This window comes from Hibiscus syriacus, unplaced genomic scaffold, assembly GCF_006381635.1.
Source record: "Hibiscus syriacus cultivar Baekdansim isolate YM2019G1 unplaced genomic scaffold, ASM638163v2 tig00113337_pilon, whole genome shotgun sequence".
Classification (NCBI taxonomy): domain Eukaryota; kingdom Viridiplantae; phylum Streptophyta; class Magnoliopsida; order Malvales; family Malvaceae; genus Hibiscus; species Hibiscus syriacus.
The window spans coordinates 335,722-407,810 of NW_024063456.1; the positions used below are offsets into that span (position 1 = coordinate 335,722).

Genomic DNA, 72,089 nt, shown 5'->3' on the forward strand with positions numbered 1-72,089 from the left:
AAAAGTGTTCTTGAAAGCAAATGAATATTGGATGAAAAATAGGCTTGAAATGCTCAAACTTGAGGTTTGATGCTTTCTCTTTGATTCTCTCTTGATTCTAGTTGCTTGATGTTTCTTGTTGTTGATCAATGGCTTCTAAACTTGTTTAAATACTCCTTGAATCAATTCTGAACATTGGTGATAATTAATGGAGTCAATAGAGCCGTTTAAGTGTGAAAGCAATTAATTTTTCTAGGTGGAGCGTCTCATGCATCGATGCATGATGGAGAATGCATCGGTGCATCAGTGTAAAATTCAAATATTTTGACTGTTGGAACACTTGATGCATCGGTGCACCAAGTGTGCATCGATCCATGAAATGCATTCGATGTTTGAAAAATAGCCTGGTGCATCGATGCATGGATTGTGCATCGATGCATCAAATGCATTCGATGTTTTGAAAATATTCAGAGTGCATCGATGCATGGAGAGTGCATCGGTGCATGGAATGCATTCGATGTTCAATTAATTCATCGATGCATCGATGCATGGACTGATGCATCGGTGCATGCCTTTGAATTATTGATTTAAGGCTTGTTTTTGGTTCAAAATACTTTGTGAAAATTGTTTCAAAAATAGTTTAAGTATAAATCACAATTTTACATATTTAGTAAGGATTAAAATTGATCTTGAAAAACTTGGAGTAATAATTTGATATTCGGTTAATTGAATCGAATATAAATTTGTAAAATCATTTGTAAAATCTTAAAATTCATTTAACTTAATTTGTTATATCAAAATATAAAAAATGTTTTCAACAGAGTCTCATGCTTCCCTTAATTCTCTACTAAGGGCCTCGCCAAGAGTACACCTCTAAAGGGTCTTTAACCCTAATGAATGTAACTGCTACACATTATCTAAATGCGACAATGATATTCCTATGCATTATCTGAATGCAAACTTGACTATACTGTACATTATTTGAATGCACCCTGACTAGTATCTGGTCTTATATAGCCATCAGACATTAGTTACTGAGGGAACCCCTACAATAATCCTCGTTCTCAACTATCTGTATCCGTACTCAATTTAATATATTTTGACATATTATACTTAATATGGTTACATCTGTTGCAACCCACTCCTACGAGTGTTTCTTGGTAGGTTTGGTCATTTATATCCCCCACAAACTAAGTCTTGCTATTACGGACCGTTCGTAGTTCTTATGGGCTTTAAATAGGTCAAATCTAACCATGTAAAGTAGGTAGTATTGATACTCTACTTGTAGTATCGATGCCCCTATGAGTATCAGCATAAAAATATATTTTTTTTCTAAAAATGAGGCTCAATATCGACACTGTTACCTTGGGTATCGATACTGTAGGGGCAATATCGATACTCTCCTTAGCAGTATCGATACTCCCTGCCTGAAAACCCTAATTTTTGCCCCAATTCATCCAGTATCAATATTATTAGTCCAATATCGATACTCAAACCTAAAAATGTCTTATTTAGGCTAGGAAAACACCCAAAATTCATCCTAGATGTCTTAGTTTGGTTTTTAATCATGTGCTAATGCTTTAGGAAGTTATTTAGAATCTTAAGGTGTCATAAAAACACATTCTTTACACCTAATATGTGTTTTGATCATGAATTCAAAGATAATCCCCAAAAATGTTCAAATATCCAAAGAGAAAATCGCCTCAGTGACCAAAAATGCCTTATAATATACGATTTTAACCAACTTTTTTTGGATTTGCCAAAATGACCAACAAAATCGCAACGCGAAATAAAAATCGCAACGCGATCCCCAGAATCGCAAATCAGTTTCCAAAATCGCAACGCGATTCTTGAAAATCGCAATGCGATAGTACAAATTCGCATTGCGATTTTCCAGAATCGCAACGCGAATATGAAAATCGCAACGCGAACACATAAATCGCAACGCGTATCCGTAAATCGCAACGTGTATCCGTAAATCGCAACGCGTATCCGTAAATCGCAATGCGTATCCGTATATCGCAACGCGTATCCGTAAATCGCAACGACAATACGTAAAATCGCAACGCGTATCCGTAAATCGCAACGCGATTTTTAAAGCGCCATTATAATCGCTACGCGTATTTTATTTTCAAATTACAAAAACGAATATTAAGACAAAATCCCGTAATCGCAACTCATAACCTAAAACCTAAAATCACAACTCAGTCTCATCTCCATCTCTCACTCTCTACGGCGAAATCCGTCCCCATCTCCGAAGATTTCCGTCCCCATCTCCGGCGAAATCCCTCACAACCATTCATGGTCAGAAATCCCTCACAATATTCAGAAATGGAAAATCAACCTCCGAGGGTTAGTTTTTTTAATTATTTTTATTTTGAAATTTTTGCATTATTGTAGGTTTTTCATATTGAAACTGATGATAAGTTTACTGGTCATTTCAATAATAGATTAACCATTTCACTTAGATTTCATTTCGCGTTACGATTCTCTAGTTGCGATTTTCATTTCGCGTTGCTATTCTCTCGTTGCGATTTTCAAGTTAGTATTTGTCTTTGTCTTTGTTCTGTCTTTTGGTTGAAGTAATGCAATCCATTCAAGTTTCAATTTGCAGAAGAGTCGCAACGAGAGAAATGAAAATCGCAACGTGAAAATGACTATCTGCAACGAGAAAAATGAAAATCGCAACGAGAGAATCGCAACGCGAAATGAAAATCGCAACGAGAGAATCGCAACGCGAAACCAAAATCGCATTGCGATTTTCATTTCGCGTTGCGATTCTCTCGTTGCGATTTTCATTTCGCGTTGCGATTCTCTCGTTGCGATTTTCATTTCTCTCGTTGCGACAGTCATTCTCTCGTTGCGATTTTCATTTCAACCAAAAGACAAAACAGTGTTGCAAATTTTAGTTTCAAGAATAAACTACTATTTTTTATGTTTATTGTTTTTGGTATATCTTCACAGTGTAGTTTTTGGTATATCTAACTTGGTATGTTTATTGTTTTTGTAGAAATTTTTTTCGGCTTCATTGACATTAAGGAATAAAGTTAGCCTAGCCACTACAATTGCTTCGAAGCTTTCACCTGCACAAAGATAATTGTTTGAGGAAACCTGCTTCGGGCCATGGCTGAGAGTACAGCATCCGGGTGGAGATGCTAATTTGACCCATTTGTGGCTTCAGACCATGACATCAAATCTACCCGACAGTATACAACGTGGTGAGGAAGAGATATGGTTTCATTTTCCACCAGCGTATACTTGTTTTGGGCGGAAGGAGTTCTGCTTAATCACTGGTCTACGATTCGGACACGATGATGTAGGCCGGTACACTCGTCATATCGCCCGCCCATCATGGTTATCCCGAGTTTTTCCGGATGAGTCAATGGAGAAGCCGAACCTACACGTCGACGACCTGAAGAAATTGTTTAATAAGAAAGCTGGTTTCACTCGGATGGATGACGTCGATGTTGTCCGAGTATGCCTTCTACTACTTGTGTATACCGGCTTTTTAGGCAGAGAGGCCAGACAACCTATTCCTCGGGAGCTAATAATATTGGTAGAGGACCTGAATGCATGGAATCTGTTTCCGTGGGGTTCGTATATATGGAAAGCTACCTGGACTAAGTTGTCTACTGCCTTTGATGACCGCAAAAGTTTGCGCGACGATGGGTCAAAATACACTTTGTCAGGCTTTGTTTGGGCCTTTAAGGTAAGAATTTCTATATAATGTTTCTAAAATTATAATTAATTATTTAACAATTACAAATTTTGTTATTATATTGTTTGTAGATTTGGATATTCGAGGCTTTCCCCAGCATGCATACATAAGCAATAAAAACGTCAAATGATATTCCCAGGGCTATTTCCTGGAAGAGGAAAAATCTGTTGGATTGGGAAGACTTAATACCATATGCGACAATAAATAATGTAAGTTAACACAAATACTTTCATATAATATATAAACAAGTTATTAATAGTAGACGTTTAACTTTGTTTGAGTTTTTATATTGTTAGGAGGCCAACATTCCATTACAAAGACTGACACCCACGGAGGAAGAGCTTGCCACTGATTGGTGTCAAGCTAGTCAGAGTTTTTTTGATGGCACGGATGATGAGCAGCATCCACTTCCTCCAATTCGAGAGCCATCACCTCACCCAGAGCCATCACCCGATCGACCCGACTATACACCTCTAGAACGAGAGCCATCACCTATCCCGTCACATCATCGAGCCTCTTCTCCACCATCACCTCATGATAGGCGACCGGTAAAGAGGCCACGACATTTATCTCCTTGTTCTCCACCTCCACGGGATGAGTTACGTGATGAGGTCAATGCCTTGCGTGAGGAGATCGGTACTCTACGCGATAACGATGGTGCATGGCGTGTGGAGGTGTCAACTTTACGTGGTGAGGTTGCTGCTCTACGTGAGATGATAGTATCGTTGCAGAATGAGGTTCATACTCTACGCAACGAGGTAAGTTTAAGATTTTCCATATTTAACTTAATGATAAATTTACTCGTAATTTCACTTAGATTAGCCATTTCACTTAGATTGCTTAGTAAATTTATTCGGTTGCTGCCAATTCTGCTAAACTGTGTATTCTTTAACACTGTGAAATAGTATTTGTCTTTGTTTTGTCTTTTGGTTGAAAGTAAATTTGTTCGGTTGCTGCCAATTCTGCTAAACTGTGTATTCTTTAACACTGTGAAATAGTATTTGTCTTTGTTTTGTCTTTTGGTTGAAAGTAAATTTGTTCGGTTGCTGCCAATTCTGCTAAACTAATACCCTGAAGTCAATATTTGTCTTTGTTTTGTCTATTGGTTGAAGTAATGCAATCCATTCAAGTTTCAATTTGCAGAAGAAGAAATAGTTTACTTTCGCAACACGAAACTTAAAATCGCAACGAGAGAATCGCAACGCGAAATGAAAATCGCAACGACATAATCGCAACGCGAAACCAAAATCGCAACGACAAAATCGCAACGCGAAACCAAAATCGCATTGCGATTTTCATTTCGCGTTGCGATTCTCTCGTTGCGATTTTCATTTCGCATTGCGATTCTGTCGTTGCGATTTTCATTTCGCGTTGCGATTTTGGTTTCGCGTTGCGATTTTGGTTTCTCGTTGCGATTCTCATTTCGCGTTGCGATTTTAAGTTTCGTGTTGCGAAAGTAAACTATTTCTTCTTCTGCAAATTGAAACTTGAATGGATTGCATTACTTCAACCAATAGACAAAACAAAGACAAATACTAACTTCAGGGTATTAGTTTGAAACATATTTTTCTTTGTTATCTGATGCATTTTGTGAACTATGATAGAATAATGACTTGGGTGAATACAATGCAAGTTTGAAACATATTTGTCTTTGTTTTCACTGTTTAAATATCATGTCTGTTTATTTACTGATTTTTGTATTTAATTATTTAGCGGCCCGATAGAGTGGATGCTTTACGTCGGGTTATGTTTGCACGACGGAGTTCACGCATCAGACAGCGTGCACGTGCTATTAAGTCTCCGTACACCCCAGTAGTGCGAAGACACCGCAAGAAGAAGCCCGACTCGCCTGTCAATCCTCAAGAGTCCACTCCTATCGTTGAAGAGCCCCCCTATCATTCCTCGAGAGTCCCCTCCCACCGTTCAAGAGGCCACTGTCATCATTGAAGAGGTCCCTCCCACCATTCAAGAGCCCGATTCACATGGCGTCATATGTAGGCTTCTTGAGAAACCCTCTGACGTGCCGGACATAATGGATGAGAGTTGGCTCTCGTATAAGTTACCGGCCAGTACCATTCCGGTATCGGAAGTGGAGAGGAGACAACTACCAGACACAATTCTGGATAACACCCTTTGGGCTAAGACCGCAGTTGATTTTTATCTACATGAGCGGAGCCAGGGGTGTTTCACTGACATATGCAAGCTCACCGATGATATCTATTTGTTGCTTGATCGGTCTTGGTGGGGCGTATTATTAGGGGTCGAAGACAATGGCTATTTCGATGGGGGGGTAAGTCTTATATTTTTCTTATATTTCAATTTGATTAATTTTTTTTTAAATTTATGTAAGTCACTAATATATGTCTTTTTTTGTAAAACAGCATATCGATGCGTGGGTGACACGTCTTCTAATAATAAGAAAACTTAAGAAAAATAAAAATATACGATATACAATTATGCCGACGTCTTTTAACGCCGTTCACTTGAAGAATGCACGAGATGAATCATTTGATTTGGGCAATGGACAAGCTAAACTTTATCCTGCATGGTGGGAGGTCGATAAGGTTAGTATTTATTTTAGATTGAGTTTAAAGGTGTTATGAAATAAGTGCGCAAATGAATGAATTATTACTTATGATTGCAGGTGTTTATCCCTGTTTTGGAACGTAAACATTGGATTCTCGTCGAGCTTCAGCTCCCATCCCTTAAGACAATAGTGTATGACAGCATGATAAATTACATATCATTGGCTGATTTAAGAGATATTATTAAGGGATGGAGCTCTCATTTGGCTAAATTCTTGGATGCGATCAATTATTGGACTCGTTCTGGAAACAAGAAGCCAAAGAAGCTCAATATTACAGTTATTAGAGACGAGACCGCGCCACAACAAACGGAAGGAGCCAGAGGAGATTGTGGTCCTCTCGTATGCTTGGCGTTGGAGCGTTTGACGACGGGAAGCACCAAGTATCTACCTCCCACCGATAGAGATAGAGCTGCAGTAGGCTTGTGGTTTCGGCATTATATGGCTAAATCGATATATACGAGACGCTGCCTACCTACATCCGCGTTATAAAAATGTCCATAAACAATTGGTAAGTTTATAGACTTTTGGTTTGAAAATGTTTGGTTAAGTACCTAGAATTCAATAATTTGCTGTTTGTAGGTTTTAGATGTGTAGAAAGTGTTGTTTGAGCAAATGTTTGGTTTCTGCAGGTTAATCTCAGAAGTGAACTGCGTGAAAATGATGTATGGCTGCAAAAGTTGATTCAATAGTTTAATTGATTGTTTTTTGATTGTTTAATTGATTTGTAAAAGTTGATTCAATAGTAGATGATTGGAAATAAGAATTATTGCTTATTTTTTGATTGTTTAATTGATTTGTAAAAGATGATTTGTAAAAGTTGATTTGTAAAAGTTGATTTGTAAAAGTTGATTTGTGTAATTGATGCGAACATAATTCTTATTTGTGCTTGTTTAATTGATTGAAATGTAATGGTTGATTTTGTTGATTTCAATCTGCATTATGTTGAAGGCAAAAATGACTATCGCAATGCGAAATGAAAATCGCAATGCGAAATGAAAATCGCAACGAGAGAATCGCAATGCGAAATGAAAATCGCAATGCGGAAATGAAAATCGCAACGAGAGAATCGCAATGCGATTTTCATTTCGCATTGCGATTTTCATTTCCGCATTGCGATTCTCTCGTTGCGATTTTCATTTCGCATTGCGATTTTCATTTCCGCATTGCGATTCTCTCGTTGCGATTTTCATTTACGCATTGCGATTCTCTCGTTGCGATTTTCATTTCGCATTGCGATTTTCATTTCCGCATTGCGATTCTCTCGTTACGATTTTCATTTCGCATTGCGTTTCATTTCGCATTGCGATTTTCATTTCCGCATTGCGATTTTCATGTTGGTATTTTCATTTCGCATTGCGATTCTCTCATTGCGATTGTAATTTCCATGTTGCGATAGTCAAATGCATGCCTAATAAGTGATAACAACTGAATAACAAGAGTTGGTTAAGTCAAAATGGTTGGCCTGAGTCATTAATTCAACTGAAAATGTTAAAAGTTCACACATAAAATCCACATAATACAACGTTTGCATTTAAAAATCACCTAAGTTAACAGTCCCAAAAGGTGAAGCCAATTGTGATTGAGATTTTAAAGATGATTGCCTTTTGCTTGACACCATATGAGCTTTGGATTTTGATGAGGATCCATATTTTGGTAGAGGAAAAGATGATTTTGATGGCACTGGTGATCCACATGTCAACCTTGTATGACCACTTTCCTTGCACCGACTACATGTCGATCTCTTCTTCTCTTCACCCTTAGACGGTATACGATCGTGACTTTTTGGTCGGCCAGGTAGCCTTCTGTCCATGGCTGGTGGCAAAACTGTTTGTAAGTCATCTGGTATGTCCCACTCAGAAGGATGTGGAATAGGGTAGACAATCTCGGCATAAGTCTGTCGATAAACTTCTGTAGTGTAGCAATCCATAGCGTATGCGCTTGAATCATCTTGGTTTAAATGAAGAGCAACTTTTATAACATGGCCACACAGATAACCAGATGTTTGCCATTTCATACAACTACACGTCTTTGCATTTAGATCGACTAGCCCATTTAAGTTATTATCCAGTACTTGAAACAAAGTGTTTGAACATGGTTCAACTCTCCATGACGTTGACTTCACAACACGTTTCGTTATCTTTTTTTCAGTCCATGGTGTAACACGATGTTCCAATGTTCCTGTAAATTTAAATAAACAATACTTAGTAAAATATATAAATATGATAAGTTACGAATTCAAAGAAATAATACCTGCATGGTTTCTTTTCTTGTAGTACCACTGTTGAATAGAGGCTCGAAAAAACTCCATTAACATAATAATGGGTAATTTCCGGGAATAACGACTTAGAGCGTTGATTGATTCTGCACTATTAGACGTCATGAAACCATATCTTGCTCCAAGTTGATGTACTCTTGACCATCTTTCAAACCCGACATCTTCTAGTGTTTGAGCACACTGAGGCAAAACACGTCTTAAACAATTTATATGCTTATTGAAATCCACTTCCCGATAAGCTTTTACAGTCTTCCAGTATGTCCATTTGTGCTTATTTATACCAGCAGACCTTGATTTTAGATTTCTATACAAATGAACACCACAAAGTCCATGAAAAGCATCTGGGAAACACCTTCTAACAGCGTTGTCAATTGAGTTTGCCCTATCGGATATGATTGTCAGATTGCTAATAGGACCTATGCAATCCCTAAGATACCCCATAAACCATGTCCATGAATCAGAGGTTTCAGATTTGCCAACCCCGTAAGCTATTGGCAATATCCCATTGTTAGCATCCATGGCTACTGCTAATAAGTTTACTCCAAGGTATCGACCTTTCAAATGTGCTCCGTCAACTATAATAACTGGGCGCATGCAAGTAATAAACGAACGAATCTACAAAATATATATATATTTAAATGTGAAATGCATGTAACTAACAAAAATGAGTCAACAAAATTATATTGATTTACTAACCGTAGCACCAATGGCGATAAACAGCAACTCAAAGTGTCCATCTCTATCTGTTTTGATATGAGTTACCGACCCAGGATTTTTCAGCTTTAAATTGTGACAATAAGCCGGCAGTTGGGCAAACGATGCTTCTGGCGACCCCCTCAACAATTCCAAGGCATAACATTTGGCTCTCCAAGCTTGAGAATATGATATACTAATCTTGAACCGAGCATTCATGTCAGTCATAATTTCATGTCCCCGATATACCCTGCCATTCAAAAACATTAACTCAGCCAGAAAACCACCCAACACCTTTTTGTTTGCCTGTCTATGGTGAGGAAAAACTTGGGTTCTTGAACATGTATGTTTATCAATAAAAGTCCTAACTTGAAACATTTCGCAATCTTTTATTCTCTTTGCAATCATATGCCACGTACAGTTTTTGTCAATCATACACCTTGTTTCGAAACGATCTTTGCTTGATTTGTTAACTTTTAGTTGATAGCCATCTTCCACACATTTCGTATACAAAGCTATCTTCAAGTCTTCCTTTGTATCAAAACAATCATCTTTCTTGATACGAATAACTTTTGTGTAACAATCAACTGCTTTCTTTACCAACTCTTCTTCCGGTATCTGAAGTAATTCTGGCATATTCCAGTTATACGCCCGTGGCATTTTCTTTTCTTCGGAGACTTTTTCTTCTTCTTTTTCTTCTTCAGGATTATATGAATTACAGAATGGATGTTCAACATGTTCATTCACAGTCGTAACTTCCTCCTCATTATCATCAACAATACATTCTTCGGCAACGGCTGTTTCATCATCAAAATTCGGGTATTGACCAATATCAAAATCATTACACGCAGGGTCTGTTTCTTCTTCTGAAACATCATCAAAATCCGTGTATTGACCAATATCAAAGTCCGGATATTGACCAAGACCAAATTTCGAATACTGACTAGTACTCACAATTTTTTCTGTTGGCTCATCATCGTCTAACTGGTCAATACGAAAACCGGAATTTGGTGCTGAAAGTTGATTGGGATTTGGATTAGAGAAAGGTTGTGGGTTTTGAGAAAAACTTAGTTGATTACTACCCGCTACTGACCCAACAATACTACTTCTAGGTTCAACAACATACAATGTAACATCATCTTGTGAAACATTAATGTAAGCAATGAATCGTTCAACATCTTCATTGTCGGTTAACAAATAAACTTTACCATTTCTCTGATAAGATAGCCTAAATCCACTTAGGGGCTCTAAATTCAATTTATTTGAAACACGTAGCATTAGAGTTTCATAAGTTAACTTTTGTAAAGACAATTTTAGTTGAAGATTCATGGGTAAAGGCATATATTGTAAAACACCATGAACATTATCCCATGACCCTCCAAAACACAAATCTATCCAAACATGATCAACATTAGATGATTTCATGGTTGTAAATTAATTTACTAAACAGACGAGCTGCGAAACTAAAACCTGTTGCCGGATTGGGAAGGATGTCGTTGGATATAGGAACGGATGTCGCCGGAGAGAGTGATAGATGGAGATGGAATGAGTTGCGATTTAGGGATTTAGTTTATGATTTGCTGCTGTTGCGTAGTTATATACCCAAAATTTCAGTGTTGTGATTTACAGATTCTCGTTGCGATTTACGGATTATCGTTGCGATTTACAGATTCTCGTTGCGATTTACGGATTATCGTTGCGATTTACGGATACGCGTTGCGATATACGGATACGCATTGCGATTTACGGATACGCGTTGCGATTTACGGATACACGTTGCGATTTACGGATACGCGTTGCGATTTATGTGTTCGCGTTGCGATTTTCATATTCGCGTTGCGATTCTGGAAAATCGCAATGCGAATTTGTACTATCGCATTGCGATTTTCAAGAATCACGTTGCGATTTTGGAAACTGATTTGCGATTCTGGGGATCGCGTTGCGATTTTTATTTCGCGTTGCGATTTTGTTGGTCATTTTGGCAAATCCAAAAAAAGTTGGTTAAAATCGTATATTATAAGGCATTTTTTGTCACTGAGGCGATTTTCTCATATCCAAATCTTAGCAAATTCTTTATATTTATTAAAGTTTAACACTCTAAAGGATTAAAAATACACTACCTTGATTTTTTAATCCTGAAATAAAGCTCATTGCTTAACTATACACCCTTCTTCTATGATGGATAAAAACCCTTACTTTTTCTTCTGTCTTCATCTATGGAACTTGGAGAATAAGAGAAGAAGAGAAAATGAAAAAGAATGATAAGAATAACAGAGATAAAAGTGTTCTCATCTTTCAAAATGGAATAACGGTCGCTTTGGTCCTTTCTCATCCTTCTACTATTTAAAAAAAATCTCTTTTTATGACTAATTGGACTCGATTTCAACCCAATTAAGCCCAACGACTTAAATTTTAAAATTCACGGGGTCTACATGCCTATCGAGTAAGCCCAAAACTACTAGCCTTAAATTTAGGGTGTTACAATGATGGTCGATAGCAATAATAGACTTTGGGATGAAGGATTTTGGTATTGAAATTTAGAATTTAGGGTTTAAGGATATTTAAGGAATTGAGTTTTTTAAATTTAGGGATTAGAACAATAATAAGAGATATAATCAATGGTTGTGGTTTTACGCATATAATCAATATTTGTGGTTTTACGCTAAGTGAATGATCGTTCGGTAGTGATAATGAACTTTGGGGTTCTAGAGTTTTTTTATTTTATAAAAATTTAGGTTTATTAAATAATGATAATTTAAAGTTTATGTAAATAAAATTTTCAAAATTTTATAAATGGTACACATGTCAAGTTTTGAGTGATCGGCGAAATATTTTAAACAGTTGGGACATAATTGACATTAGAATAGTAACTTTAAAAATATCATTTACTTATTTTAATCACATAAAAAAAATTAAGTCGTTCTCTCCCTTCACCTCTCCTTCCTTTTTTTTTCTTTACAATTTGTGTCATTTTCTATAGATCGAATCAACTTTTTCTTCTTTCATTTTGTTTAGCCGACGGCGGCACTAGTTTCGTTGCTGGTTGCCGACCGTCGATTGTCTTTTTTTCTTTGTTTTTTTTAATTTTTTAACAAGAATAATTATGTCATTGTGACACGTCTATCTCTGTGTTTGTGACACGTTTATCTATGTCTTTTGGTAGTTTTTAGTTTTTTGACCCTTTTTTTCGTTTATTTTTTTTTCTCAGGGTTAGATTTAACATCGCCACGACTGATCAAGATGACACTTATTTGTTATCATGTTGATATTCCCTGCTTTGGACACTCGGATTGATTTGGATATGTGTTTTGCGTTCATGGATAGATTTTCTCACGTCACTCGACTCTGATTTACGATTTGTCGGTAGTATTTCAGGAGCTTTATCTCCTTTTGTGATTCGTTTGTCGATATAGTCAGATTTGTTCGTATCTTTATTTGTTCAAGTTTTTTTGTTAGATTTTTTAACCTTTTCATTCTTAGGTCCTTATGTGTTCTAGACGGTTAGTTTTTGTTTCAATGGTAATAGGAAATGTCATAATTATATTTTAGGTTTAGGGTTATGCTTGTAAATCTTTATTGTAATTTTGAATATTTTTTATATTTAATAAAACTAGCGACTTCTATAAAAAAAAATTAAATTTAACAGTATAATTTGATTACTTGTTTTTTAATTAAACTATTTTTTATCTCTTAATTCACTAAATATGGAAATTATGGCGATATTAAGTTGTATTGCCCAAACCCATTTACACATCCCTATCCAGCTTCCTTGATGAGTCATCAATGTCCAATTCAACCATGAAATAAAATAATCAATATTTGGTTACTTAGCAAGTAAATTAGTAAAAGATGAACAAACTAAAACAACCTTAAGTCCATGCAATTATGGAAGAGGAACAATAATTTTGGGTCATGAATGATGACTGGTTGTATGCATGCAGGGCCTAGTTAGCATAGATTTAATGCAAAATTAAAGTGGAGAAACATAATGTCAGAAGATAACGGTGGTCCAAATTAAACGTGCCAGTGCTTAATATACCTGTCGAAGCCCCAACAAATTCCAATTCTCTGCCGAATAAAACCAAAAAGAATCTCACGTAATGATTTCACTACCTAATAATTTCCTTCAACCTTGTATTTTAAGACCCTTCTATTACTCGTCAATCTATTTAATTTTTTTATTATTTTATGACAATATTTTTAAAATTACTTTGGAATCTTAATATTTATAACTCTTTTTACTTTTATTTAAATCGCGATAGTTCTGTAATAAAAATGATCTGTTGTTTGATGGGGAGATTTTATAGCAAGTCTTTAACGCGTATATCTATTTATTATAAAAATTATTTATAGGCTAGTGGACTAAAATAGATATGATCAGATAACGATGATTTCGATTTTGACAAGTCAAGTAAGTATATTAAAATTATATTAATTAATTGAAGCTTGCCAAAATTTAAATTTTCAAAATCTTTTTCTCAAGGTATTCTTTTTATATTTTTTCTAAAAATATATAGGTATAAAAAAGTTACGATATTTCAATGCTCACGAGACGTAAAAATGATCTATAAAAGAAATTGTAACGAGAACAACAAATACGTTCAAACTAAACAACATTTTTCGACCGACATAATCTAACACGCAAATATGTTCATATCAGCGGATATATTTGACACTTGAGAATAAAATGGTCTGTCCCGACCCTAAAAAAGCTGCTGAGGCAATGAAAAAGAAAGTTTAAGTAATCCTTTCGGTGCATGGTAAGTGGATTTCCTATACTTCATCTTGGATTTTGGGTAGGGCGGTGGAACTTGAGACCCGATTCTTCATTAGTTGGAGTTTGGTTCGTTGGAATGTTTATAAGGGAATTGAAATTTGTAAAATAATTGGAATCTATCAGGAATTAGAATCTAATTTCATATTCTGTTTGGTTGGCAGAAAATTGAATTAGAATCTAATTTCATATTCTGTTTGGTTCGTAGACATGTCAGATGAATTTGATTTCAGTACTGTAAGATGACATGATTGTCCTAAATTATTTTTTTTTGTTTAATTTTAGTTTGTTTTATAAATTACATGTAGCATTATATTATAAAAATTTTTAAAAAATAAATTTCAATTTTATTGATTGATTGTTTATTTCAATAAATTATAAAAATCATGCTAATAAACATCATAAGTTAAAATCATCCCAATTAGGGATGGCCATGGGTCGAGTTGGGTCGGGTTTTTGGTCCAACTGACCCACCCGACCTGAGAACATGGGAACCTCCATCCGAGACCCGACCCGACCAAAATAAAGTTTCACCCGACCCGACCCGAAATAAAAAAAAAGTATTCAATAAAAATAGTGACTTAATTGAAAAAAAATTATATATAGAGGGGTATTATTGTAATTATTCCTAAATATATAAGGTAAAATTATATATATTTTCGGGTCGAGTATTTTCCACCCTAAACCCGAACTCTACCTGACCCGAATATCACACGTAAAAAAACCGACCCGAAATAATAAAAAAATATTTTTATTCAATATATGAATAAGTTACCAAAAGATTGATGAGGATAGTATGGTCAAATTTCAATTCCCTCCAACAAGAGAATTGAATTCCATCATAGAATGAATGAAATTCACTTTCCCTCATTTGATGGAAAGTTGAAGCTATGAGGGATTTCAATTCCCTTGTAAAACTTGAACCAAACATGAGAAAATGGTAGAATTGGATTCCAATTCCCCCTAATTCCAAGGGATTCATGCGAACAAAATGCCACCTCAGTATGTTTGACAATTTGGAATATAGTTTTCTAATTAAATGTGTATTATAATTTATTATGGTATTTATCAACTCTCGTTTTATTTTTTTCCTATTAATATTACGACAAAGTGTACTTATTGACAAATTACAGATGGTTGTAGGTTGAATTAAGTCAATCTTTTGATTAATTTGATTTTAAATTGATAATTTTTTTATATTTGATTCTATTCGAATTTATAGAAACAAACTCTGTTTCAAATTTGACTTGACTTTTTAAAGTAAAAATTATCTTTGATCCTATTCAATCTGACACATATTATTTTTTATTAAAAAGTAAGGACATGTAGGGGTATATAATTTTATATTAGGGTACGTTTTTTAAAAATTTTAAAATAGGTTGAAAATAAGTTTAATAAAAATAAATAATTAATTAAAAATATATACGCCCTAGTCCATCCTTGAATAAGGAGATAATTGGAAAAAATAAATTATAATAATTATCTTTAAATATATAATTATAAAATATTATTTCATATTGAGAATAATCAATAATTTTCACCCTAAATATAAATTTAACATAAATTTATCTTTCATAAAATTTAATTTAATTTTATATAAAATAAAATTTCAAATATAAACTTTATAAAATTAAATCAATCAAAACGAGTTCAAATATTTAGATGATCCTATTATCAATAGTGGTAACTGAAGTGTGTAACGGTGCCTAACTTGACGCAGAACCCATTTTATGATGTTTTTAACCCACGAAATGAATGCGTTGAAGTGGCTGATGGGCTTTTTCTTTTCTTTTCTTTTGTCTTGCCTGATTATACGGAAACTGCCATATTTAGTTTATGATCAAATTTTGGTTTAGCTTCCTTTGTTATGCTTCAATTTCTGATTTAGTTCTTATGTATTAATTTATTCTTGCTTCCTTTATTCATACATTTCTCTATGCTTAAATTTTTAGATTTGATCTGGACAATCCGCATTGAAGAACAACGTTTAAGGTCGCACAAACTATTAGTAAAATTATAGTTTCGTCATCGGGAACAGAAGCGTGATTTTGTATCAGGGAAATGAACTTATAAAAAATTAGAGAGAACAAATTTATAAGATTTTAAAAAATTGAAAATATATCATCAATAAAAATATAAGAAAATATAAAATATAAAAGAATATGAAAATTTTAAGGGTAATCTCACTCCTCCGAGGTCATCCCTGCCTATCACACTATATGTATCATGTGTGTGATGTTTATAGATATAGTTTGGACGCTTTGTTGTAGAAATAGTGAATGGGTGGTATGATAATGACATTTCATTATCAACTGTTTTGCCACATTGCTTAAAATTGATTTCCCCGATCACATTTGATCAGCTCCGGCAAACACATCTACATGTCAACTTGTTTCATGAAAATGACCTATTACTTTGCATATTCTCTTTCTGCTCACATAAAATATCTCTACTGTCAGTAAGGGGCTGTTTGTTTACTTCAGAATGATTAAGTACTGAATGATTCAAATGCTGAACGATTCAGATGCTCTGAATGAATTAGCTATGAATGTGACATGTTGTTTGTTTAATGACTCCGAATCATTCAGAATGTTATTATGTGTTGAATCATTCATCACTGTTTTGTTGAATCAGTCAGCACTGAATCATTCAGAGGTGCGAAACAAACGCGCTAAATGTTGAACGGTTCAACATTCAACACTAAATGATTCCATTAAGAGATAAACAAATATCCCTTAGGGTGCGTTTGGTTCACGGAATGTAAGATTACCAGTGGGAATAAAAGATTACCAGGGAATAGGATTACTGGGAATGTTGTATTTTGTGTTTGGTTGGTTTAGCAGGAATGTAAGATTACCGTGTTTGGTCAAAGGAATAAAAGATTATTGGAATGTATATTTGACCAAATTGTCCTTATTATATATTTGTATAATATTACAAATTGTAAAATATTTATATATTTTCTTTAAAAAATTAAATTCATAATATTTATATAATTTTTTTACAAAATAAAAAATATAAAAAATGTTTAATGAAAGGGTAAAAAAAATTTAACCCCTAAACTTCATATAAAATTTTAATTATAGACTTTTTTTGTAAATCTAAAATAATTTAAGGATAAATTTGTAATTTAACCTTCGTAGAATTTTTATTATTCAATGACAAAAGAATGATATTTTTGAAAAAAAAATAAAAATTTAAAGGCATTTTAGTCCAAAACGCCTGTAATGTTACAATACCTAAGGGAAGGGAGGTAATGACATTCCCGGTAATATACCCCAAAAAATCTACTATTGGTAATAAAATATTACCGGGAATGAGATTCCCAGCCAACCAAACATGGGAATGTGGATCATTTCTTGAACCAAACACCCCTTAAGTTTGTTGTTTCCCTGTTTAATTTTAAAATAAATAAATAAATCGAAGAATCGGTCCCAAGGCATTAAATGGTGGTCTGGTCTGAGCTTTTAGACACAGTTCACAATTCCCCACATCCATTGAATTACCTAATTAAAAACTAATCTGCTTTACTACATTTTTATTTTTATTTAAATAACTAGATCCAAATAATTTATTGTTTTTGTTAAATATTAAATAAATTATCAATAATTTTAACAAGACTTATAAATTATTAAAAACATTCCTACCCTAAAATACATGTTGAAATGCATTATATCTCTCAAAACCACACAGAACAGATTTGACAAGATTTCTCTGAATGAGAAATAAATATTAATTATTCTGCCTATATAAAGCAAGGGGGGCCCACAATAGAAAAATCACCCAATCACTACGCCAAAGGCCACCGGAAGGGAAGATCTAACGGCATAGGATCAAAATATTCACCGCCAAAATAATTATATTCTCCCTTTTCTTTTTGAAGAATAATTCAAATGGCTGAGAATGTTCCATCATCTTTGACCAACTTTGTTCTGATAAATTATTATTTTAGTTAACTTTTAAAAAACAGAAAATAAATATTATTATTATTATTACATTTATTATAAAATAATATTATAACGTTATAATAAATATAAAAATTTAGGATAAATTATGCATTAGTACTTAAACTATCAATTTTAGTAACTTTAGTACCTAAAGTTTTATTTTTTTTCAAAATCATACCTAAAGTTTTATTTTTTTTAAAATCATACCTAAAGTTTTGTTTTGTTTCATTTTAGCACTTAAATTTAAAATTTAACGTTAATTTTTAAAAAATTGAAAGTTTAATACTAAAATGGATCAAAACTAATAGTTTAGGTACTCAACGCGTTAAGTTTTTAACCGTGTGGTACTAAAATGAAATAAAAATTATACTTTAGCTTTGGTTTAAAAAATTAAAAATTTATATACTAAAACATATCAAAACTGATAATTTAGATATTAAATTTGTAATTTACTCAAAACTTTAATGATTGTAATGATTATTTATACTAATAATTTAATAAATTTTACAGAGGGACCATTTCAGTAATATGTCTATTTTATCTTTTTGCTTGCATGATTCTACTAGTGGACTCCAACTGTTCGACACGTGTCTGTACTATTTAAGAAGAAATTCGACTTCGCGTCCCCTAATAGAGTGTGAAACAACATAGTTCCAAAAACCCTACTCTACTATCCAATCATAAACCGCCACGTAATAAGGAAACACTCATTGGAACAAACGTGGCATACAATCATTGGTTTAGTCACTTGAAATCACTGTTTCTCTGTACTTTCGAGTTTGAGAGAGTTAAAACTTAAAAGGAGAACAGAACCGCCCAAGTAACAGAAGTTTTTGTGTAAATTGTAAGGAAAAAAACATTGCGTAAAGACCCCCATAGGGAAAAAAACCTATTAGTCCTGGGGGATTTTCGTCAATAATTATTAATTTATATTTATTTCCCCATCGTTGTTTCGCAGAGAAAACAAGGCTAAAACCCAGAAGAATCAAAGAAAGGAGCAACTGAGAAAAGGCGCCGGCTTGAAGGAAAGGAGTCAAAATTAAAGAGAGAAACGGAAGATAACAGAATAGGCGTTGATAGACCGTGGAATCTAAGAATCACACAAAAATAGTTTTAGGTGGGGTTTTTTTTTTCTTCATGAATTTTCCGTTTCTTCTCCTTTTAAATGAATCCCCGTCCTTAGCTATATACTTCTTGCGTGTTTCCTGCGGTCTATCTACTCTTAATCTGTGTCTTCATTAACTCTTTTTATATCTCTCAGTCTTTTGATAGAAACTTTATAAAAGTTCTTTCTTCTGTCAAGAACCTAATTAAGATCCTAATTATTCTTCCCGAGTTCTTTGTTTTTCTTTCTGGGTTTTCTTTATAGTTTTGGTTCTTATTTATTTTTGGGTGTTTTACTCTTTGTTTATTGTCTTGAAGTGGGGAGTGTTTTAGTTCTGGGTAATTTGGATCAATGGAGGATGAGGGTAGGGTTTCTGGTGGAAATGGATCATCTTACTGGTTGGATGCTTGCGAGGACATACCGTGCGACTTGATTAATGATTTTGTTGATTTCGACGCCCCTCTAGTCCAAGACTCGGTTGACAATACTTCCAACCAAGATTTCTTTGGTGGGATTGATCACATTCTCGATAGCATCAAGAACGGCGGTGGCCTTCCTCCGGTAGAAGGTAACAGTGATAGCACTGTTTTCAATGGAAATGGAAGTCGGATTCATGACTCTGTTGTCGGGGATGGACTGTGTCCCAATGAGCTCTCTGTGGTTTCCAAGAATTTACCTGAGAACTCGGTTCCACCACCTAATGGTGTTGAAAAGAACAGCATTGAGAGCAAAGGGCAGGAGAAGAACTGTGATGTTAGTAATTCCAATTTGCTTGATTACTCTACTAAGGATAATGGAGTTCATCGAGATGATAAAAGGTCATCTGAGTCAAGGGATAGGGATTTAGATAGTGAAGAGAGTTGTGGCAAGAGTGATAGGCGAAAACGACAGAGTCATGAATCCCACTTCCATTCTAGTAGAGGTCAGTATTACCACAGGGAAAGGGAGAGATCTTCTGCTCGAAAAAGGGTTCGTGATTGGGATGATATCGATCGGAGAGATAGAGAGCATGTTAGGAGAAGAGAACATTATTATGGTGGTAATAGGAGGGATGGGAGAGATAGAGAATCAAGGGGTTATTGGGAGAGGGATCGGTCAGGTTCCAATGAGATGATTTTTAAATTGGGAACTTGGGAAGCAGATCAGCAAAAAGAAGCGAAGGCGGCTAATGACAAAACTCAGGAGTCTAATGGAAAGAGGGAGAAGAAAGTTGAACAGCCAAAGGAAAAAGTTTTGGAGGAGCAAGCTCGTCAGTATCAATTGGATGTTCTTGAACAGGCAAAAGGGAAAAACACAATTGCATTTCTTGAAACAGGGGCAGGGAAGACACTCATTGCTGTTCTCCTCATCAAAAGTATTGCTGATGATTTACAAAAGCAGAACAGAAAAGTGCTCTCTGTCTTTTTGGTCCCCAAAGTTCCACTAGTTTACCAGGTAGTAGAATTTGTAGAATTTTAATGTTCTTCTAAGTTTTGAAGGTTTCTGTTGTTTCCGAGTTCAGTTCTGATTATCTTTTATTTGCATTTTCCAGCAAGCTGAAGTTATTCGCGAGCGAACTGGTTTCCAAGTAGGCCATTATTGTGGGGAGATGGGTCAAGATTTTTGGGATGCTCGTAGGTGGCAGCGTGAGTTTGAAACAAAGCAGGTAGCTTCTCAATTTTGTTTTGTGAAAATTCCTGCTTGACCGTCATTTGAGATTTTCTTCAATGTTCTAAGTAATTTCCTTATTGTATTGCTAGTCGCCACTTAAGCAAATTGCAGTATGTTGAAGGAATGGGATGATATTGATATAGTTTTCAAATCTAGCAAGATCCTTATACGCCTACTCTAAGGAGTTGGAATCAAGTGGTAGTAATAATATTGGTATACCATTATCCCATTTAGAAAAGAAAAAAAAGGAGGGGGAAGTAGGTAAGCCCTAATTAGAACAATTAACTGAAAGGAGCTTTAATGGATAGAAAAATTGTTCTTTTTTAAACTCCCTTGACAAGGTACTATGGGCTGCCAAATTCTGGTCAGTCTGTAGGTAATTGAACAATTTTAAGTTGGCTGTCTAGCAACCACGTCCCCAGAATGGTTTTATCTTTGCTAGGCTTTGGGAGCTGTTGATTTTGCATATATGATTTTGTGTATATAATTTGTTGAATTGATGTTTTCTTGCAGGTTTTGGTTATGACAGCTCAAATTCTGCTGAATATTTTGAGGCACAGCATAATTAAAATGGAAGCAATCAATCTTCTTATTCTGGATGAGTGCCATCATGCTGTGAAGAAACATCCGTATTCACTGGTTATGTCTGAATTCTATCATACAACACCAAAGGAGAAGAGACCTTCTGTTTTCGGGATGACTGCTTCTCCTGTTAACTTGAAGGGTATATTTTTATTTTCTAGTGTTGGCTTCTTTGAATTTATATTCCATCGAGAGACTAAGGGAGTCTCACACTCAATTGAAAATTTTCCTTTTAGTTTATTGTAAGAACTTCCCCCATCTAAACTTATTTTTGAATATATTTAGGTGTTTCAAGTCAAGTCGATTGTGCAATAAAGATTCGTAATCTAGAAAGCAAGCTGGATTCTGTAGTCTGTACAATTAAAGACCGCAAGGAACTTGAAAAACATGTGCCAATGCCCTCAGAAGTTGTGGTAGAGTATGACAAAGCAGCCAGTTTATGGTCCCTTCATGAACAAATAAAACAAATGGAAGTGACAGTTGAAGAAGCGGCACAGTCGAGCTCTAGAAGAAGTAAATGGCAGTTCATGGGAGCTAGAGATGCAGGAGCCAAGGAAGAGCTTCACCAAGTTTATGGTGTATCTGAAAGAACAGAAAGTGATGGAGCTGCTAATTTGATACAAAAGTTAAGGGCCATTAATTATGCACTTGGTGAATTGGGTCAATGGTGTGCTTACAAGGTATTTTATATTTATATCTCTTAAAGTAATTAAGTTATTTTATTGGTTGTGCAACGATCTTGGTTCCTTTTGTTTGCCTTTTTGCAGGTTGCACAATCTTTTCTGACAGCGTTACAAAATGATGAGAGGGCAAACTACCAGCTTGATGTCAAGTTTCAAGAATCTTACCTAAACAAAGTCGTTTCTCTCTTAAAATGCCAATTATCGGAGGGAGCTGTTGCTGAAAAAGATATGAACAGTGAAGAAGCAGAGAGATGTAATGCTCAAGAGGGGACCTACCCTGATGAGATTGAGGAAGGAGAGCTCCCTGACAGTCATGGTGCATCTTTCGTTTAATTGTCTACCTTCCTCTTTTTACTTTGCCAGTACAATTTGAAGCTGATTTGTTCCTGATTTTGGAGAACTGATTTATCAGCCTAAGGCTGAATATAGGCTATCAGCTTAAATTTACCTAGGTGACTTCAAGACAAAGTGATCATTGTTAACTTTGAATGTTTACTTGTCATATACCGCATGCGTTGCGGGCTTGCTTGTGCTTTGTTTTTTGTCTTCCTAAGGAACCTTTTTATCATCTTAGGTATTTCTAAACAGAAGATAATTTAAGAACATTTTGGTGTGTATTTTCAACTTATGCACCTTTTTGTCACAGTTGTCTCTGGTGGAGAGCATGTGGATGTGGTAATTGGAGCGGCTGTAGCAGATGGTAAAGTGACCCCAAAAGTACAATCATTGATTAAAATTCTTCTCAAGTATCAGCACACGGAGGATTTTCGTGCTATCATCTTTGTTGAGCGAGTTGTGGCTGCTTTAGTTCTTCCTAAGGTTAAAGGATTGACTTGTTTTATCATTTTCAATGATATATTTCATCCCCTTGCAGTGCCCTAGTAATGCTATTAAAGCTTTTTGAATGGACAGGTTTTTGCAGAGCTTCCATCTCTGGGTTTCATCAGGTGTGCAAGTTTGATTGGGCACAACAATAGTCAAGAAATGCGGACTGGACAAATGCAGGATACAATTGCTAAATTCCGAGATGGTCGTGTATGTATCCCATGCTCTCTCACTACAGCTGATGAAAGATCTGAATCATGGAATTGTAAACATTTGCTAAAATATTTTTTTTTATCTGTTGTTAGGTGACATTGTTAGTTGCAACTAGTGTTGCCGAGGAAGGATTGGATATTCGGCAATGCAATGTTGTTATTCGTTTTGATCTTGCGAAAACTGTTTTGGCATACATTCAGTCCAGGGGTCGCGCAAGGAAGCCTGGGTCAGATTACATCTTGATGATTGAGAGGTACTTGTGATGGTTTTTTTTATAAAAATGGGAGGCCTCGTTAGAAATCCCCTTTCTCAAAAATAATCTACCTACAAATCATGCTGCAATCCTTTATCTTACAAGAAAAAATAACAACGTTGAGTCTAACTTTCCTTTCCCAAAAATAATCTCATTCCTACACTTCCAAACCGACCACATTACCGCCCCTGGAATGAAAGTCCAAATAGTCGAGCGTGAAACTAGATCTGCCCAAACAGAGATCGAAGCAGCCAGACTCTTCGGAACAACAAAGGAAACGTTCCAAAAGCGCAAAAATCTAGACCATAAGCCCCAAACCACATCACAATGCACAAATAAGTGAAACAGACTCCGAAAACCTGCCACACAACGGACAAAGTGGATCCACGATCCCTGCGACTCCACGATTCAGCAACTCCTCTTTAACCGCTAATCTTTGATGAACAACCTGTCAGACGAAAGTTTCCACTCGAGGTGGGGCTATCCCTAACCAAATGTGTCTGACCCAAATAGATTAGCAAGCGACAACTCAAAAAATTTCCAAATACATGACTTGGCTGAAAAAAACCCTCCCCATTCCCTGTCCAAATCCAGTAGTCCTCCACCGAAGGATACAATAATTACTCAGCATCGAATTAAGCACGAGCCATTGGTCCAACTCCCAATCGGCAGGGTTCCTTCTCATTTGTAAGTCCCAAAACCATCCCGACAAAGTAGTTTTCCTGAAATCAACAACTCTGTCCCCTTTGTTAGCCGAGAGAGTGAATAACCTCGAAAATCGATCTTTTAATGGAATCAAATCCAACCAAATGTCATGCCAAAACAAAACAGACTCGCCATTGCCGACTCTTAATTGCATATTATTTCTAAGACTTTCTCCAAAATCATCGCTTGAATAGAAACTTTTTACCACCCTTTTGCATATCCACGAAGCACGAGAGGAAATCGAACTATCTACCATACTTGCATTCGGATCCAAACTATTGACATATCATACAACCCTTTTCCACCACGATTATTTTTTCGTAGGCAAATTTCCAGTCGTTTCCCCAAAAGAGCTCTATTTAATAGGTCTAGGTTAGGAATTCCTAAACCCCCAAGTTCTTAGGCCTATACACCGAAACCCAATTTACTCGATGAATATTTCTCTTATCTGTCAAACCCCCCCATAGAAAAGCTGCAATTATAGAGTTCAACTTGTTCAAAACACACACTGGTAATCGGAAGATAGAAAAGAAGTAGATTGAGAGAGCACACAACACTGATATAACCAATACAACCCTTCCGGCTAAGGACAAAGATGATGCCTTCCAACCAGCCAGCTTTCTATAAAATCTTTGAACAATTGACTCCCACATAGCCACCGAATCCCTCTTAGCCCCAAGAGGTAAACCAAGATACTCGGACGGAAACAAACCCACCGAGCAACCAATAACATTAGCCCACTCCTTTATAATCTCTGGATCAGCGTTTATGCCTAAAATTCTGCTCTTTGATAAATTTAACTGCAACCCAGCCATCTTTTCAAAGATTGATGACACCCTTCTTACATTCTTCAGCTCCCCTAATGAGGTATTGCAAAAAATTATGAGATCGTCCGCAAATTGCAAATGCAACAACACAAAGGATTGTTCTTGATTACCTAACTCAAATCCTCTGAACAGCCCAACGTTCACTGCTTTAGCAAGCAACAAATTTATCAACTCACCAACCAAATTAAAAAGCAAAGTGGATAAGGAATGGCCCTGACGCAACCCTTAAGCGATTTGAAATTCATCCATAGGTGACCCATTCACTAACACCGATATAGAAGCTATAGACACACATTGGAAAATCCAAGAACACCATTTCTCACCAAATCCCGTACGCTTCATGATTCTCAACAAAATCAACCAATCCACTGAATCGTAAGCTCTTTTAAAGTCCACCTTAAAGACAACCCCATTCAACCCTTTTTTCCTCCAAAATTCAATACCCTGATTCGCAATAAACGAACAATCCATAATTTGTCTCCCCGGAATAAAAGCGAATTGTGAAGGGCTAATAATATCATTAATACACAACCTCAATCTTCTTAATAACACCTTCGAAAGAATTTTATAAAGCCCTCCTACAAGGCTAATAGGCTGGTAATCATCCAAGCATTCCGGATTGGCCTTCTTTGGAATAAGGGTAATAAATGAATGGTTAACCCCCTTCCCAATCCTTCACTTCTAAAACTCTTCGAAGAAAGCCACAATCCCTTCTTTCAAGTTCGGCCAAAATTTCTTGCAGAAATCTAAATTCAAACCATCGGGTCTGGGAGCTTTATTACTATCCGAGGAGGCTATTGCATCCTAAATCTCCTCGTCCAAAAAGGGCCTTTCCAAAATCGAACTTTGAACCTCCGAGAGTTTCGGAAAATCCAAGTCCATATTTTCAACTTCAAAAGTAGTCTTCTGGTTATACACTTCTTTAAAAAAAGTCCATCACAAAAACTATAATCGACCTTGGATCAGAAATCAGCTTTTTTTTCACTTTGAGAGATTTAATGCCATTCAATCTACCTCTAATTCCAGCACACTGATGAAAAAATCTTGAATTCCTGTCACCCTCCAATCCCCACTTCAGTCTCGGCTTATGTAACCAAATCAGTTCTTTTTTATAAAGATCCCATAATTCTTTTTTAAGTATTTTCTTTCTACCATTATTTATCCATACAAACTTAACTTTTGTATTGTCTACAGAGGAAATTTATCACATGCAACATTCCTAAGGAATGCAAGGAATAGTGAGGAGACCTTGCGGAAAGAAGCAATTGAGAGAACTGACCTTAGTCATCTGAAGGATACTTCGAGGTTAATTTCAGTGGATAGGGTACCAGGTACAGTGTACCAGGTCGAATCAACTGGTGCTGTTGTTAGCTTAAATTCTGCTGTTGGACTTGTCCATTTTTACTGCTCTCAGCTTCCCAGCGACAGGTATTGTACTCATTATAAGATATAGATATTTTTTCCTGTTTCTTTTGTCGTTTGTTCTTTTACTTTGCCGTTTCTTTTGGCTTTTAGATATTCAATACTCCGTCCCGAGTTTATCATGAAGAAGCATGAGAAGCCAGGAGGTCCAGTTGAATATTCTTGCAAGCTTCAGTTCCCCTGTAATGCACCATTTGAAGAGCTTGAGGGCCCCATGTGCAGTTCTATGAGGCTTGCCCAGCAGGCATGCTGTCTTGCCACTATCTACTTCTTTATCAGACATAATAATTCCTCATGTTGATAACACGTGTAACATGCAGGCTGTATGCTTGGCTGCTTGCAAGAAGCTCCATGAAATGGGAGCATTTACTGATATGCTCTTGCCCGACAAAGGAAGTGGGGAAGAAGCAGAGAAGGCTGAGCAGAATGATGATGGAGAACCACTTCCTGGAACTGCTAGACATAGAGAGTTCTATCCTGAAGGTGTAGCAGATATACTCCAGGTTAGTGTCCTCTATGGATTTGACTTCCCATCTATGTATTTTTATCTTAATTTGCAATTTCTTGCTTGCCCATGTTAATATACATACTAGTACATATGTTTTCTATTCTGCAACTGTTATAATACTGTTTTTTAGATAGTTTCTCCCCCTCAACATGGCCCCTCTTTTTTATCGCTTGACCTAGTTTTCTTTTCTGTTGCTTGTATGACACCTTATTCCAATACTTATCTGATGTGGTTAAGAAGAAAAACAGTAACAATAGAAAGAAATAAGGCTGAACAAATGATTAGGGAAGATGGAACTTTAGAGAACTTGGGGTTTTACAAAAGCTTCTAGTTTCTTTATAATAATCCAAAGAAAATAATAAGAAGAATTGTTTTGGCCACAAAGCCTACAACTTATTTATATAGGCTAGCTTTCTTGCAAGCACTATTTACTCATAACCGTAGATCTAAACCCTAAAGATACTTAATAACCCTAAAAGTACTTAACTGCCCTAGCCTTGGCCGTCTATCATACATATAATAATCAATAAATATTATAAAATAAAACTGAAATAATAGAATAAAGCAATACAAAATAATGCTCCTGCATCATTGTCTGCACATCAAAGTGCAAAATGCCTTTTCTTTTGTTCGTGTTAAATACTAGTATCCGTTGGTGTTGACATATTTTTTGTTGCCTAACATCCTTATGAAAAGTAATGGCTGACTTTTGCTTGTAAATCATAGACATAAAATGAGGGTTTTAACTTGCAATTTGGCATTTATATTTGATTGCATCAGAATTAGATTCATTACCACAAATATTGGTAAGACTAAAATCTAGTAGAGACATATTGTAAAGGGATTTGCCTACATTTGTGCTTATGGAGGAAGATGTTGTGGGAGAAAACAAACATGTCCTTTAACTAATATGCATTTTGGTTTGCAAGTTTATTGAAAGGTTTCCTTGTCCACAGGGAGATTGGATTTTATCTGGAAGAGATGGCACTGATGACTCTAAACTACTTCGTCTCTACTTGTATACCATCAAATGCGTAAATAATGGCTCTTCAAAAGATTCATTCTTAACTGAAGTCTCAGATTTTGCAGTACTTTTTGGCAAAGAGCTGGATGCAGAGGTAATTTTGTTTGTTTTTATATTAAACATGACATGCATTTGGTAAATAGGATATTAATTTTGAATAACATCTGTCTATTTAGGTCTTATCGATGTCGGTGGATCTATTTATCGTTCGAGCCATGATAACCAAGGCATCTCTTGTCTTCAGGGGTTCAATAGATATTACTGAAAGTCAGGTGAGTTGCTGTTTAATTGGTTTGGATGATAATTACAAATTGTGGTTTTTGGCTGTTTTTACTTTAGATTATACTTATGATATAATTCACAAGTCTGCTTATGTGCAGCTGGCATCCCTTAAAAGTTTTCACGTAAGACTGATGAGCATTGTATTGGATGTGGATGTTGATCCTTCCACTACTCCTTGGGATCCTGCCAAGGCATATTTGTTTGTCCCTGTGGTTGGCGATAAGTGTGTAGATCCTATAAAAGAAGTTGATTGGGATTTGGTTGATAATATAGTCACTACAGATGCATGGAACAATCCCCTTCAGAGAGCTAGGCCAGATGTTTTCCTTGGAACAAACGAGAGGACACTTGGTGGTGACAGAAGGGAGTATGGATTTGGGAAATTGCGTAATGGCCTGGCTTTTGGGCACAAACCTCATCCTACTTATGGTATCAGAGGAGCTGTAGCCCCATATGATGTTGTTAAAGCTACTGGGGTGGTTCCTAGTCATGATGTGCTCGAGTTACAAGAAGCGGATTTGACCAAAGGCAAATTGATAATGGCTGATGGTTTCACACATGCAGATCATCTCGTTGGAAGAATAGCAACAGCTGCTCATTCAGGGAAGAGGTTTTATGTAGATTCAATATGCTACGACATGACAGCAGAGACCTCCTTTCCGAGGAAAGAGGGCTATCTTGGTCCTCTGGAGTACAGCTCATATGCCGATTACTATAAGCAGAAGTATGAATTTGACATCATTTACCGTTAAATTTCCTTTATTCCCTACATATGAAAATTAGAAGTAACAATTGGCTGCCTATTAATTGCTTCTCTTTAATGGATGAGATGGCCTAAATGTCACTTCAGTTGAGCGTGAAGAAAAGGAAAGCATGTCTTATGCCGTGAGGGACATGGTTGACTACTTTTGGGTATAGAATATGTGAGCTTTTGTCACATGCTACCTGATAGTAGTGAATGTCCTTACAGATCAAATATGCTTTTTGTTTCTTCGTTCACAACAGAGAGTGCATTAGGCTATTTTTTTTTGATAGGAATGTAGGCCTCGTTAAAAACCCCCTTCATGATTAATGGAACACTAAGTGTTTCTCAATCAGCGGAAGGAGGAAAAGAGTGCCTTAGGATTCATTAAAAACCACAATATACATAATGTTTAACAACAACACATAAACACTCCCTTTACATAATCCACCCCAAAGACTACAAAAACAAATCACAAATGTAAAACTAGCCAATACCAGCTTTGGCTAAACTATCAGCCTCAACATTGGTTGACCTAGCAACCCATCTAATAATACCATTCAACTCCCTTAACTTAGTAACAATATCTTTTACTAGATTAGAGTATACACCGGGACAAAGATCAAAATTCTTGACCCACTCTACTGCAAGTTTACTGTCAGATTCAATCAATAAACGTTCCTTCATCTGCTTATGAAACGGCTCAAAAAAAATTAGGCCCCTCTTAACTGCCAACAACTCAATCAGCGCCGGAGGACCTGGACCAGAAGGCTCTTGAAAAGAGCCCATCACCGAGCCATCCTCATCTCTAAGAATTCCCCCAACACCACTCTTCCTCCAATCACCAGTCACTACTGCATCCACATTAAGTTTAATAAAACCCTTTGGAGGAGGAAACCAAGACACAATTTCAATGATCGAACACCTTGACTTAGAGCAATAATCCCCAATAGTAGGATCAGAGATGAGAGAGTCTTTTAGAATAGAGACATCCTTGGTATTCGTTATGAACCAAGTCGCCAGCCTACATCTTGCCATAAAAAACAGATCGATCTGATCGAGCCTACCCCCATCAAACACAATGTCATTCCTATATTTCCATATAGTCCATAGCACCACACCCGGAATATATGACCAAATTCTAGAATTAGGGACCAAATGCTCCCAAGCTATCAGAAAACTTTGAGCATTGGCCTGCAAAACCGAACTAACACCCCACAATTTCAAAAATTTCATCCACAATGCCCATGCCACAAGGCAAGTAAAAAATAAATGCAAAGAGGATTCAACCTCTTTTTTACAAAGGGGACATGACACATCTATAACAGTTGAAACTCCTCTCCTTTGTAGTTCCTGTTTTACTGGCAGTCTATGATGCACAACCTGCCACAAAAAGACCTCCACTCTGGGAGGCACCAAACCCCTCCAAATGAATTTCATCCAAAAAGAATCAACTGACAACACAGGACTGCAAGCTTTGACACTGGTCTTAACAGAATAGATCCCATCCCCTTTTCCTCTCCAAACCCACCCATCAGACAGATCCTTGGACAGAGGTATATTGTTAATTAAGGTCATCAGATCGCAGAATTGAACCAGTTCCCAGTCACTCAAACTCCTTCTCAATTGAACATGCCAACACCAAACTGAGGACTTGAACTCACCAAACTCTTTTAACTTCCCATTTTTATTTGCAGACAGAACAAATAATCTGGGGAAGACCTCTTTAAGAGGGGAAACAGTCGCCCAATTATCAGACCAGAAACTGATTCTGTCCCCACTGCCTACTCGAACATCTAACAGACTTCGAAATTTAGCTCCGAACTGGTCTTCTTTGAAATGATTATTGACTATTGATTTCCAAATCCAAGAAGAAAAAGCAGGTAGTTTTTCCTTGAAAATCAACAAGCTAGGGTCCAGATTATACTTACTGCAAATAACCTTTTTCCACACTGAGCCTCCATCATTCGCAAACCTCCAAGACCACTTTCCTAGGAGTGCTCTATTCATGTAATTAAGATCTAGAACTCCTAGACCACCCGCACTTTTTGCAAAACATACTGTCGACCAGTTTATCCAATGGATTTTTTTAACCTCTGCCCCTCCTCCCCATAGAAAACTGGCCATAATGGAATTTAGCTTAACAATCACGGAAGAGGGTATTTTAAACAGGGACATGAAATAGGTAGGTAATGAGCATAAAATAGCCTTTAATAACACTAATCTTCCTTCCACAGACAGAGTCCTCACCTTCCAGCTGGCTAACTTGTTAAATTTCTGCACTATCGGATCCCACAACGCTATAAAATTTCTCTTAGCACCAAGCAGTAATCCCAAATATTCCGAAGGAAAATGTCCCACTACACAACCAATATTATTAGCCCACTGCAACACCTCTTCCTCACTGATATTAATCCCAAATAATCTACACTTAGTGAGGTTTAATTGCAGTCCTGAAATGACTTCAAAGACCCTTAAGACCCTCTTGACATTTAGAATCTGTGTCTTCGAAGCCATACAGAAGATAATGAGATCATTTGCGAATTGCAAATGTGACAAATTAAGAGCTGTATCATCCTTGCCAACAATCAAACCACTGAACAGGCCCGAAGATACTGCTTTCCGAATCAGTAGATTAAGTAACTCGCCAATGAAATTAAACAGCAAAGGTGACAAGGAGCACCCTTGTCTAAGACCTCTAGCCATAGGAAATTCATCCGTAGGAACCCCATTAACTAGCACTGAAACCGAGGCAGTTGACACACATTTCCGAATCCAGTCACACCATTTTAATCCGAATCCCATTCTAACCATAACTTTAAATAAAATATCCCAATCTACCGTATCGTAGGCCTTCTTGAAATCCACCTTCAACACACAACCCTTCAATCCTTTCTTCCTCCACAAATCAATACCTTCATTAGCGATGAAAGAACAATCCAATATTTGTCTACCCTGAGTGAAGGCAAATTGTGAATCACTAACAACATCATCCATGCAACACCTCAACCTTCTCGAAAGGCACTTGGAAAGAATCTTGTACATCCCACCTACTAGGCTAATTGGTCTGAAATCATCTAGACCCCCAATATTAGAGCCCTTTGGAATTAGAGTTATGAACAAATGATTAATGCCATGCTCCCAATCCTTTCCCAAGTAAAAGTTATTGAAAAAATTCATAATATCAGCTTTCAATGAAGACCAAATTTTTTTGAAAAAACCCATACTCAGCCCATCCGGACCCGGAGCTTTGTTACTATCACACGAATTCAAGGTTTCAAAAAGTTCACCTTCCGTAAACTCCTTTTCTAGCATAAGACTCTGCTCCATTGAAATTCTTGAGAAATTTAAATTAATATCCTCCACTTCCAAGGTAGTGCGGCTATTGAAAGCTTTGAAAAAATGCTCTTTGACAGCAGACTTTAACCGGACTGGGTCCCTGATAATAACCCCATCAACACAAATAGCATTTAAAGCGTTCCTCCTCCTCCTAATGGAAGCACAAGTGTGAAAAAATTTAGTATTCCGATCACCATCTTTAACCCACTTCTCTCTTGAATTTTGAAACCAGATTTGCTCCTCAATTCTGTAAAGTCTCCAAAGCTCATCCCTCAGTAACTTCAGCTCTGATGAACTATCAATAACTCCTGAAACTCGATTCTTCTGAAAAGAGTTTTCTAGGTGATGGATCTTGTCTTCAATAGCAGAAATCTGTTTACTAGGAAACTGATTCCTATTTCCAGACCAAGTCTTTATATCAAACTTAGTATTTCTAAGAATGCTCAGAATTCCTGCTTTTTTTTTTACCCTCTTGAACTCATTAATAGACTCTGCAACTTTCTCTTGGAAGCCGTCCTCAGTCATCAAATAGCTAAACAGCCTAAACGGCCTCTTGCCCCAATTGTCTTCCCCACTCTCCAAAATAATAGCATTATGATCAGAAATGGACTTTGTCAACAGCGATTGGGTAATATCAGAAAACTTAGAAAGGAAGCTAACATTAACCAGAAACCTATCCAGTCTAATAACAGTGGGGCAATCCCGATTACTGCTCCATGTATAATTCCCCCCTATTAAAGGTAAGTCAATCATCCCCGTTTGCTGAATGAACAGATTGAAAATTTCCATTGAATTTCTGTTTTGAGACCTGCCATCCTTCTCCTCCTCTGTTAAGTAAGCATTGAAATCCCCTCCCACACATAAAGGCAAACTGCACCCATTTAAAAACTGTCCCAATTCTTCAAAGAAACTGGCCTTCTCTTCATCCACAGACGGGCCATAAACATTAATGAACCCACACCTAAATTGATTGAATTTGAACTTCCCAAAAACAGCAATGAACCTCCTATGGATAAACTGGTCTTCTAACTCAAAACAACTATCATCCCAACAACTAAATAAGCCTCCTGAAGATCCAACTGCTGGAGACACAACGAACCCCTGCAGCTTATTCAACCCACTTCTTCTTAAAAATGAGCTTGGTAAAATCTCAAGTTTTGTCTCTTGGAGAAAAAGAAATATTGGTTTTTTCTCTGAGGATAACTTCTGAATAGCTCTCTGTTTTTCCTTTTTGCCCAGCCCCCTAACATTCCAGGACAAGATAGTGATTTTTGTCATCATATTCAATTATAAAAAATACCAAAGCAATCCCAGAATCCATCTTAGGACTCAGCTAGCCTGACTCAAACCTTTCTCCAAATCCATAATTTTTTGTAGAAAAGCATTCTTCCCTTCCTTGAACGAAATGCCCAGCATCCTGCTTATCTCCCAAGTAGCAATCGCTTCCTCCAACAGCCCTGAGAATGTTAATGTGGATACTGTAGTCACACTAGCATGGTCTAGAGCATCCCTAGTGAGGGATCTTTTCATTCTCCTGTAAGAGCGCTTGCCTCTTTGATCAACACAAACCCCTTCAGCCAACCCAGCCGCCTCTGAACTTTTAGAATGAAAACCACTTGAGATAGGAAACCTACCCAACTTTAAACTAGAAACCCTTCCTGGCTCATCCAACCAAATTTTTCTTTCTCTGGACCTGCTATAAAATCTCTTATGACTCTTAATTAGCTTTCTCCCAACCGGGGCACTCTTCCAAGAAATAGGACTAGCAGAACGAGTTGGCGAACCAGCTCTAAAACATGACAGCTTTAAGCCTTCAGCAGACCCCACTTCACCATCCATACCTGTTGAATCCTTAAAACCCGCCTCAGACCATAAGCCTTGACTGCCTCTGTCTTTGTCTCCATCCCCAGAGCTGCTAGTAACATTATGAATTTGCTTTTGATTAGCATTTCCGGGCCCAATGAATTTGACTGCTGGCCCAGTCGGAACTAGTCTCAAGATAGGAGAAAAAGGCTCACTGCTCCTGTCTGAAAGGGCCTGCAAACTGTCTTTATAATCCCCCTTATTTCTTAAACCCAGCCCAGCATAATCTCCCTTTTTACTACTCCCCAAACTGTGACCTTCTGACACAACTTCATTAATGTCTTTCCCTGCCAAGCTTCTTTTTGAAAACTGATTTTCTTCACCTGCTGCACCAACCCCGACAGGAAATCCCTGATCAATCCATAAGTCCACTTTCTGCCGATCTTCCACATCAAGCTGACCTGGACCTGCCATGTCTGACGAACGTATACTATCGTCTTCCTCCTCTGACGACTCTACGACTGTGACTCTATCGTCGGAAAATTTATCCGGCGAGATGCCATGAAAGAAATTTGAAACCTGGGAAGTAGATCCCAACTTAGAAGTCACCTTATATGATCTTCCATAGGAACCTAGAGTAAACACTTCCGGGAAGTCAAAGGGACTTTCCACCCTAAGCAAAATTCTCACCATCGAGAGATCTTCCCTTGTTAGAGTCGAATCCTGGATGACCTCCACTAAACCCCACCTTCCAGCTAACTTCTGTAAGAAATTCTCTTGCCAACATAACTGAGGGACACCGAACAGCTCCACCAAACAATAAGCCATAGGCACTCCACCTTCATTCAACAGCGGTGCCAACCGATCGAACCAGAACCATAACTCCTTACTCTTATTTGACCGCGCATCCTTCATCAATTCCTCTGATTTGAACGTTATAACACAAGAGTTCCAAACATATCCCCAGCTCGCAACTTGAACTTCAATACCATCACTAGCCAAACCTTTTTGAACCAACTCCAGCTCAAAGGAATGTTTCACAATACCCGTTAGAGATCTTTTCACCCAACTTGAATTTTCAGTAGGAATATGCATTTCCCAAATATTCTTCTTCTTCTTCATCCCTCTTCCCCTGTCTAGACTTTCGTAACTTTTTCCTATATGCTCCGACTCAGTCTTTTGCGAACTGCACGACACCAAGACATCTTTGTATGATCTATCATCTCTTAATCTGCTCGGAATCACAGCCTTCGAACTTGGATTAGCTTTATCAAATATAACCTTTTCCTGGACACCAACTGAAAGACGAGAAGAACCAGCAACCCTTGGTCAGACACTCTGGTACTTTGCAACTCCAACGTAAATTTTCCTCCCATCTATCCACAACCCGTTAATATTTTCAACTGCATTCCTCATCTCTGTTTCATTACCAAACTGAACGAAGGCAAAAGTGAAAGATTTATACTTTGGCCTGTTCACCACATTTGGTATGAAAATTCTTACCACCTGACCCTGATCGATAAATATGTTTCTTAGCTCACTCCTAGTGACTCTCTTACTCAGGTTGTCAACGAATACAGTCCAACTCCCGCCGGAGGAAGACTGGCCTATTCCTTTTTCTCTCTCTTCTTTCCTGACACTCTCTCTCATCATTTTTTTCTCAGTGCATTAGGCTATTGACTCCTGTCTATATTGTTACCAGATATGGAGTTGAGTTGAGATACAAGCGGCAAGCTTTAATAAGAGGTCGTGGTGTTTCATACTGCAAGAATCTCTTGTCTCCTCGATTTGAGCACTCGGAAGGTATATTTAGCAAAATTCTTCTTGCATCAAAAATTAATATGTTGCTATGGTCCTTTTGTTGCTTAACGTAATATGTGCACCATGTGAAGGTGAATCAGAGGAGGCTATTGACAAAACATACTATGTTTTTCTTCCTCCGGAGCTGTGTTTTGTCCATCCACTTCCTGGATCACTTGTTAGAGGTGCCCAGAGGTTGCCCTCTATTATGAGGAGGGTCGAGAGCATGCTTCTTGCAATTCAACTTAAGCACATAATACAATTTCCAGTCCCCGCTTCAAAGGTGTGATATATTGTCTGGCTGGTTAAATTCTAGTGGCTTTCAGATGATTAATAAATTTACTTCATTTTTCATGTTCAGATTTTGGAAGCTTTGACTGCCGCTTCATGTCAGGAGACATTTTGCTATGAAAGGGCAGAGCTGCTGGGGGATGCTTACTTGAAATGGGTTGTTAGTCGCTTTTTGTTTCTTAAATATCCCGATAAACATGAGGGTCAACTGACCAGGATGAGGCAACAAATGGTGAGTAACATGGTATTGTATCAATATTCACTAAACAAGGGACTTCAATCATATATCCAAGCGGATCGCTTTGCACCATCTAGATGGGCTGCTCCTGGGGTATTGCCAGTCTTTGACGAGGATACAAAAGATGGAGACACATCCTTATTTGATCAAGAACATACAACTGTTGATGTTTTACCAGGAAAAGTAAATGGTGATGGGTTTGAAGATGAAGATATGGAAGATGGTGAGATTGAGAGTGACTCAAGTTCTTATAGAGTCCTCTCTAGCAAGACCTTAGCGGACGTTGTTGAATCGCTAATTGGAGTATATTATGTTGAAGGTGGCAAGAGTGCAGCTAACCACCTCATGAAATGGATTGGGATCCAGGTGGAATCCGATCCTGTTGAGATGGAATCTATAATGAAGCCATCCAATGTTAAAGAAAGCATACTTAGGAGTGTAAATTTTGATGCCTTGGAAGGTGCATTGAAAATAAAGTTTAATAATAGGGCCTTGTTGGTAGAAGCTATTACTCATGCTTCACGCCCAGCATCTGGAGTATCGTGCTACCAGCGTTTGGAGTTTATTGGTGATGCAGTCTTGGATCATCTTATCACAAGACATTTATTTTTCACATACACCAATCTGCCTCCAGGCCGCTTGACTGATTTGCGGGCTGCTGCTGTAAATAATGAAAACTTTGCACGTATTGCGGTAAAGCACCAGCTTCATGTGCACCTTCGGCATGGATCAAGTGCCCTTGAGAAACAGGTTTGCTGTCTGATTCCTTCACTTTTTCATATGTAATGGCTGGTAGTTTTAACCCCAACAATCAACTTGCTTTTCTGACACAATGGTAGGTTTTTCCTGACTTTGGCATTATTGGCTTCTGTTTCAGATTCGGGAATTCGTGAAGGAAGTTCAGGAGGAGTTATTAAAGCCGGGGTTCAACTCATTCGGTTTGGGAGATTGCAAAGCTCCAAAAGTTCTTGGAGATATTGTTGAATCTATTGCTGGTGGCATTTTTCTTGACAGCGGACGTGACACTGCAGTTGTCTGGAGGGTTAGTTTGGGAATGAATTTTTGCCCTTCCCGACTTCTCTTACAACTATATACAAAAAAGATATCTGATAAGGAAAAAAAATTGTTGTTGCTTTCCAGGTTTTTCAACCTCTGTTGCATCCCATGGTGACTCCAGAGACATTGCCAATGCATCCTGTCCGGGAACTACAAGAGCGATGCCAGCAACAAGCTGAAGGCTTGGAATACAAAGCCAGTCGAAGTGGCAATTTGGCCACTGTGGAGGTTTTCATAGATGGTGTCCAAGTGGGAGTTGCTCAGAATCCCCAAAAGAAGATGGCACAGAAACTAGCTGCGAGGAATGCACTTGCTGTCTTGAAGGAGAAAGAAACAGCTGATGCTAAGGAGAACCCTGAGGAGAATGGGAAAAAGAAGAATGGAAACCAGACATTTACAAGACAAACATTGAATGATATCTGCCTGCGTCGAAACTGGCCTATGCCCTCCTATCGGTAAGAAATTCGAGTCAGTACCTTTTCTTCCTCTTGGACGACAACAGAGATAACCGATCTATTGTGTGTATCTTTAGGTGTGTGAGTGAAGGGGGACCGGCCCATGCAAAGAGATTTACATTTGCTGTTAAGGTAAATACCACTGACAGGGGGTGGACCGATGAATGCGTAGGCGAGCCAATGCCCAGTGTTAAGAAGGCTAAGGACTCAGCTGCAGTGCTTCTCTTGGAACTCTTAAACAAATGGTATTCATGACCGTATAAGATTATTTTGGTACATTGTTCCCAAACTCTTTTTTAATAGCCCCCTATTGGTCGTGGGTTGTATCACGATTCATAGATTTTTATCTCCCTGTTGGTCGTGGGGTGTATCACTATTCATAGATTTGTATTTCCTTATCTGTTGTGGGGGTGTATAATTTATAGAGTTGTCATTTATAAATGCTATGATTTTGCCAAAGAAAAAGGTAGAATCAAATGACTGTCTTGTTTTGCATGGATTGTTGTTGACTAGAAATGAATTTCAGCAAAACATAGGAGATAATCATAATCCACTAGAAATGCAACACGGGAATAACCCTTTTTGATATGGACATAGAGTCGTTGCCGGAGAGTAATATGCTCAGGAAAATAAAATGGAATGTTAGGGATTGAATGTATGTTTCTTTCTTCAGCAATGTATGATGATTTGAATATCAGATTTTAATAATGGTATCAAATTTAGGGTCATAATAGTTATTCGTAAGCCGACGAAGTTTGTAGATATTATTTTCAGATAATAGATTTAATTTTAACAGACCGTGTAGACTTATTAATGCTCATATCAAAAGATTACAAGTAGTTATAGATTATGGATCTTTGAAGGTTCTGATCAACGGAAGAATTCTTCCGATTTATATGCGGACAAGTTACTCTAAAATTTTAAATTTCTGGAAGCTTTTATATGTGGAGCAGTGTTAACAATTTGTTGAAAAGATCCGGAAAGTATATCAAATTTCATCGACTATTTATTGGTATAATCTACAGTGTGTGATCAAAAGGGTTAATCTTGTGGCACCCACAACAATTGAAAATGGAAACATGTCTTGAATGTCAGTTGCTTCATAAGTTTACATGGTGCTAGGAGGTAAACGTTGAAGCTGATCATTAAGAGCAGATGAATATCAAATATGTTTAAAGCACATTCTAGTAGTTATACAAACCCAAGTATAATTTCTTGTTGTACAACAAAGTTTAATCCAACGCGAAATGACAATCGTTCAGAACAAGCAAAGAAAGAAAAAAGGTAACCAGAGTTGGATTCCTATCAAAATGCTGTTGATAAGATGTTTTATTTGGTAAGGTACATTTTCCCCCCAAGAATAAATGAGAGAAACTTGAAGGAAAATCGCCTCCTTTTGCAGCCTACTGCCTCAGTGTTTGCACGATGTACTCCGCGTAAAGATCCCTGCACCATATCAACATAACATCAGTAGATGCATAAGAAAATTGCCGACTAATGACGACCTAGGATGTATGAACCAAAGAGGGAATGTCCATCAGCTTTTGACATAGGAATCTTCTCTATGGTTTGTGCATAACCATCCTTGGAAGTACAATTGTTATTTTTCAAGGCATACATGGAATACTGGACAGCTTCAACAGCAGCGGTTGCCGGTAAAAACTCGTCAACTGCAACCTCCTTGTTCTCATTTTTCTTGTCTGTGCAGTGTTAAGGAGCAGTATTTCCTCACATCAGCGAACAAAACAGAACATTTTTTTTATAAAAACATTGAAAGTTGAATTTGTAATTTGAGATTGAAAAGGATAAAGTCTTCAAAAAAACGACGGATCTCAGTCAGGCGATGAGGGGGAAGATCTTTGATGTCATTGTAATGCTTGTATTCCGGATCATCAACACAAACTGCAATGATCTTATCATCTCTCTCCCCCTGGGTGAGAATTATGAAGCAGATATCACACAAACTGAATGAAAGAAGTGCAAAAGGTTAGCTTCAAACTTTAGTGAAATACCTGGTCAATCATTGGCATTAGTCCAAGGGCTCTGGCTCGCAGAAAACATCCAGGAAGAACAGGCTCCTATTTGAAGAAATAAAATAATTTGCGTACTTGTAGATCACTATTAATATGCAGCAGTCACGTCTTATGGCATAATCTACTTAATGACAGATATATAATTATGGAATCCCATTGCAGTTCAGGTGGTAGAAGCAATGGTCAACAATGAAACAGATGAGATTCCTTTATAGTGATTCAATTAATAGTACTACATATTAACATTCCGGAGTAAGTTGTTGGGAATTTTAATAGTATTTTACCTGCATGATAACCAAACAATCCATGGGATCATTGTCTTCACATAGTGTGCGAGGGATAAAACCATAGTTGTGGGGGTAGACCACCGATGAATATAAAATCCGATCAACCTGATATTCATTTTAACAGTAAGAAAATATTACCAAATCGCAAGACATGCAAGAAATGGATAAGTAGGGAGGATCATGACTCTATTATGAAACATCAATTCTTCTCTTGTAAAAATTTCCAGTCTCCGGCCGAAATAGAAGAAAATGTTCAGATAAACAGGGGGGGGAACTGGTATTCTTTGGGAGATGGGAAAAAGCCTTGGCGTAGTATCTGAGGAACATGTTCTAGGAATACCTTATCTTCAAAGATGCAAATCTTTTCATACCTTGATCAATCCAGTTTTCTTGTCAAGTTCATACTTGACCTTACTACCTTTTGGTATCTCAACAACCTGTACAGTAAAGTTGAACAAGAAATTCAATCGGCAAACAATATGTGCTAATATGAGTGAATTAACAAGAAGTTGGGGATACAATTGGATTCATATTTGTTTAGACTTTTAATAAAATCAGAAAGAATGCATACACAGTTGAAAATGTTTGGAGCTTCAGGTCCTGCAGACAATATTTTCGAAACAGGTTAGTTCCGCAGTCTGATTATTCACTTGGAGAGTTTTAGCTACGGCATTAAATCTAATTATTCATTCATTAGATCAATACCAATCTCAAGATCATGCCAAGGATGTGCAGCAACTGATCTCCGCGACATAGATGAAAGAATCCTCTCGTTTAGGCGGGGTGGTTTACGCAGAGTTTCCACTTGCTGAGCTTCATTTTTATCTTCTCCGTTCATCTTTATACACAAGAAAAATAAATTGCATCAACATTCAAAGACTATATGTTTTTCCATTGCTCAGATAATGAATGCCATGCAACTGACCGGAATCAATTGCAAAAGAAAAAGGCAAAAACATAAGCTACCATGATCTTCAAAAACAAGGCAATAAACTAATAATAGAATCAACATCTCAATCTTAAGTTCTTAACACAATACTATGCCCTCTTAAAAAATCGAAACAATTTTACACAGCCAAAATTACTTCACACTAAGAATCACCCAAAAAGAGTGCAGAAAAATTATATAAATGATCCAATACACTGCTTTAACGACATATGGTCAGGTGTTTTATGCTTATTTATCAATATATCAGAAAAGATGATTACTTTATTTTATAGTACTGTTGATCTGTATTAAAACTGCTGCAACAATCAAGTAGGAGACAAGAATCACAAGAGAAAAAAGGAAGCACTTTCTTAAATATCCGATTCTTCCTTCTAAAGCTTCGCAAAGTTCAAATCTTTTGCTAAACCAAAGTCCAAAGCTTGGTCATAAGTTGTTATATTAAAGGATTCAATAAGATCCAATAAAAGGAACAGCCATGGGAACAAGAGCTGATAAAGAGTTAACGTTTGATCTATGAAAACAGACAAAGCGACGAAAAGGGTTTAGCAGAAAGTAAAAGAAAAATCGTACCTTGGTTATGGTTTAGGGGTGGAAAGGCAGAGAGAAAAAGTACGACTGTTGATGGAAGAGAAATACAAAGTGGTGGAATGACCCTAAAGCTGCGCTAGAAAGTTGGCCCTTGAAATTAGGCAATGGCTCATGTCTACAGCTGACAAAATAAGGGTTTCGTTTCAAATAAAAATTATATTTATTTAATGGTTTAATGTGAAAATAAGTGTCCAAATTATACCTTTTGTATCAAATAATTGTTTATATTTTTTGACTCATTCGGATGCCTAAAGTTACAAATGTTAGCATTTTAGGTGCCCAGGCCATTAACGGCGTTAGTTTTTCCCGTTAAGTGACACATGTCACAACCTATTAATTTTGAAATTTATTTTTTAAAATTACTATTCTATTTATAAAAAAATACTAAATTTTTTTATATTATAAAATAGCCCTAAAATATCAAATTCTAACCTTAATATACTGTTTCCACCCTCTACACCCACGACCATCGCTTCAATACCCCAAAAATTTCAACAAGTGGTCAAAACATAAATTTTGAAAGTTTGATGGTGAAAGTATAAATTTAAAAAGGTTCAACGACCTAAAGTTTAATTTTGAAAAAGTTATATAGTTCACCTTAAAAGAAGGACTTTCGTGTATGTTAGATTTTTATCCAGAATTTGTAAAAAAAAGTTATTAATCAGTAAAGTTCGGTAAAATAATTGGATATCTGAATCGAATTGAAAATTTACAAAAATTTGAAAGATAATAATATGAGGTTAGAAATGTTGTTTTAGTATTTTTAATGTGAAGAATTCGGAGTGGACCAGTCAAATTAAAAGGATTTACCATGTTTGGTGAAACAATGGAATTTAGGGACTAAATTGAAATTTTAGAAAAATGAAAGGGAAAACTTGGAAAGGCAAGATTTAGATTTTTATGGATAAGGTGATGTCATGGATGACGTCATGTAATGGCAAAGTTGTAGTTATGAATATTCATTAAGGGTAAAATAGTCATTTCACAAAAATGAATATTTTATTCATTTTAATCTTTTAAATATAAGTGTAAAGTTTGTTAATTTTCTAGAAAAATTAGGATAAAAGCTCCCATCTTCCTCCTCATGGACGTGAGCTTCATTAGGTAAGAGAAAAAAAAATTTGTTTCGATTTTTGAGTTATTTTCTTGAGATTTTGACTTCGGTATAATTAGGAAAAATGTTTCACGTTCAAATTTTTACGTTTTGACATGAATATTACTAGGGTTTATGTTCAAGTTCATCTTTGATTTGATGAAGGGGATATTGATCTCTTGTGTTTTAAGGGTTATTCATGTTGTAGGAAGTGTTGTGGTAATGAAATCAAGTTTAAAAGTTGATTAAAATCAAGTATAATGAAATATGAAAGGTTCGACCATTAGGGTTTATGCATGGAAAAATTGTGTTTTGATTCTGAATGATATTGAATTGTGTTGGAATGATTGAATATGATGTGTAGGTGATGAAATTGAGCTTGAAACAAGCTAGGGACTATTTTTATAGAAACATGAAAGTGTTCGGTGTAGAGAGAGAAGTATTGGAAAAATTCTCAAAAATTTCCTATGGGCTTAGAATGATGTTAGAAGTGATCTCGAGTGCTTGAAATTAAATTTTGGACCAAATTGAAACTTATGTAAAAGGTAGGGACCAAAATACAAATTATGGAAAATATAGGGTCTATGCACAAATTTTGAGAAATTAAGGTCCTATTCTGGAGTTTATTATTAGAATGATGAAATGTTGAAGTTTGGATCAAAATAGAAGATTTTACAATGGTTAGGAACCAATTCAAAAGTGTTGGAAAAATTAGGGGGTGAAATTGTAAAAGTGTAAAAATTATATCCTAATTAAGAAATATTGAGTGAAAAGTAAGAAATGATTATTGGAAGTTGAAATTGGGTTGTTTTGGAAAGTTATGGAAGGTTGAGGTCTAATTTGTAAATATTGAAAAGTTAGGGGCTAAAAGTGAAATGTTGAATAGTTTAAGAAATTATTGTAATAAGTGATTAGTTAAAGGACTTGAAAAGAGAAATTGGTTAAGTTAAGGTCGATTTTGGTTTTGGGATAGAAATCAGTATCGAACATTCCTTAGTCGAATTTTTGGAATTACGATTTGAATTTAATTTTATTATAATAGTATGAGTACTGATGTATGTAAATTGTTTATACGTTGGAAATCGGTGATCGATTAGTTTATGATTATAATCGAGATCAAAATGAACGGATACGAGGGTTATAAAAATGAACGTAAGGTAAACTAGTACGACACCAGGTGGGTGCAATTTATTCGTTATATATATATAAGCTATGAGGATGCCTTGTGATGAGTCAACATTGAGGTTTCTTAATGGAAACAATTTGTTTAATGGTTTTATATGGTTTTGAGTATTGATTTAGTATTATCTTGATTTTCGATGCGTATGATTGTATGTTTATTTATTTAAATAAAATATATATAAAAATAATAATGTCTGAATGATTTTTTATACAAGTTACTCGATATGATATTTATGAAAATTGTTTAATAAATTGAATTACATGAATGCTTATAAGTAAAAAGTATAAGATTAAAATGAGGTCCATTGTATGAAAGTGAGAGTAGTAGTACAATTCGCATGTCAAAAGGTCGAGTGAACAAGTATAAGACTACGAGCTGCAAAGTATAAGACTCATGTGCTTTAGTGGTGCCGATGTGAAGTGATCTGATGCAATCTATGAGATATTACATGTGTTATATGATACGTCACTAGTAGCTCATAGAAGACTCAGGTATCTTAGTGATACACGAGGTGAAGTAACTCAATACATTATACTAGTACTACGAGTATCAGTTTCAACTACATATTGGGCCCTCACTCATACGAGACTCAATTATCGCGTATTCTAATGATGATACAATTGGCAATGAACTAATCAGAAAAGGTAAATAACAATTAACGATGATCTGATTTAATAAGAAAGGTACATAAATAAAAAGGCAGGAATGGTTTTAACTGATCAAAGTCCGCTAATAAAGTTCTAAATTCAAAAGTGATTCGAAAGGTTTATTTCGGTTTGTTACGACACAAGAATGTTTTTAATATTCATAAATATTTTATGTTTTTAAAGTATTAATGTTTTTATACGATACTATTTATTATTTATTTATTAAATATTTTTAATTATTATATTTAGTTACCTCACTAAATGTATAATTAACGTGTGAGTGATTCACACGTAGATACAAGCGAAAAAGGGAAAATAGAGTGGACATCAGCATCAATATGAGGAATTTTGTATGCTACCAGAAATTAGTAACAACATCCTATTCGACATTTTTAATAAGTAGTGACATGTATATAAGGACAATTTAACTATTCAGACCTAAATTTGTATAAATTGTTTGTATTTCAAATGAAAAGATTTTAATTATTTTTCTAAAAAGGACATTGATAATTTACATGTAGTAGTTTTATTAGATTGCATTTATGTATGCTCGAAATGAATTTTTAAATAAATACATGATTTTTATAAATTTTAAAAGAAATAAATTTTCTCGTATTTTCAAATGGTAAAAGTTTTGTATAAATGAAGTGACATCCCTTACTCGTAAATAGATACGTATATAGGAAGGAGGTGCTATAATTTTTGCCGACGTAGTCCTTGCCATCATCCTAGTTATACGTCGCTATAGTTGTTGATTCATCATTAGAATCACATGGGATCGTGATTTTTATCATAGGGTTTGCGGGATTTAAAACGTTGATTTGTCAACGATCGATCGTCGATTGATCACGATTTCATAGGGGTTTTGGTAGCCGGGGGAGGAGAGGTCGGGTGAAGCTTCTTCAACGCCAAAGGGCTGTGGTCTGCTTGAGTTTAGGGGTTGAAATGAAGGTTTTCAAAGTTTAAGGGTTATTTTGAAATTTGTGTTTTTTAAATATATATATAGTTTATTTTTTAAAAAATTTATATAAAAATTTTAAAATTATCAGGTTGTGACACATGTCATTTAAAAAGGAAAACTAACGCTGTTGACGGCCCAGACACCTAAAGAGATATAGTTTTGACACTTATTTTGGTATTAAGCCTATATTATGATATTATTTTTTAAAATATTTTTAGGAGGGGCATGACCCCGCCTAGTCCCTTCTATGTTTTGTCCCTGATACCATTTTGTCTCTATTATCATACTCGGTTGTATAATTGAAGTCAAGGATTTTAACCTCTGAGATAACTAATAACAAGGGAAGCATTGGTGAACAAATGTTCTCCAGTTCGGAATCTTGAACGAGAACAATATCACCTTTGGGTTTATGAGTAGGTTTTTGAGATATATTCAAAAGAATGTTAGAAGTAATAAAGTTACATGTATCTCTCAACGTATGTGAGCATGTGTATACTGAAACCCTTCTTCCTGCTCAAGTAAGAACGTTTCCTTTTGGCAAGTGAGGAGCTCGGCTAACTGTGGATGGGTTTTCAGAGATCCTTGCTGCACTTGAGGGAAAAGGCTGCTGCTGTTGGAGGTGCCTTGGTTGGCTCGTCAACGTCGATTGCTGATATCTGGGAAGCTATTTGTGAGCAAGGCGCGAGGTTGCCTTAGGATAGATTGATTTGGCACTCAGGTCATATCTCAAGGAACTCTGTCATCTCCTGGATGGCAGTGCTGGATAGGCTCCCCACGAGTATGAATATTGATGGTATGTGTGTCATGTGTTTAAATGAGATTGAATCTCGAGACCACTTGTTTATTTATTGCTGTTATTCTAGGCGGGTTTGGAGGAGCATTTTGTCTGCTTGTAATGTGACGAGGCAGGTCATGGATTGGGGGCATGAGCTCGGTTGGGCTTGCTGCAATGCCAGGAGGAAAACTGCTATGGCTTATATTTTTCACTTGGCTTGGAACTGTGTTCATTGCGTTGATTTGGAAGGAAAGGAATTGCGGAAATTTTCAGGGGAAGCAGTGCTCGGAGGAAGCCTTAGCAGATCGTTTAATGGAGATGATTGTGTGAAGATTACCGGTATGAAAGCCTGTAAAGTTAGTCAATTGGATAGTCATAGTCGTGAAGTGTGGGGTTTGAGTGTATAGGGGTGTGTGATTTATTTTTGGTTGTACAGATTGGTTATTTCTTTTGGCAATGAAATTCTATATTCATCGAAGAAAGAAAAATAACGTTTCCGCATCAGAGTAGGCAACATTTTGATCCTCACATTGAACATGTAGATTTGCATGAGGAGTGGCATGAGCGTCGTTGGCTGAACTAAATCTCGAATAATCTGGTTTTCTTGCAGGTTTATAATTTTAAGGATATGAGCAGTCCCATGTGCAGTGACTTGATGAAGATGAATTCTCATCTTATTTGACAATAACACCTGCAACGAGTCCATGGCGATCTCATACCTCAACCATGAAGCCAAGCAAAAACTAAAACATACTAGAAAATTTATACAATTGATCTAGTTTTTCCTGTGCTTACTTACTAGCATCCGAAAGTATTTCTATATAGCGGGGGAAGTAAAAATATACATGCATTTCAATTTGCTCATCACAAAATACCAAAACACATTGTCTTATTCTGGTCAGAAAATTTGTGCTAACAAAAGGAAGCAAACTAAGCTCCCACAAGTTGATGCCCTGCAACACCTCATCTCAGCATCATTCTCAGCTGCTCCCTGTTATTTCTTTGTATGCGTCGCTTATTTTCTGAAACAGAGCATCCCTGAAGTTTAAACAATTAGATATTAATACCATCATACTATATAAATCACCCTTTTTATGTTAAAATTGAGACTTGCCTGTCTGGTTTGAAAATAAGGTTCTTGTATACAAACCACTGCAAGGATACATAATAAAAGAATCATACGTAAGTGGGAAACTCCCAGATATAATGCTTTGATCTTCCTACTAAACTCGAATGAAACCGGCTTACCGTGGTGTAACCAATACCAACGAGCTCCAGAATGACAGGAATCAAAGGAAGCCTGTCAATTGCCTGTTACATAAAACACTCCCATTTTCACCAAATCAAATTTTCAAGCGCTTAATCACTTGAGACAAATCTGCAGTTTCAAGAATCTCACCGAGACTATTCCAGTAGAGCCCCATAGGGAAACTATAACGACAAAAACAAGTGTACTCACAGCATACTTGTCCTCGACTTTATCCCACTGGAAAGTGAACCAAATCATTCACGTGTACATGTATAGTCAATTAGTAATAGGAAAAGAAATGAAGATAGAGAAACAAAATGCTTACGGCTTCTTGAACTATCTTGGTAATCTCCGTTGTCTCGGTTGTTGTTGTTGTTACCAGTTCCGTTGGAGTCTCGGTTGCTGTTGCTGCCACTTCCGTTGAAGCCTCAGTGCTTGTGGCCATAGCCACCACCACATTCCGTGCCATCTTTCGAACTGAAAAAAAAGGTGAAACTTAACACCATTTGATATAGAGCTTGAAAAAAAACGGTTTTCTTTTGAACTTACAGTAAGCAGTGTTCTCGGAGAGACGAATCTGGGACTGAAAGGTGAGAGGAGGAAGAGTGATACATTGTGGGGATGAAGCAAGAGGTTTTTGACGAGCTAAAGCCTTGGCATCAACGAAGGTAGAGGAGGAAGAGAGTGATAGTGCAGTGGAGGAAGCAGAAGCCATGTCTTGTGGTAGAAATGGAAGAAATGAAGCAGGTTCGGTTTGGAAATCATGTGATGGATATTATACCTGAAAAGAGATGTGGAGAGCTTTCCGCATTTGCAGCCATGGAAACCACTCGTTGGGTTGATCTAGATGGTGCTGAAATGGCTGGTGGATAGGCAATTTATGGTGTTTCATTGGATAGAATGCTCCACCTTGGCCCTATGTTATGCTAAATCACTTGATCTTGTTTATCTTTTTTAAATCCCTCCAAGTACTGACCAGATATCTTTACTAAAATCTCCTATTCAAATTCCATATAACCTTTTAAAATTGATGTCACCTAAAATTACTATTTTTTTATCTTCTTTTATACTTTAATATTTTAGTTTTAATTAAAATATTTGTTTTTTTTTTTGGAATTTATTGGTCCAGAAGTTTCGTTTTTGGGTTTTAAGTTTTCCAGGCTGTGTTTCACTGAGAGCTGGGGTCTTTGTTTTTCTCTTGTTTGTCCATTAATTTTATGTTATGAATAAAATGCTGGCATTTCTTGGATTAAAAAAAAGTGCTATACTTTACCACTACATAAAAAAAAAAAAATTATTATATTATTAAAAAATTAATATATAGTTAAAACTTTAGTTGAAATTAATATATATTATAAATATATTTTTATAATTCATATTATACTTAATCTATTGTAATAAATATATGCAATTAATTTTATCATTGTTTAACTTAAATATTAACTTGTCAACAATATATCAACTTTTTTAGTTTGATATAATTGTTAAACATTGAACTTTATTTTGATAGAAACATTGAACTTCTTTTTCAAATTGTCTTTGGTTCAAGTCCCCACAATCGATGTTTTATTAATTTTTTCATAAATAATATGATGAGATATGTTATTATTTAATTAAATAAAAATTTATTGACGTGATATGACAGATAGCAACTAATAAATTTTAATTTGATCAAAATTTATCATTTTGGCCAAATTATAACATTAAGCATTAAAGTTTACGGAGGGGCCATTCGGGATTTAAATGGTAATTAGATTATAGGGTTTATCAGAGTTTTAGAACGATGTTCTATTTTTGATGCTGAACTTTGGAGTGTTTACGAGGGATTATGCATTGCTTGGGATTTGGACATGAGATTAATTCGGACAACAGAGAGGTTTTTGACTTGCTTTGTTAAGGAAAGGCTATATAAGGTGTAGACATTTGTTTTTGTTTGGGTCTATAAAAATATTATATTATATTATATTTATTTATTTATTATTATTATTATTAATATTTTTTATTTTTTTTGCAGGTCCTACATTCAACAACCATGATTTAGTAAGATTTAGAAAATAAATCAACGTATTTGAGTCCTATTGAAACACTAAAACCAACGTATTTGAGTCATATTAAAGCACTAAAACTGAAGCATTTAAGTCCAAGTAGGACTCTAAATCTAAACTAAAAATAGGTTTCTTTAGACTATAAATAAACTCAAGCATTAAGAGGAAAACACAAAGAGAAAAATGTGGAATCAAAATCAGAGGAATGAGCAACGATTTGAAAAAAACCAAAGGAAGAAAATGACAAAAATAAGCGTGGAGGATCCAAAGCCAGTATCTAAAAACACGAGGAGTGGCAAAGCATTTTCATTACAAATCCAGTTTCTCTACATGCAAAACATGGGAGATGTAATAACTTTTGTCTTATTCTTTTTATTTCATTTTTTATTTATTTACTTTATATATATTTTTCATTTCATCTTAATTTTAATATTTTTATTTCTTTTTACATTGTTATATATATATATATATATTTATTTATTTTTTTATTAATATTATTATACTAATATTTTTTATTATTCTTTTCTCATGTTTATTTTCATTTTTACAATCCAACACTTTTGACTTTTTAGGGATACTTTTAATTGATCAAAGGTAATTAATTCGGATTAAATTTTTGAATTTTAATTTTAATTTTAATTTTCGCAAATAAAGACAACCAGAAAATTAATTGGTACCGAAAGGGCGGTTTAAGGGTGCTAATCCTTCCTTGACCGTAACCGACTCCCGAACTCGACACGTTTCTGGTACAACGCAAATCAGGTAAGATGGTGTCCGACCCACCTAAATTTGTTTTAAAGTGGTTGGTGGCGACTCTAACCCCATTTTCCCAAGTCGAAGCCTAATTTTCGGGGTCCAACCGAAAAACGGTTCCGACAGCTTGGCGACTCCGCTGGGGACAGTAAGTGAGTCAGGCCGAAATTAATTTCCGGTTGCCTTTTTTAGCGAAAATTACAAGTTTAAATTTTAATTCATTTATTCAATTCTTATTATTTATCTTTGATTATTTTTTTCAAATAAATAGTTGTACTAACGTTTTTAATGATTTCAAATTTTTAAAATTGTCATCTCTAGCTCTATACCCGAGCTTCGAACCCTTTTAAGTGGGGGCGAAAGCGACACCTTCGTGGGAATTTATTCTCCGCATGGGTCTAGCAAGTAACATTCAGGATTCATATACCTTATGTCTTCGTGTGAATTTATTCTCCGTATGGGCATAAGGGAATGTATCCTCTCGAGTTTAACTTAGTCCACATAAGCTTGTGATGGACTTAGAATTAAGGGTCTGGCAAGCCCAATGGGACACCAGCAAGGAGAACTCGAGTACCGTTTTTAGAACCTAATCCGGGAGAGTACAGGGAATTAGAGCCCACCCCAAAACCTCATTCCAAACCCTAGGTTGCTTTGTTTCCTACTTTACTTTATGTTCAAAACATGCGAACTAGACAAATATGCGGTTAGGATTTGTTTGAAATTAGCATGCGGGATAAAGATCATGTCCGGGTAGGAATTAAAGCATGTGGGGTAGATATCATGTGGGGTAGGATCTTTCATTTTTATTATTGTTTTGATTTACCTCACTAACTCTTTTATTTTTTTTTGTTCTCTTTTATTTTGTTTTCATCATTCGCATCATTTAAAAGAGGTATTGATCTACCAAAAACGTGTTTGTTAAACATGAATAATCTACAATAATGGACAAAGGGGTTATAATATAAGAGATGAAAATGCAGAGGATAGTCTACAAGGCGACTATGTGTCACATTCAATTCAGAAGACGTGGTGCCCACAATTGAATAATATATCACTCTGTTGCATTATAAAGGACTCAGAATGAACCGGGTCTACATCAAGCACAATGAAAGTCTATCTTTGAAGAACTGACTGGCAGAGGTTGCAGGGGCAAGATGAAAGTTATTGATCTAGGGAGTCCCTTCAAAGGCAACAATGACAAAACGATAGCTGAAATTGGAGACCATTGTTGATGAATTCAAGAAACAGACAAATGAACTTCACATAGTTTCTATCAATTGAGGACTCCAATGATGTATTCGTTGGGAACAAGTTCAACAAAAGATAAATGTCAGAGATGCAGTCATTCGAGACTTCTTGGACCTGTAACACCCCCAACCCGTACCCGACCCGGATACGAGTTCGACGTGTCACATTGACTTTTCAAATCTTTGACTCTTACAGAAAATCCCGGGAATTTTTAAAACTTTCATTAAAACGAAATACATTAATTTACATAAGACCATAAAATACAAAATCGATCAGAGTATTCGTAATCAACACTTATTACATACCAACACTCTATACATAATCAAGTACATACTTTGTCAATTTACTTCTGATCTGATCTCTTAGTAGTATTGATGCCTGTGCTACTTCTATTTCCACTCTTCCTGATTCTTGGTACCTACGTGTAAATCACTTACACGCTAAGTCATACACTTAGTGAGGCAATAAATGAATATGCAACGATAAACTTATGAATGTTCATACTTACCATTGGATCATGACATTTCAATGTGCATTTATTTATCACATGATAACATATATAACCATATAATGCACATACGAAACTTACCTTCTTGTATCACTTTCACTGTAAATCGGTATTTCAATTGCATAGCCCATGTATCTTATTGAGATTAGAGGTATGTGAGTGCATTGAGATTGTGCACTAATGCTGTCACCACAGCTCATATATATTCCCTCATGGGGCACCGAACCTTAGTTCAGTATTCGTCCCGTAGGACTCCTACATCCCGAAGGACTACGTCCCGAAGGACTACATCCCGAAGGACTACGTCCCGAAGGACTACATCCCGAAGGACTATTATACCCTCGACTCTTGGCATGCCAATTACACCTATAATTCTCATATCGTATACTATGGGCATTATTCTTATATTTCATATGTTCATGTACTCATGTCATTTCTCCTGTGATCATGTAGCTCATGTCATTTCTCTTGTGATCATGTAGCTCATGTCACTTCATATCATGTTCTCATACCACAGGTCATATCACATAGCATATCACATGAACATATATATATCTTATGCATGTATCACAATAATTATCATGTATGCATGTTCACAACTACTGTATTATAAAAATCAACATAGGGATTAGACTTATCACAAGTCTTATTCCATTATAATATACATATAGTATGCACTTACCTTAGCTTTGCTTTGTTTCGATTCTAATCCTTTGATCGTTCCGGAATAAACTTACTTTTAGTATCTACATAATCACACATGGATGTATATCAGTATTATAACTAATATACTCTAATGGTTCACTCTTTAGACTAAGAGAAAAGTCAATTTCATCTTTTAATGAAAGTATGCATCGATGCACTACTGATGCATCGGTGCATCAAAGGTATTCGATGTAGTATTATTGTTGGGATGCATCGATGCACTCCTTATGCATCGATGCACCGATTGCATTCGATGTTTCACTATCATCGATGCACTACTTATGCATCGATGCACGAATTGCATTCGATGTCTTTATTTTAAAATAGTGCATCGATGCACTACCAATGCATCGATGCACATTCATATAATTTCTGGGTTTTAACCTTGATGCATCGATGCACCATGAATGTGCATCGGTGCACTCTGCCCAGAATCCTCTTTTTGAACCCGAAAGTTCATTCATTCGGATTAAATCCTTCATGTTTAATCCCCTTTTTCATTCTTAACTCTAGTACACATCCTTAAACCTATTTATACTCATTTATTTCATCTTAAACCTTCAAATCCTATCATTCATATGTAATTCAAGAATTACATTAATAATTCAACATGTTTGAATTCCGTTTTTAATACTTCGTATATCTTAACTAGATTGATGACAAGTCAAATATAACTTTCAATTCTAGTTATGAACTATATTCCAAGATTTCATTTAAGAACTTCAAATCTTAAATCTCTTCTAACTCAATCATCCTTTGATGTTAAGATAACTTAAGCTTTCCTTAAGCTTAGTTATCATCTAATAATCAAAACCCATTATTAAATTTAACAAGAAACTCAATAATCAGAAATCTTACCTTTGCTTTGGTTCACGCGTACAAGGAAGAAAGAAGAAGAAGATAAGTCTGGAAGCCTTTAGTTCTCTCCTTTTCAACCCACTTGCATTCAGATATATATCCTTATCCCTTGTTTAATTAATTGATCCTTGCAATGACTCTTTTGCCCTTCCATTCCTACTTCCTTTCAATTCAATCCTACACAATCATTAACATATATATCTTTATACTATTCATTCATTCTATTTTAATCACCAAAAATTGAAACTTTTCAATTTAGTCACTAACCCGGTATTGAGGATGTTACAGGACCAGTACAAAAAGCAACTCAACATTTGTACGGTTCATCCAGAGAAGCCGGAGCGATTCGACAGGTTCTTCAACCGGTGAAAGACGAAGGCAGAAGACTAGTCAACATGTCATAAACTGTCAGGATATTTTTGTCTCTTAAAAGATAAAACACTTTTGTCCCCAATAAGGATTATTTCTAATAATATACACTTTTTTGGATCAATGCCTCGAACATTGCATGCATCATGCATTCTTGCATATTTCGCATTATTTTTCTTTCTTTTTATTACATTCACATGTCTCATAAAAAATGAGAACATTTCGATCCCATGACATATAAAGAGCTTTACCAACAGTTGTTTGACGCACATGTGGTGTCACCATATCCAGAGAAATCCATGAAGCCCCCGTACCCAGGTTCTATGATGAGAACGCTCATTGCGAATATCACAGATGGAATAGTCGAGTAATCAAATCTAGTTTAGGCCAGCTATTTGGAAATTGAACTCTAAATATGAGATTCCTTGACTTTCAAAAACACCTAGACTATAACAAGTTCTTCTTAACAATCTTAAGTAATTAAATCCGTAAAGCTGAGCTATTCCACTAATGCAATTGGTTATAGAGGAAACTTGAAAGCCCCGGCCTTATGAATAGATTACATTCAAACCATGACATTGCTCGAACACTTGGTAATTTGGTGTTTGCTCCACTTCTATTGTCCGGACGAAGACATTGTGATGAGATGAACCCTTCAGTTAACTTGATAAAAGTGATTATAATGTTAAGCTATCCCTCTAAAACAATTGGTTAAACGCCTCGGCTTTATGGATTATGCTAGCCAGATAACGGCAAATTAAATCAAATTTATCTAAGCGATAAATTTTTGGTAATGATGGACTAAGGGAGTTAAGAAACACCTGTTATAATCACTTTCACACGAGCACTCAAGAGTTTCATTTTTAGACTGATATTTCTGCACTACCTTTGTTAGAGGAGCTTACAAAACTTGAACAAATAGAAGATTTCAGAGAACCGAAATAGAAGGTATAGTAATTAATTATGCTAATTGCGTCATTTTGTCCGCATCCGATTAAAATGTTAAACCAAGAAATAGGGGTATGTTGCGATATTCAAAAGGAACGAGAAAGAAACAACATTTTGATGGCCAAAACCTTAGAAAATAGGAAGCCAACATGAAACCAACTCATCAATTTTGGACATTTGTCAAAGAGCTATAACTCTGAGAGCGATAAAGAGCTATTGGTTCTTTTGATATTCTTTGAACCCATGTTTATGATTTGATTCGATTACGAGCCTGGATTAAGGGGTAGCGTTTTACAAAATTCTTACATCTTTTTTCCCTTCTAAAATAAGAGAAAGGAGAAAAAAAATTTCAAACAAGACTGTCTCAAATGTGAAAAGTCTTGGAAGCTGTTGAGGCTCATTTTGCCTCCATTAAAGAATGAACAAACAATGCTCTTGAAAACAATCAGTTCGAGAGACCAGATAGAACTTGTGACATCGTCAATATCCTGAAAAGAAAATGGGACATGATCGATTCCAAGGATCAAGATCGGCAGACAAAGCACAAGACTCCGTCCAAGATTAATTCATTATGCATGCATTTTAGAGCATCATTTTTTTTCACATACATAATTTTTGCAGATTTAGAGTCAAGTTTCAACTTCAAGACGAAAGATACTCGATTCAAAGCACATTCAGAAATTGATGGTAGTTTCTCAATTTCACAGCGAATGGGCAACTGTCTGTCGACAAATAACTTTCTAATTTCATTCAGAGTCAATTTCAACTTCACAGCAACGAATATTGGACTCAAAATGACACAATTTGCTCGAGAGTATATTTCAACTTCACGACGAAGGATATCTAGCTCGAAGTCAAACTTCACAATAAAGGGGTCATCCACGGTTCCAACTTCACGGCGAAGGGAATCGTGTCCACCCGCAACATACAATACTTGGATTTCAACTTCACGACGAAGGATATTCAAGTCAAGGCTCAACTTCACGACGAATGGGCCATCCACGATTTCAACTCCACGACGGAGGATATCGTACCCACACATCCACGATTTCAACTCCACGACGGAGGATATCGTGCCATTTTGAGGCTCAACTTCACGACGAAGGGGCTTCCCAGTTTCAGAGCCAATTTCAACTTCACAGCGAAGGATATTGGACTCGAGACAACACAAGTTCAAATTCACAGCGAAGGGACGGCTGGTTGTCAACAAACAATTTCCCAGTTCCAAAGCCAATTTCAACTTCACGGTGGAGGATATTGGAATCGGAACAATACAACTTACTTGGATTTCAACTTCACGACGAAAGATATCCAATTCCTGGCTCAACTTCACGGTGAATGGGCTACCCATGGTTTCAACTTCACGACGAAGGGAATCGTACACACAAGCAGCATCCATCTCCATATTGGATTTCAACTTCACGGCGAAGGATATCCAACTCAGAGAAGGAGTGTCTGTCAATAAACTTTCCAGTTTCGAAATCAATTTCAACTTCACAGCGAAAGATATTGGCCTCGAAACAACATACTGGATTTCAACTTCACGACGAATGATATCCAATTCCAAGGCTCAACTTCACAACGAAGGGGTCATCAACGGTTTCAACTTCACGACGAAGGGAATCGTGCTCACCATTGTCTCTCTTGAGATAATTTCCAAGTTTTGTCTCTCTTGAGACACTTTCCCTTGAAACAAAATCTTGTCTCTCTTGAGACAGTTTCCCTTGAAACAAATTTTATCTCTCTTGAGACAGTTTCCCTTGAAATAAAATCTTTGAATATCTTTTCCTTGAAACAAATTTAGTCTCACTTGAGACAGTTTCTTTTAGAACTAAGTTTTTCTTGAGACAATTTCTCTTAAAACACAAAAAAACCCTCAAAATTATTTCTCTTGAAGAAAAAAACCTTTGAAAATATTTCTCTTGAAACATCAAACCTTCGAGTTCGACTACGCTCAGCTTCAAAACACATCATTTACAACATAACTCAAGACTATAAGGGTTATCTGCCAACAAAGACCTTCGAGTTCAACTACGCTCAGCTCCAAGGCACATCATTTACAGCATAAATCCAGGCTAGAAGGGTTATCTGTCAACAAGAAGCTCCGAGTTCGACTCCACTCAACTCAAAGGCACCATTATTTGCAACATAACGCAAGGCAAGAAGGGTTATCTGCCAAAGACCTTCGAGTTTGATTCCATTCAGCTCGAGGGCGTATCAACCGCATTCCATTAGCAAGGAACTACTTTTCGGTCAATTTTTACACCCAGGTCTTTAAATCGAGAAGAAGACCAAGGTCGTCCAAGATTGGCAACAAAGAGTCACTTTTCGATTTACCCACAATTTCAACTTCAAGAAGAAGGATATCGTGCCCAATGGATCGACTTAGTGTCACAACAAACACTATCAAGTCTCAAATCAAAGAGAACCAGACAAAAACTGGTTGTCTTTTTCATCTTTGCCCTATTCTTGTTAACACAAAAATATGCAAAGAGGGGCAACTGTAGACACTCATTTTTGTCTGGGTCTACAAAAATATTTTATTATATTTTATTTATTTATTTATAATTATTATTAATATATTTTTTATTTTTGCAGGCCCCACACTCAACAACCATGATTTAGTAAGATTCAGAAAATAAATCAACGTATTTGAGTCATATTGAAATACTAAAACCAATGTATTTGAGTCCTATTGAAACACTAAAATTGAAGCATTTGAGTCCAAGTAGGACTCTAAATCTAAGCTAAAAATAAGTTTCTTTAGACTATAAATAGACTCAAGCATCAAGAAGAAAACACATAGAGAAAAATGTGGAATCAAAATCAGAGGAATGAGCAACGATTTGGAAAAACCAAGGGAAGAAAATGACCAAGGGTTTATCAGAGTTTTAGAACGATGTTCTATTCTTTATGCTGAACTTTGGAGTGTTTACGAGGGATTATGCATTGCTTGGGATTTGGACATGAGATTAATTCGGATAACAGAGAGGTTTTTGACTTGCTTTGTTAAGGAAAGGCTATATAAGGTGTAGACATTTGTTTTTGTCTGGGTCTATAAAAATATTTTATTATATTATATTTATTTATTTATTTATTATTATTATTATTATTTTATTTTATTTGCAAGTCCTACATTCAACAACCATGATTTAGTAAGATTCAGAAAATAAATCAACGTATTTGAGTCCTATTGAAACACTAAAATCAACGTATTTGAGTCATATTGAAACACTAAAACTGAAGCATTTGAGTCCAAGTAGGACTCTAAATCTAAACTAAAAATAGGTTTCTTTAGACTATAAATAGACTCAAGCATTAAGAGGAAAACACATAGAGAAAAATGTGGAATTAAAATCAGAGGAATGGGCAACGATTTAAAAAATCAAAGGAAGAAAATGACAAAAATAAGCGTGGAGGATCCAAAGCCAGTATCTAAAAGCACGAGGAGTGGCAGAGCATTTTCATTTCAAATTCAATTTCTCTACATGCAAATCATGGGAGATGTAACAACTTTTGTCTTATTTTTTTATTTCATTATTTATTTATTTACTTTATATATATTTTTCATTTCCTCCTAATATTAATATTTTTATTTCTTTTTACATTGTTATATATATATATATATATATATATATTTATTTATTTATTAATATTATTATATTAATATTTTTTATTATTCTTTTCTTATGTTTATTTTTATTTTTACAATCCAAACACTTTTGACTTTTTAGGGATACTTTTAATTGATCAAAGGTAATTAATTTGGATTGAATTTTTGAATTTTAATTTTAATTTTCGCAAATAAAGACAATCGGAAAATTAATTGGTACCGAAAGGGCGGTTCAATGGTGCTAATCCTTCCTTGATCGTAACCGACTCCCGAACCCGACACATTTCTGGTACAACGCAAATCAGGTAAGATGGTATTCGACCCACCTAAATATATTTTAAAGTGGTCGGTGGCGACTCTAACCCAAATTCATTCAAGTCGAAGCCTAATTTCGGAGTCTAACCAAAAGACGGTTTCGACATAAGGGATCTCTCATATGAGTTCCCATTCAATCGAGATCATCTCTAGGAACAAGTAGCTTCACTTCTCCCATATTTCTCGAGACGTAAATCAGGTTGCGGATACCATGACAAAACTATCTTGACCCTTGCTCTTTAATGCGACCGGACTCGTTAATCCGCCTACAACAGTTTTAAGCTTACGGAGGAATCTGGCTATAGCATTGTGAATTAGTCATAAACTTAATGTGACTATCGAACTTATTTTACATTCAATCTGACCCTTAAATTTTGAGAAAAAAACTTAATGTAACACTTTGATGAACGGAAACTATCGTTGACCAACGGTTCAGTTAAAATGTGCTTGTGTGGCTCGTTAACTCTGCTACGTCACTCCATTTAATATTTGACTAGGCGTTGCCCAGACCTTTTTTACTGACTTGGCATTTTAACCGTCTCACGCCATTGTTGCACTCTACGCCTTCCTCTTTTTCTTCTGCTACACTGAGTTCGTCATCCACACCCTTGTCGACAGCAGTTTCTTCACCTAACTTCAAATATATCAATTCAAACGCCAACGCCGCCAAGGACCTCACCTCCTATTTAGTTGCTACAATGGGTATCTCCAGGAAAAAAATGCAAAAAGCCAGAAATTTTACTTTGCATTCACATCTTGTTTCATGCAAAACCAAAATACTTCATCTTTTTTATTCTCCATGACGGTGAAAGTTTTTAAATATTTCTCCACTTGTTTTTTTAATAATATCTAAACTTGTTTCAACGTTTCATTAAACTTAGAAGATACAATGCAAAGTCTAATTTTATGAGAGATTTTAAGACTAAGCAATGCTTAGTTTTATGACATATCCATTAAAGAACCAAAGGAGTCGTGGGGGAAGAAACCAGAAGATTTCGGAGGATTCCTGAGTGTGTAAAATTGTATTAATCACCTCTTCAAAACACCAGTAATATAACGAAAGCTAAGAAAAAGATATGTAATGGGGGTGAGAATCATGTTGACGATGGAGCTTTCTATGGTGCTGTAAAGGATGCTGAGTGTGATGATTAATATGACGGTCGGAGCTAGGAGGCCGATTTCGATGACAACGTTGAGAAGAAATGGAAGGACGAATCTCCATTCCACCGTGGAGATAACCATTGCAGCGGCTAAATAGGAGGTGATTATTGCGACGACGGCGTTTAAAATTATGTATTCAAAGTTATTTGAAGGTACCTCTGAAGACTAGGATGTGGACGACAAACTCGATGTAGCGAAAGGCAAGAGAGCAAACTGCAACAATGGCGTGAGACGGTAAGAGAGACAACGAGCCACGTCAGCATATTTTAACGGAACCGTCGGTCAACGACTGTTTCCGTTATCAAAGGGCTAGATTAAGTTTTTTTCTATATTTAAGGGCCACATTGAATGTCATTATTATTTTAATTCTAATTTATATTTTTTTATTTTATATCATAAAAATTATCTACAGACTTTCATAAATCTATTGATATATTATATATTTTTAATGTCATTAATTTTCTTTTATACGTAGTATTCGATAAAACAGAAAAATTTTATGAGAATAATATCTATTTATTTTTATTACAGCAACACTCAAATGTTTAATAATATAATAAATTGGGTATGTTATATTTTAAATGTCTAACATTTTACTTATTCTCCATTTACTTCTTAAACAATTGCTTGCGATTTTATTAAAATCATTTTTAGCTACTGACGACTTTAAAAAATAATATTCAAATCATCATAAATCCTAAATATTTTTGGATTAATATTATCTATTTTTTCATTTTTCACTAATTCTACCTTAACTCAGAAGTGAATTTAATTTTATATTTGATAGGTTGTGAAAAATAAAATATGCAAATAATTCTAATATTTTTTTAATAGTCTATGATGATTATAAAATAGTATCTATTTAAAATATTCTTAATTTATTAACAACATACACACTCTATATATATAACTACTTAAATTTGAGATTTCTATAAAAAAAATATTTATTTTTATTACTGAGATAACTCAACGCTTTAACCGTAAAAAGAGTGGTATAGATAACTTGTAAAAGTAAAAGCAAGCCATTAGGCCCTTTAAGCTGTGAAACAGTCTAAGTGTTAGTAAGGCCTACGAAAGATCATACCCATTTCTACTATCGACTCTTTATTCAACACCTTAGCTGCTTATAGCTTTGGGCAGATAGTAATAAGCCGAATCCATGGCGCCCATGCTGCCATCACTTTTCTGCTGCCCTTTGTATTGAGATTGGAGAGGAATCCTTGACGTGTAAATCAAAGTCTACGTTGAAACACGAAGGCAAAGCAGTTGTTAAGATGGAAGAGCGTCAATTTCTTTTTCCATTTTTTGTTTTTCTGGCAAACGTGCAGTTGAGGCCACCCCATGCGCGGTCGGTAATAAGTTCCTCATTGACGTCATTTTACAATCTTTTATTGCCTTGTTAGGGACTATTCTGTTTAATTAATGAAGTGTGGACCAAAAGGATGGGATATTTGCTATTGGTCAAAGATGAAAAAGAAGAAGAAGAGGAAGGCAGAACAAAGGAGTAGAATATATAATAAATATTGGTTCATCTAATACCAATATGATATTCTTGGTAATTGGAAAGATGATTATGTTTTGTATCCTAAGCTTGCAACAATGGCAGTAGATATTTGGATATTTTCTATCAAAATTATTATTTTTTAATTGAATGAGGAGGGATAAATATGATTTAAGATTATTTTATACCTTCCAATAGATTTTTGGATTAAAATAAAATTTACTTATTCATATTCTTTTATTAGTATGAGGTTGTCCAAAATTTTCTTACCCATTTGACAATATATGCGCGCACACACACCATGTAAATCTAAAATCACTCAAATCTAAAATCACTCAAAAGTTTCAAAATTTAATTCATAATTTTATTTATATTTATATATAATGATACTTTTATAAATATATTAAATAATATATTAATTATATTAGGTCAAGCTAAATTAACTATTTTTTATTTTAAACTTGATTTCAAATCAATTTTAATTTTCTCTCTTTAAATTCGACTGTTACAAAATGATCACTCGACATTAACAAATATTAACAATCTTTACTGCAGTAAAGTAATATTGACGTGGCATGTTAAAGCAATTGACTCAACATATTTAATTGACCATTGGACTTCAGCATGCTTGACCGATCGTTTGACTTCAACATGCTTGACAAATCGTTTGACTATTCTTCTTCTTCTTCGACCACTGAAATTATTCTGAGCAATATTATTATTCCTCAAATTCAGCAAACTAATAGTAATTAACACATATATGGGAAGGAAGAGAACCATTAAAGTAATTCGAGGAAATATCAAAGCTTCGAATTGAAGGAAGATTGATGCTCCCCGGGATTGGCCTAGAAAAATCATTATTGCTCAAGTCAAGTTGCTCCAAATTCAACAGACGAAACAAGGACAGTGACAATGAATCTTTAAGGAAATTATGAGAAACATTGAGAATTTTAAGATGATCTAAACCAGCCAAAGCATTAGATAATTTCTCTATTTGACAGAAGAAGCAGAGCATCACTCCAGCCTGTTCAAAAATTGCAGTAAGTTATGAAATTTCTCCATTTTTTCTTTTTTTTCTTTCAATATTTAGTAATTGTTTACTACTTTTTTTCAAAGGAAAAAGTTTGATTCGATTCATTTAGGTTTTATTTTGGTTGAATTTTAGGAATTGAATGAATCAAAGGCTGAGCTGCTCAGTAGAATTCAAGGGTTGAAACAGGTATTTATGGGGGGGGTTTCATTTTATTTATTTTTGGTTTATGCTGTTTGAATTCTGAGTAGAAAAGAACATTTTTCTTTATTTTTCCAACAGGATCTGCAAAATTAGAGAAAAAAGTTAAAGAAATTAGAGCCATGGCTAGGGAAGCACGGGAAATCGAGAAGAAAGAACAGAAAAACCGTAATGAAGAAGGTGACATGCTTGATGAAGCTTTGAATTCTAAGTCGAAAATGGGGATCGAAAAGGAGATTGTGCTAGATTGAATATTTTAGAGAAGAAGTTGAATTCTAAGAGAGAGAGAGCTTTCCAGGGCCGTTTATAGGTTTATTGGATAAGTTAAAGGATGGTGAAGATGCAAAAGATGTGAACAACAGTTGTTTGTGAAGAAGTTTGAATTCAGAGGGCCTCAAAAGATTTCTAGCAATGGCACAAAGGGTTTTTCCGGTTTAAAGAATGGTAACCAATCGAGCTATGATAATGGTACAACTAATAGTGTTTGGATTGAGAAAATGGATGATAGAAAGACAGTTGGTAAGAAGTAGAAGAATAGTCAAACGGTCGGTTAAACATGTTGAGTCAGGTGATTTAACGTGTCAGGTTAGTATTTCTTATTATAGTAATGATTGTTAACGACTATTAACGTAAAGTGATCATTTTATAACAAAAGATAACATTAGTGACCGATTTATAATTTTTAAAACATTAGTGATAAAAACGAACAATAATTTAAACATTAGTGACCATCAACGTAGTTTACCGTATTTTAAATTAAAATCATTTTGGATTAGTATTTACTATAGATTAACTTTGTTGACATTTGATGGTCGGGGTTTAGGGCTGACTGACGACCTTGGGAGAACGGAAAGCAAAATGGCTGTAAAAAGAAGCAACGCGTAGACCAAAATGACTGCGACTTTGGCTTACAATGGGGAGTATGATTTGTCACTGCCACCCATTTCTTTTTGTTTCCCTCCTCCCCCCCCCCCCCCCTCATGGGGATGTGCGCTCTAAGCTGCTACACACTTTTGCATTTGCAGCCTCTGACTTTGATCATCTCGGCCCCCACATCAGAAATTTTCAGCCTTCAACTCCTTTCATCATATATAGCATTTGACCTTGATCTTTATTCTTCCATTAAACCTCAAAATCCTTTGCTCATCTTCTTCTTTGACTTGTGTTTCGGTTGACAACGGGTTGAACCACGAAACTTTCGTATCTCAAATGATTATCATGTGTCTTCTTTCCAAGTCCACTAATATGTATTATTATAGGTCGGGAAGAGCATCTACTAGAATTAAATTTACTATTAACTGATTAAAATTATATAAGATTATTGTTCTTATAAAATCTCTCGATTAAAATTGAGAGAGAAAAGAGAACTGACGACTGCTTTATCATTCAATGTTTTTTACCCTCCTCTAATCAGACGAGGAATTTAGATATTGATCGGCGGTTGCTCTTTTACGGAATATAATTTTCTATCCACTTCAAATGAAGTGAAACATCTACAGTAGCTATATTTTTTTTTCTCGTCAGAAATGGTACTAATGATATTGAACATTAGAGTGTGGTCATGAGTTTGCAGAGTTTGAAGGGTGGCGAAAGTGAATATAAAAATGTCAAGCATCATTCACAAAGGTGCAACCATATACACACATTTCTTCAAACCTGGTGAAAGCCGTAGCTAATAGCATAGCTGCACTCTGAATTGGGCCCCCCAAGAAAAGAAGAAAACAACTTGGAAATAGCAAAACAAAAATTACACATACTTATCATCCTATGAAGCAAGAAAAAGAAATCGTTAGTGATAAACATGGGGATTTCCTCAAGTTTAAGCTGTAAACATCAAGGACTCGCATCTCATCTCTTGTCTTGAATTATCTTTGTGGTACAAAATCATTGCTTGATGGCACAGTGATTCTTTTTTTTTTCTCCTTCTGGTCTTTTTCTATATTCCCTTGAGGAATAAAGTCGGCTGCCTCCTTTTTACCAATAGAATTTAACTGAATATTTGGTGGACTGTTGCTGATATCTCATCTGCTGATCTTAGCTTACAATCGTCCTCCATCTGCCATTTACCCATTTCCAACACACCACATATATGAACAAAAGGAAAAAAACCAACAAGGTAAGATGTTTGAGACATTTCGGAACTAGGGTTTTGATTTGAAAAGTCAAAGACCCAAGTTTAAAATACAAAAAACAAATTATATGTCACCTTGAGATTGAATGAGTAAAGAACCGAAGCTTGTAAAGAAGTAATGTTGAGATGCAGAACTGTTAATCTGAGACTTTCAAGGGTGACAATGCCTTGTACTAGCTGACCAGGTCTTCTTTCACACTGAATCTTTAAGCTGACATGATTGTGTACTACATTAACCTCTATTTCAGCTTCTCCCTTTACAACTTCAGGCTGTGAAATTTGTATTGCAGATTTTGACTCCGAATTATTACTGCTGCTGTTGTTGTTGATTTCTTCAGTTGTTCTCATTCTCTTTTGTGCTTCCATGGATTGAACAAGTTGCTCTAGTTCCTTGACGAAGTCAATTGCACCCCCTATAATAGACGCTTGGTCACCCTGCAAACCAAGAAAAGGAAAACATGGTAAGGAAAGTGAAGTTAAAGAAGTAAGTTGGGGACTAAAAATATTGGTGGGATTCGATTGATATACTCTTTGGATATAAGATGGAGGCATGAGAGAGCGGAGGGAATTTAGATAATCGTTCATTTGACGTCTACGCTTGCGTTCAACGGCAATGTGGGTCATCCGTTGGCTCTCAACTTCTTCTTTATTCTTAACCGGCTTCGTCCTCTTCCGCTTCCTTCGTTCTCTCGCAACGAGAGTGGATTTGGTGACGCTTTTACTGCAATTGACTGCGTTTTGGTTGAACTCGGAGCTCACAACATCAAAGCTTGAAGATGAAAAATGTGGGTTCTTTTTAAGGTCGTTCTTGGTCTCGGATTTGACCGGTGAATGCAAGTCCAGTGCTTCACGGGTGACACAACTTTCAAGCTTTAAAGCTTGGTTTTGTGTTTCCATGAAAGGGTCGTTGTTGTTCAAGTGTTGCAGTCTCAAAAGTGTCTGAAAGTTGGGGGTTTTGAAGGCGAAAAGCTGTGGGGGCTCAAGTTCAAACCTTTGGAGCATCTGAAGGAAAGGCATCTTATCTTTCAAGCTAAATATCGTATACTGTGCTTCTTCTTCGTCCCCCTCCTCTTCTTCTCTCCCGAAACCCAACAGCTCTGAGTTAACAAATCCATGTTCCAAACATTCCACGTCCAATGGATCTCCCATGAACTGCAATAAAGAAGAAAAAGAAAGCTGTCAGCAGCTATAAGAGGGAATGAGAATAGAATAGTAGTAATAAAATAAGCAGCAGTGCATTGAATGCAAGCAATTTTCAAAGGAGTAAATGCAGTACTAAAGAAAGCAAAGTAACACATACACAAGAACTAATTGGTTCTTGGAGGCTCTCCATAAATGCAAACCACCCCCAAGAAGCCGAAGACACGACTGAGTATGCCTTTAGCTTTGTGGTGTTGGCAATCCACACAGAAATGGAATTGACATTAAATGCTTTGAAGTGACCGAATGGGAATGCAACTCCAAGGTGGTGAAGATGAAGCTCAAAATGGCATTGAAACAAGGAGCAGATTGAGGTTAGGTAATACACAAGTGAGAGTGAGAGATATAGAGATAATAGAGTGATGTATTAGAGAATGCCAGAGTTGGTGAGACTTAGCAGACAGGAGAGATTCTGGTTCGCGAGGTCCCGATCATTATTGGCGGTGCAAGTTTTGTCCAGCACCGGGGACAGACAGTTGTGGGGACTACCCTTTTTTCCAGCCTACACTAGACAAAAAAAAAAAGGCTTTGGAAACTGGAAATTCATCCTATGGGTTCTGTCACCCGTCTGATGATGGCTCATTTCCTTACAACGCATCTCTACCCTTCTCCATTTTCGTTTTACTTTGGGTTTATTCCACCAAATATTCATCGATTATGACTCAAATTTATATTGCCATTTTTCCATTCTAAAACTCTTTTAACTTTTTATGATTATATATATCATAATCAAGTTAGGGGTGAGTGCTCGATCGACTCGAGTCGAGTAAAAAAATTTTGTGTTATTCAAGTTGATGAGTCATATTTTACAACTCGAAGTTGATTGGAAATTTTTTCGAGTCGAGTCAAGTTTATAAAATTCAAATCGAGTCAAGTCGAGTCGATTTTTCGAGTTTCATTTTAAATTTAATTGTAAATATTTATAATATTATAATATTATTTGGTTTCAATTTAACTGAGTTTCTATAACGATATATACAATGTAAATATGTTTCTACATATTCTTTTTCATATGTGATATACATATATCATACAAAATACAAAGATTCTACTCTAACTTGAAAACAAATCCACTTATTACTTAAAATTTCGATTTATTTGAGTTATATTTTACAACTCGATTTGAACTTAAATTTTTTTCGAGTCGAGTCGATTTATGAAACTATAACTCCAAGTCAATTCGAGTTGAAAAAATCGATTTTCGAATTGAGTTAAGTTTTGTTAACCCCTGAATCCAGTTATATATTTAGTTTAATTATTAATTTAAATATTAAATGTTAATTCATTGTTCGTTATCAATATCAAGATAGATATTAAAACATCTTTTTTTGTGACAGATATTAAACCATTCATAGTTCTTTATTCTTTCCTCTTTTATGATTGTTTTCCTATGAAACACACTTAAAATCGATGAAATTAAATAAAAATATATATCATTTTTAGGAGTTTGTTGGTTTTTTTTATTTGAGAAATTTTGAGTTTTTTGTTTGAAAATTCGAACAGTAAGAAATATTATTTCGAAAATATAAATTATATAGTTCAAAATTAATCTCGTTAAAAGATCATTATAATAGATAAAAAAATATTCACATGTTAAACTTTTAAATTGATTTTCATCGATTTTGAGAGGATTTCGTAGAAAACAATCATAGGTGAATAAAGAAGAGTAAAATGCAAGTGTTTTGACATCGATTTTATCGCAAAATACGACTGGTGATGAGTGATGGACAATTAGAACAGTGCAACATCAAAAAGTAAATAATTTAAAAGTTTAATGACAAAATCATTATATCCTAAAGCTCAATGTCTAAAATGATGTCGTTTTAGACATCAATAGTTACCGTCAAAATAATGTCATTTGTCCATATTATCATAATAACATAAAAATTTATTCATATGTACAGTTAAAATTAAACCGTCAAATAAAATAATTGATGTTAAAATCAAAATTAAGTTTTATATTATTTTAAGTTTTTAACAGTATTTTCAATATACAGAATATTAATCTACATTTTAATATATAATATAATTTATATAATTTGAAATTATAATAATACATATCATTATAGTGTAAGTGGTAAAAAAACATATCAAATTGGTATTTTATAAAAGAGTAAAAACTAAAAATAATATGGAGAACCAAGAAAGAGCTTGAGCTAGTTATTTATAAACGCCGACGAGCTTGAACAAAATTTGATAGTCATATTCAACGATTAGGCCTATAAATGAATCGAACGAATATAAATGAGGGTATGTTAATATTTGTTCGTTTAACTTTAACAGAATAAATGAATGAGCACGAACAACTAAACGAGCAAAATTTTTTGTTCATGTTCGTTCGTTTAAATGATAAACGAACACAAGTTAACGAACGAACATAAAATCAATTGGGTTTATATTTGAGAAGATTTTTTTTTCATTTCAAGTAATTTTAAGATTTATGTTTTCTTTAATTTATTTGTGTAATTTTTATTTGGATTTAAAATTAATTGAGTTTAAAAATATTAATGTGTTTAAAATTAAAATTTATTAAATCTTTATATTTCAAACGGGTTGGAGAACAAAAATGAAAATAAACAAACGAATATAAATGAACAAAAATAAACGAACAGATTATCGAACGTTCACGAACGTAAATGAATGAACGAGCTTTTTGTTTGTGTTCGTTCAGTTAATTAAACGAACATAAAATCTTATTCATATTCGTTCGTTTAATAAATAAACGAACACAAACAAACTTCTGCCAAACAGTTTACAAACTATTCGTTAAACGTTTAATTCGTTTACAGCCTATCCACGATAGACCAAACAAACATAAAATATGTCAATCCCATTCCCATGAATAAATCTAGTCCTATAACAACCTTATAAGTCGGATCTAAGCAGGGGTGCACTAGTGTAGGGATGGCAATGGACCAGATCAAGCTAAACTTAGATCCAGACCCATATTTACATCCTGGATTCATATTCCCCCAGGATCCGCGGGTCTAGAAAATTAGGACCCGAATCCAGATCCAATGAATCTCATGGATCCGAGTCCAAAACGGGTCTATTAAAAAATAAACATTCGACCTACTTTTTAACGTAATAAAACTGTCATCGACTAATTTCACATCATATCTCCAATGGAGAAAAGATTAATTCCAATACAATTAGTAACAAAATAAAAATGATAAACTACAATCTCAACAAAACTTCAACACAATTACACAGATGTCTTTTAAATAACACATGTAGATCACGAAACTTTCTATTGTCGAAAGCTGAGTACTGCACTTCTACCTCCTTAGAGTGTTAGTCTTCATCACTACTTAAATCATCAACATTTTAAAACAAACAACAACCAACCAAAGAGAAAATTTTGTTTAATGAAAATAATATTTGTGAAATTGTAATATTAATATTAAGGTTATATAATATAATAACTTTCTTATATACTATGTCAATGGTATCTTCCACTTTATCATCACAATCTTCGTTAATAGTGGAATAAGCTTGTGTTTCTTCAAAAGTGTCTTTGTTATATGACAACCATTTTTACGAAAATAGATTTAAAAATAATTATGACTTTATTTTATTGGAAAATCGGGATTTTGATAAATTGTGATTTAATTTGAAATTTTGGAGTTGTCATCGACCTTTGAATTAGGTAGGTTGAATACCTAAAAATGTCGTTTAAAGAAACTTTAAGAAAAAAAATATTTTAAAGATAAAAATTGGTATGCTTTTACCAAATATTCATTTTTAAGAGTTCGAGAGTCGATTACGTGTGGGGAAGGGTAAGCACCACTACAATGCCCAAAATTAGTACCTGATCGCCTATACATTGTCGTCGCAGTGGAATTTGCAAATTCGAGTCTAAAATTAAAATATGATCCCTTGTATATTAATTATTTACAAGTTCACTTTTCGTTTGAATGTCGTCGAATCGCGCTACTCTTGTCAAATGATGCTTTTCACTCCCATTCTACGACGAGTGTTTTTGAAGATGAATACAAATGAAAAATAGAATACTTTATAGTTTTGAAATAAATTAGCAAAATATTCATGTGATTGTATAAAGGTCAAAACATTTAGTATTAGCAAATAAATAATATATACAAACGTTTGATGTACAAATAATGTAAAATAATACTGCTATAATATAGATACATAATGCGAACATGAAAGAAGGTAGATGGGGTACAAAATCATTTATTAAATACATATACAAATATTTGTAAACTAGCAACATAAATGAACATGCTTTAATAGTAGGCATATATGAAATCATAGTTATAAATACGTATGGATGTTTATAACAAAAATATAAAATACACAATAGTTATCTATATGCATAGGTTACATTTAACATAAATGTATTATAATACATATACACTGAAATGAAATAAAAAAAGGCAATATAAAATTATAAAATAAAAGAACCATCAATCATGAAATAAGTTAAGTAAAATAATATAGTTAATATGTAAACAAGGCAAAGACTTATTTTAAGGCATGACAGAGGGCTAAATGAATACACAACAAAAATTAAATATTGGCTAAAATACGATAACATACAAACAGTGACCAATATGAAAGTGAAATAAAACTGAAAGTTCAAATTACAAAAACAAAAAACTGCATTTGATGCCAAAGTAGGATTCGTTTGATGACTAAAGTAGTATATTACAAAAGATCAAGGGACCTAAACTACATTTTACCCCTGAAAATTGAAAACACGGGTGAGGGGAGTGAAACTATGTCGTTTCGATCGGCGTATATAAGCCCGATTATAGGGGTTTTTTTCATCTTCTCTCATTTTTCATTTTCTAATTTCAAGAGAGAGAAAGAAACTCTCAGTTTTCTCTCACCGAGGGAGTCACCTATGGTTTATTACTGGCGTTCCTCCGCCGTTGGCCAAAAAATTCCAAAATACCCAAATATTCTCTCCTTTTCCTCCTAAGCCCGAATCCGAGACCCGCTTCTTATAGAAATGAGTAACAAACCCTAAATCTAAGAAATACATTTCAAAAAGAGAAAATAACCTCAGTGACCGAAAATTCCTTATAATATACGATTTTAACCAATTTTTTTTGGATTTGCCAAAATGACCAACAAAATCGCAATGCGATCTCTAAATCGCAACGCGATCTCCAGTATCGCAAATAAGTTTTCAGATTCGCAACGCGAATTTGGAAAATCGCAATGCGATTCTGACTATCGCAATGCGATAGTCCGAATTCGCGTTGCGATAGTCCAAAATCATTGCGATAGCACTGTTCACATTGCGATAGCACTGTTCACATTGCGATAGCACTGTTCACATTGCGATAGCACTGTTCACATTGCGAATTTGCGATAGTATTATTGTTTCCTGTCCAGAAGGATGCAAAAAAGCTTCAAACTTGGGATTTTTTTGTTTGAATTCTCTTTATAAGGTTTTATGATAGAATATAATTTTTTAAAAATAAAAATAAATTTTATAATGTTTATTTATGATAAACTATAAATTTTAAATAATATAAAATTAAATAAATATAAATTCTAAATTATTTATGATAGAATAAAATATAATTACTTATTTATATTTAATCTCTTAATTTTCTTTCTTTTAATTCACCGTCAATCTCTCTTTCTTTCTTTTACTCTTTTTCTCTTCTTACGCTCGCAATATCTACATCGATCTGATCACAAATAATTTAATTACAAATGATCTCTATTTCACATATTTAGTTTATAAATCTCTTTTATTTACAGATCAATGATTTTAGTTTTCTTTGTGCAATAAGTCTCTTTAATTTCTTACAAAAATTGTTCAAGTTTTTATCTTGTTTTTGTAAATTTTTTCCTTTCAGTGTTATTTTTTCGTCACTTTTCGAATTATTAATGGATGCTCAATTATTTTTCAGCATATTAACTAATTCCATATGATTCTTACTTGTCGTTGATCATCACAATATCTCTTTCTTCCTATATAAAT

The 72,089-nt window shown here is 35.3% G+C and overlaps 4 protein-coding genes across 7 annotated transcripts; 1 reads left to right on the plus strand and 3 right to left on the minus strand.

The window, feature by feature from the left end:
* The first annotated feature begins 19,084 nt into the window (after positions 1-19,084).
* Positions 19,085-38,235, plus strand: LOC120186302 (endoribonuclease Dicer homolog 1-like). Its single transcript, XM_039190281.1, has 21 exons — positions 19,085-20,512; positions 20,610-20,723; positions 21,242-21,452; positions 21,596-21,990; positions 22,078-22,309; positions 22,640-22,812; positions 22,906-23,028; positions 23,124-23,284; positions 26,011-26,244; positions 26,332-26,482; positions 26,559-26,741; positions 27,703-27,864; positions 27,947-28,042; positions 28,151-28,776; positions 35,639-35,739; positions 35,829-36,019; positions 36,098-37,015; positions 37,143-37,307; positions 37,406-37,776; positions 37,854-38,163; positions 38,204-38,235. The coding sequence occupies exons 1-20, from the start codon at positions 19,430-19,432 to the stop codon at positions 38,029-38,031; spliced, it is 5,868 nt and encodes a 1,955-aa protein (XP_039046212.1). The 5' UTR covers positions 19,085-19,429; the 3' UTR covers positions 38,032-38,163; positions 38,204-38,235.
* Positions 38,236-38,969: 734 nt separating this feature from the next.
* On the minus strand, positions 38,970-41,742 carry LOC120186303 (soluble inorganic pyrophosphatase 1-like). 3 transcript variants are annotated; one of them, XM_039190282.1, is made up of 9 exons: positions 41,616-41,742; positions 40,802-40,939; positions 40,668-40,696; positions 40,468-40,533; positions 40,094-40,201; positions 39,789-39,854; positions 39,586-39,706; positions 39,395-39,476; positions 38,970-39,222 (listed from the first exon to the last, which is right to left on the minus strand). In XM_039190282.1, the coding sequence occupies exons 2-9, from the start codon at positions 40,932-40,934 to the stop codon at positions 39,180-39,182; spliced, it is 648 nt and encodes a 215-aa protein (XP_039046213.1). In that variant the 5' UTR covers positions 40,935-40,939; positions 41,616-41,742; the 3' UTR covers positions 38,970-39,179. The 3 variants fall into 3 exon arrangements, with proteins under 3 accessions (XP_039046213.1, XP_039046214.1, XP_039046215.1); XM_039190283.1 differs by having other exon boundaries at positions 40,802-40,934; positions 41,616-41,733; XM_039190284.1 differs by lacking the exon at positions 41,616-41,742 and having other exon boundaries at positions 40,802-40,957.
* Positions 41,743-47,129: 5,387 nt separating this feature from the next.
* On the minus strand, positions 47,130-48,322 carry LOC120186205 (protein CURVATURE THYLAKOID 1B, chloroplastic-like). 2 transcript variants are annotated; one of them, XM_039190199.1, is made up of 7 exons: positions 48,091-48,319; positions 47,977-48,018; positions 47,867-47,943; positions 47,692-47,778; positions 47,541-47,603; positions 47,407-47,444; positions 47,130-47,330 (listed from the first exon to the last, which is right to left on the minus strand). In XM_039190199.1, exons 1-7 carry the CDS (start codon positions 48,254-48,256, stop codon positions 47,273-47,275), a joined length of 531 nt encoding a protein of 176 aa, XP_039046130.1. In that variant the 5' UTR covers positions 48,257-48,319; the 3' UTR covers positions 47,130-47,272. The 2 variants fall into 2 exon arrangements, with proteins under 2 accessions (XP_039046130.1, XP_039046129.1); XM_039190198.1 differs by having other exon boundaries at positions 47,867-48,018; positions 48,091-48,322.
* Positions 48,323-64,398: 16,076 nt separating this feature from the next.
* LOC120186258 (transcription factor bHLH67-like) lies at positions 64,399-66,460 on the minus strand. Its single transcript, XM_039190244.1, has 4 exons — positions 66,228-66,460; positions 65,456-66,079; positions 65,003-65,362; positions 64,399-64,852 (listed from the first exon to the last, which is right to left on the minus strand). The coding sequence occupies exons 1-4, from the start codon at positions 66,258-66,260 to the stop codon at positions 64,784-64,786; spliced, it is 1,086 nt and encodes a 361-aa protein (XP_039046175.1). The 5' UTR covers positions 66,261-66,460; the 3' UTR covers positions 64,399-64,783.
* Between the last annotated feature and the right edge of the window lie 5,629 nt (positions 66,461-72,089).

Bases quoted from the DNA above. Each gene is read 5' to 3' on its own strand.
- LOC120186302 (XM_039190281.1), top strand. From the start codon at position 19,430: ATGGAGGATGAGGGTAGGGTTTCTGGTGGAAATGGATCATCTTACTGG. The intron at 20,513-20,609 runs GTAGTAGAATTT...TGCATTTTCCAG, and splicing joins AAGTTCCACTAGTTTACCAG to CAAGCTGAAGTTATTCGCGA. The intron at 26,742-27,702 runs GTTAGTGTCCTC...CCTTGTCCACAG, and splicing joins GTGTAGCAGATATACTCCAG to GGAGATTGGATTTTATCTGG.
- LOC120186303 (XM_039190282.1), bottom strand. From the start codon at position 40,934: ATGAACGGAGAAGATAAAAATGAAGCTCAGCAAGTGGAAACTCTGCGT. The intron at 39,477-39,585 runs TTATCCTTTTCA...AACACTGCACAG, and splicing joins CCGTCGTTTTTTTGAAGACT to ACAAGAAAAATGAGAACAAG. The intron at 39,223-39,394 runs GTATGCCTTGAA...GATATGGTGCAG, and splicing joins GAAGCTGTCCAGTATTCCAT to GGATCTTTACGCGGAGTACA.
- LOC120186205 (XM_039190198.1), bottom strand. From the start codon at position 48,256: ATGGCTTCTGCTTCCTCCACTGCACTATCACTCTCTTCCTCCTCTACC. The intron at 48,019-48,090 runs GTAAGTTCAAAA...CTTTTTTTTCAG, and splicing joins CTCCGAGAACACTGCTTACT to TTCGAAAGATGGCACGGAAT. The intron at 47,331-47,406 runs GCAAGTCTCAAT...TTTAAACTTCAG, and splicing joins CTTATTTTCAAACCAGACAG to GGATGCTCTGTTTCAGAAAA.
- LOC120186258 (XM_039190244.1), bottom strand. From the start codon at position 66,260: ATGGAGAGCCTCCAAGAACCAATTAGTTCTTGT. The intron at 66,080-66,227 runs GTATGTGTTACT...TCTTTATTGCAG, and splicing joins AAGAACCAATTAGTTCTTGT to TTCATGGGAGATCCATTGGA. The intron at 65,363-65,455 runs GTATATCAATCG...CTTGGTTTGCAG, and splicing joins CTCCATCTTATATCCAAAGA to GGTGACCAAGCGTCTATTAT.